The 72,089-nt window shown below is 40.6% G+C and overlaps 2 long non-coding RNA genes across 14 annotated transcripts; both read right to left on the bottom strand.

Moving 5' to 3' along the window:
* Nucleotides 1-15,393: 15,393 nt before the first annotated feature.
* LOC126298771 (uncharacterized) lies at nt 15,394-47,495 on the bottom strand. 13 transcript variants are annotated; one of them, XR_007552672.1, is made up of 6 exons: nt 46,509-46,934; nt 44,774-45,012; nt 35,545-38,867; nt 31,502-35,468; nt 30,001-30,195; nt 15,394-17,126 (listed from the first exon to the last, which is right to left on the bottom strand). It is a non-coding gene; the product is annotated as an uncharacterized LOC126298771 (long non-coding RNA). The 13 variants fall into 13 exon arrangements; XR_007552664.1 differs by having other exon boundaries at nt 30,001-30,198; nt 31,502-38,867; XR_007552663.1 differs by having other exon boundaries at nt 31,502-38,867.
* Nucleotides 47,496-47,510: 15 nt separating this feature from the next.
* On the bottom strand, nt 47,511-58,272 carry LOC126298773 (uncharacterized). Its single transcript, XR_007552676.1, has 3 exons — nt 57,993-58,272; nt 55,671-55,866; nt 47,511-55,580 (listed from the first exon to the last, which is right to left on the bottom strand). It is a non-coding gene; the product is annotated as an uncharacterized LOC126298773 (long non-coding RNA).
* Between the last annotated feature and the right edge of the window lie 13,817 nt (nt 58,273-72,089).

Raw genomic sequence — 72,089 nt, 5'->3', positions numbered from 1 at the left:
CACCTAGCAGGATGCGGAAAACCACCTAAAAACCACACCCAGGCTGGCCGAGCGGATTTGATCCGGGGCCGGCGCGCCTACCCAAGGCCAGGAAGCAGCGTGTTAGCGCTTTTGGCTACCCTGGCGGGTACCACTGCCTATGTTCAATATCAGCATGCAATAACCACTCACACATGGCAGCACTAGCAGCAGACGGTATGTAAAATGCATTGGTGGGGTGCAGAAACCTCTGCAGTTATTGTCATAATGTGGAAATGGAGAAATTATCTGATGTTCAAAAATGTGTGATCATTGGCTTTCAGGCCAAAGGTGGAAGCAATTCTGAAATGGCTAAGTTTGTTAACCGCTCACTTGTTAACACCTCAAAACTTGAGAGCTGTAATAAAAAAAGATCTCATGAAATGCAACTTGTGAGCAGTAATAAGATTTCTTTTGGTGTGAAATGTTTCAGCAGCAGACATTCATCATCAACTGTGTATTGGCCTGTCCCAAACATTATGAGTGAAGGTGTCATGTGGCAATGAGTTCAATATTTTAAGTGAGAGAACAAAAATTCATGATGAAAAGAAAAGTGATAGGCCTTCTGATTTTGAAGTAATTCAGATGGGACTTTTCCATCATCCCCCATACAGGCCAGATGTAGCACCACAAGATTTTCATCTCTTCACTCACATAAAGAAGCGCCTTGCATCGTGATGATGACAAGCTTCAAAATGCGTTGTGGTGGAAGTAACATCATTGTATTTAATGCAAAGTTATTTACAGGTGTTATATTTGTTTGTCGGGATTTTTGCTGTAACTTTTCTGCAATACTTGAAAAATGCTCGTTTACATAGTTTATTTCGTGTTGTGGATCATTTTTTAAGCTATCCCCTTCCCTTAGCAGTATGTTATTCTGCATTTGTTTGCCTCTCAATGTTTCCTTTTTTTATAACATCCCAGACTGCTTTGCTTTTATTCTCTGCATTATATATTATTTTGTCATTAAATAACTTTTCTGCAACAATCAGCACCTTCCTATACATCTTTTTCTATCTATGATAGGATTTTAAGAATTATGGATCATTGCAAATCTTTTTCATGGAACTGAAGTGTTTAAGTGTTTGGGAAGACTTCTTAATACCTGCTGTTATCCATCAGTTTTTGTGAGATGTTGATACAGACATGCATAATTTTGGAAATGCCTTTTCAAAGTTCAATTTAAGCAATGTGGAAAATTTAGAGAATTTCTTATTCACATTGGTTTCCTTATACACTTCATCCCAGCTTTATTTTTCTAATTCTTTTGAAAAATCATTTATTTTGATTTCTGATAGATGTCGTTTGTAGGCTTGTAGTTTAGGGAATGGTTCAATGCCTGATTTTACTGTTGTTATTTGACAGAGATGGCCTGATAGTCCAAGATATTTTACAGTTACATCAGATTGTTCCCTGTCCATATTTGTTGCCACATGGTCAATTACTGATGCAGTCTTTGTAGTAACCCTTGTCCCAATAGGGACATGCCAAAACTTTGAAGGATGTGTATGAAGGTGCTGATGGATTCATTTATGATATTAGTGTTCATGTTAATGTCCCCAAACTGAATTATGTTGACCTTTGTACTTGAGATTTTATCTAGAACTTCTGTTAATTTATTGAAAAAAGTGTCCACACTACCACTGGGAGACCTATACACACACAAAATTATTAATTTCTTGGTGATATCAAGCCCTGTTAATTCAACAGCTTTTATTTCAAAGTGTTTGTCTTCACTTACTGTACCAACGTCATGTCTTGATACTCAGAAAACTATGTAAACAAGCATTTTTTTCAAGTATTGCAGAGAAGTTACAGCAAAAATTTCCCAAAACAAATATCACACCTGTAAATAATTTTGCATTAAATACAATGATGTTACTTCCACCACAGTGAATGAAGTCAACAAAACCATTCAAAAACTAAAAAATAAAAAGTCAGTAGGCTTAGATGAAGTACCAATGTGTTTACTGAAACAATGCATAGGGATTATACGAGGCCCCTTAACAAATATAATAAATGAATCCTTCACATCAGGGGAATTTCCAGAGCAGTTAAAACAGGCAAGAATTCTACTTTGCTTAAGACAGTTAAAGCAGAAGACATAGAAAATTACCAGCCCATTTCCCTGTTGTCAGCATTCTCAAAAATAATAGAAGCAATTATGAAAGACAGATTATGGAATTACCTGAATAAATACAAACCTCTAAGTGAATCACAGTTTGGTTTCCAAAGCAGCAAAAATTCTGAGTCAGCCGTTGCAGAATTCACGAAAGTTGTACTTGATGCTCTTTACAAAGATGAGCATGTCACAGGCATATTTTTCGATCTTTCTAAGACGTTTGATACAGTTAACCACATGATTCTATTAATTATATTAGAAGCATTAGGAATAAGAGGGGTAGCTAATGACTGGTTTCGATCATACCTAGCAGATAGGGTACAAAGAGTAGAGATAGCACATACTTCAGATAGATCTAAACATTTACTAAAACACTTATCAGAACCAAAATACATTAATATAGGGGTTCCACAAGGTAGCATGTTAGGACCAATATTATTCCTGATATACATCAATGACTTTCCCAGTAGTGTTGTTCATGGTGAAAAAATTCTCTTCACTGGTGACAGAAATATTATAGTCACTGAGAAAACAAGAGAACTCTTTGCTGATAAAGCAAATGAAACTCTCAAGGAAGTTTATGATTGGTCAATGAGCAATGAAGTGACATTGAAAATAAAGAAAACTAATGCCATGAATTTCAGTTTGAAGAGGAAAAATGTTAATGTTAAATTAAATGGGCACCTCTATAGACTGTGTAACAAATGCAAAATTTCTAGGAATGAATATTGATTCTCAGTTGAAGTGGTGTGAACACACAAAGGTACTTGCAAACACAATGTCATCAGCATGCTATGCCCTTAGAAGCCTATCATCAGTATGTAACATGCAGACGTTTGCTGTCCAGCGCCATCTGTTGGACATTTTGTGAACTTCTTTTTTGTTCTAATAAAACCCCATGTCATTCCAAGCCTGTGTGTCAATTTTTACCTCTCTATCTACATTATTCTGTGGTTTATTAAGTTTTCAAATTTTCACTGACTTTTTGATCACCCGGTGTATTCTATTACTTCTTCAACTGAACCACTTAATCTTATTTTTGCTGTTACATTTAGAAAGTGAGTGTTACAGTCACTCACAACTTGTGAATTATCAGTCACAACACTGTCATTTAGTTTGTTATGGTATATTGTACACTGACTAGCTGTCCTGCCTCCCATTTCATAATATCCCATAGAGTTTCAATCTTATTATCGGCATTATTTACTTCTGTCAGGACGTGCACACTTCTGGACATTTTTATTTTATTCTGTATGTGATGTTCCATAGGACCAAACTGTAGGAGAAAGTCTCCTTTGTCAACAACTTACATTCCTTAAAGTAATATAATGTCTTTCCCTCTCTGATATAAATTTCCCTCTTCCTCTTACATGAGAATTGCCTTTGTTATCCATGGCTTACTTCTTTTAATGTATTTTATGTATAACTTTTTAAAAGAGCTACTTTCAAATACTGACAAAAAATTCACAACTGAATAAATTGAACTTGACATAAACATCTCTTATACATTTGCATCTTTTGAACTTACTCTTAAAATACTGTATTCTGTTCTAATTAATAAGCCTCACTGCTTTGTATGAACTTTTATATGAAACTTTAAGAAATCTACACAAATGACTGACTGTTTCTGTATGAATCTACCAATCTTTCTGGAGATTGAGATGTCATAAGGCAGACAGGCAAGTCTTGGCTTTCCTTTTTCTTTCTCAGTCCCAACCAGTTGTGGAGGTCTTGCGAGAATGTGTTTCATGGAACAACTGTATGGTTTCTAAAAAACAAATTAGCATCAAGTAACATAGTGGGCACCATGGATTGAACTCTGCTAGAAATACTAGCAGGACACCAGCAATAATGATCTTCCCATTGAAGCCTAAACAGCTCACAGCACCTGAAGAAAATGACTGGGTCAGTTGCTGAAATATTGTGCATAAAAATGGAACAATTAACTTTGCTGGACACTTGAAACTGTATAATGAAAGTAGTTTTTATCATCATACTACTATTAAGCTTCATCTAAGAGCTGCAGATAGGCATCAACCAGATCGATCGTCAAGAGGCATTAGCCCCTGAATGCTAACCCAGATATGGTCAAGCACCACTTTACAATAATTAAAGAGTATCAGGAAGATGGGGAGCAGGTTACACATTATATTTACTGCATAGTTGTCCAACCGTGACCTGATTTCAACACCACACACTCTTTCTGTAAGTTTCCTGGTCATTAAATGGAATAGCTTGTCATGGCTGACATTTATGCTTCAGTTCTCCTGGCATGGGCATTTCCAGGTTGAGAAGGGTGTAACATTTTCTACTTGGTATCTATGGAGCAGCAAGGCTAATGGTAAGTGGTGAGGCCAAGATTGGTAATCAACAACAAGATGACTCATCTATTGCATTGTTTTCACACTATATCATAGAGGACACAATTATGTCATCCAAGGTTGTGAACAAGATCCTGGTAGTGGGCAACATTATCTACACAAGCTGGATTCCTAAATGCTAATATCTGAGGAAGCTGACAGTGAGGGTGAGCAGGGGCTAGCAAAAGTGGAAATGATTCTTCTGGGTACAGTGGTGCTGTCTCCTGTTCGTTAGAGGAAGTAGCTTATGACATTACTGTGTTGTTTAGACTGCTATCATGTTTTCCTGGAGATACAAACTCTAAGGATACAGTCATTCTCTATGGACCATTGAACTTGTTTCTCATGTTCCATGGCAGTTTTCTTCACAGTTACATCATTAAAGTTGTCATTCATGTGGTTCTATTGTAAAAAGGTTCTATCGGAATCAACAAACATTTAAAAGGATGGCAATTTACGGCCATACTGAAAAAAAAAAAAACTGGTTGAAACACTGAAAATTATGTTGTAAAGTTCTTCAGAATACCATTACAGGTCGATGTAAGTGTTAACCCAGTCACTGTGGGGGATATACCTAGCACTAATTATATTTCTTTACAGTGCTGAAAAATGTTCAGATGTGTGTGAATTCCTAAGGGACCAAACTGCTGAGGTCATCAGTCCCTAGATAAGAACAACACACACACCCATACCCAAGGGAGGACTCGAACCTACACATCCTGTGGGCCTGGGGGTTAGAATAGGCCCGAGGTATTCCTGCCTGTCGTAAGAGGCAACTAAAAGTAGTCTCACACCTTTCAGCCTTTATGTGATGGTCCCCTGTAGGGTTTGACTTTCATTATTCAAAATCTTCCCAAAGAGTGAGCCAATTAGGGAAGGGTGCCTTACATGGTGCATTGTGTCCATCTTACATTGAGATCTTTAGCCCACTTCCTTGTTGTAGCACTGCAGTCCAACTCATCCTCCATCTCTTGAGCAAGGACACCTTTCTGGGTGCATTTTCCTCCACCCAATATGAAGTGTCATTTACTGCGCCAATGGGAACCATGGAATTCTTTGCAACTCATATCCAGTATGGTAGCCAGTGAGTTGTAGTGGTGCCACCATGTTGGTTGTAGCCCCCTGACAACACAGAAATTGCTCTGCAGATGCCTGCACCGTTAACTTCCCACATATGCCATGGAGCATAAGCCCATCTCCTTGGGGCATCAGGACTCCTGGCAGTGGCCACTCTCCCAGGTGGCCCTTGCTGAGGCTGGGTGGTGCCTGTGGGGAGGGCCCCTGGTCAGAGTGGGTGGCATCTGGGCGGATGACACGCCATGAAGCATAGTATGTCATCTCTTACTGGTGGCACACCACCAGCAGTCTATAAGCGGGCAAAGTCTAACTTAAATGCTAAGAAATATGACCCCAAATCATTCCCCTCCCTGGCCACACAATGGGAGGAACGTGAGGCTAAGGTTGGCAGTGATGCTTATTGGCCCCAGTACCTCATATGCACAAAGAGTTGATGAGGAATCTTTCATGTCCATGAAGCCTTCATTTGGAGGACAAGTTTGTGGAGGTGGACGGCTTGTCCAAAATGTGCTCTGGATCAGTCTTGATAAAAACAGCATCCTCTGCCCAGTTACAGGCATTACTCACTTGTTACAAGTTAGGGGAAATTTCTGTTACCATCACACCCTATAAGAGCTTAAATATGGTCCAGGGTATTATATTCCACAGGGACATTCTTTTGCAGTCTGACAACAAGCTGAATGCCAATTTAGAGTGGCGAGGTGGTCATTTCGTCCGGTGTGTCCATCAGGGTGCAAGGGATAAACAGGTTGCCACCAGTGCCTTCATCTTGGCCTTTGAGGGTGACACATTGCCTGAGAAGATCGAGGTTATGTCCACCACTGTGATGTAAAGCCATATATCCTTCCCCCAATGCAGTGCTTTAACTGCTGGAAGTTCGGCCATATGTCTTCCTGCTGCACTTCCAGTGTCACATGTCAAGAATGTGGACGTCCATCACATCCCAATACTCCATGTGCCCCGTCTCCCATCTGTGTCAACTGAAGAGAGCACCATTCACCTTGGTCACCAGACTGCAGGATTTTACAGAAAGAGAGGAAAATCGTGGAATATAGGATGCTGGACTGGCGTACCTACACTGAGGCTAAGAGGAAATTTGAGCACCTACATCTTGTGGCTATGACCTCCTCTTACACCGCTGCTACAAGAACATTTGTCACCCATCGGTTCGTCGCATTCCTGTCACCTCTCAGAACCAGAAGACTACACCTGCCCCCTTGGTGGTTGGGGGCACTTCCCTCCCTGCTGCTCCTGCACCACCTACTTTGGCAGCAACACCCCCTCCCCACCCAACCATCAGGGATATCAGTCCCCACTTCTGAGCCAGAGAAGTGTTAAGTCTTCTTTGGCTCCTCTAGCTAGGAAGGGGTCCCTTGGGTCACTCCCTTTCCATTTTTCTCCTAGTGGGAAAGATGACACCTGCCAGTGGCTGAAGAGCCCAAAAGCAGCTGGTCATAGGGCTTCATGCTCATCCTCAGTCCCAGAGACTGAATCAGTGAAGTCCTCCCAGCAGGGAAACCCAAGGAGCAGTAAGAGAAATCCTAAAAGAAGGTCCCCGAGATGAAGGGAATTACTGTGGCATGCACACCACCGCTACCTACAAGCTCTGCGTCTGTGAATGAGGAGGAGATTCTGGCGTCCACTGAGGACCTAGATCTCGCCTGACCCTCAGAGATTTCAGGCAAAAAGTCGGTGGCAGCAGGTGACACTGAGACATAAACTGCCTCATTGAATGTTCAATGCCTTCCCAGTCTCACGATAATGTCATCCTTCAGTGGAATCACGGTGGTTTTTTCCACTGCCTGACTGACCTATGGCAACTGTTAAGCTTTACACCTGCTTCCTCCATTGCCGGCTAGGAAATCTGGTTCCCTGCAATGTGGACCCCTGCCCTCGACAGCTACAAGGGATATTACAGGAACCGTAGCGACTATAATCGAGTGTCAGGTAGAGTTTGCACTTATGTCCTAAACTCACTGTTTTGAACCTGTGCCCCTTCAAACCCCTCTAAGCTGTGGCTGTCAGAATACTGACAACATAGGAAATAAATGTCTGCAATGTATATCTTCTTCCAGATGGTGCAGTATCCCGAATGTATTAACTGCACTGATTGATCAACTCCCTGAACCTTGCCTACTTTTGGGAGATTTTAACACGCATAACCCCTTGTGGGGAGGTGGCATGCTTACTGGCTGAGGTAGGAAGGTAGAAAATTTTCTATCACAACTCGACCTCTGCCTCCTAAATACTGGGGCCACCACACATTTCAGTATGACCCATGGTAGCTACTTGGCCATTGATTTATCAATTTGTAGCCCAGGACTTCTCCCATCTATCCACTGAAAAGTGCAAGACAACCTGTGTGGTAGTGACCACTTCCCCATGTTCCTGTCACGGCCCCGGCGTCAGCCCCCAGACGCCTGCCCAGATGGGCTTTAAACAAGGCAGACTGTCACTGTTGAATCTTCCCCACACAGTAACATTGATGTGATGGTTGAGTAGGTGACAACAACAATCGTTTCTGTGGCAGAAAACATGATCCCTCGCTCTTTAGGGTGCCCCCGGCTAAAAGCAGTCCCTCGGTGGTTGCCGGAATTTGCTGAAGCAATTAAGGAGTGTCGGTGAGCTCTAGAGTGGCATCTTTCCCTGGGCCACCTCATAGCCTTTAAAGGGCTCTGTGCCCATGATCACCAACTTATCAAATGACAGAAGCAGGAGTGTTGGGAGGGATACGTCTCGACCATTGCGTGCCAGACGTCACCTTCCCAAGTCTGGGCAAAGATCAAACGTGTTTCCAGATACCAGACCCCAACAGGCGTTCCCAGTGTTAACATAAATTGCATGTTACCTACTGACGCAAACGCAATTGCTGAACACTATGCTCAAGCCTCTGCATCCGAGAATTAGCCCTCAGCCTTTCTCACTCTCAAATGTTGGCTGGAAGGGAAAGTCCTCTCGTTTACTACATGCCACAGTGAATCCTATAACACTACATTTACAGAGTGGGAGCTCCTAAGTGCCCTTGTACATTAACCTGACACAACTCCTGGGCCAGATCAGATGATTAAACATCTCTCCTCTGACTACAAGTGACATCTCGTCATCTTCAACCGGATCTGGTGCGAGGGTGTCTTTCCATCGCAATGGTGGGAGAGCACCATCATTCCAGTGCTCAAATCCATTAAAAACCCACTTGATGTGGATAGCTATCAGCCCATTAGCCTCACCAATGTTCTTTGTAAGCTGCTGTAATATATGGTGTGTTGGCAGCTGGGTTCGGTCCTGGGGTCATGTGGCTTACTGGCTCCAGGCCAGGGCAGCTTCCGCCAGAGTCACTCTACCACTGATAATCTTGTGTCCCTTGAGTCTGCCATCCGAACAGCCTTTTCCACACGCCAACACCTGGTTGCCATCTTTTTTTATTTACGAAATGCGTATGACACTACCTGGCAACATCATGTCCTTGCCCCATTATACGAATGGGGTCTCCGAGGCCCGCTCCCAATTTTTATCCAAAATTTCCTTTCGCTTCATACTTACCATGTCCAAGTTGGTCCCTCCCATAGTTCCCCTCCCACCCCCACCCCCCCATATCCAGGAGAATGGGGTCCCACAGGGCTCTGTATCGAGTCTCTCTCTACTTTTAGTGGCCATTAATGGTCCAGCAGCAGCTGTAGGGCCGTCTGTCTCACCTACTCTCTATGCAGAAGACTTCTGGATTTCATACTGCTCCACCAGTACTGGTGCTGCTGAGCCTACAGGGAGCCATCCACAAGATGCAGTCGTGGGCTCTAGCACACGGTTTCCAGTTTTCGGCCGCAAAAGTCATGTGTTATGCACTTCTGTAGGCGTCATACCGTTCATCCAGAACCAGAACTTTACCTTAATGACGATCCACTGACTGCAGTGGAGACATATCGATTCTTAGGACCAGTTTTTGATGCCCAGTTGACTTGGCTTTCTCACCCCCATCAGCTTAAGCAGAAGTGCTGGCAGCACCTCGGTGCCCTCTGCTGCCTGAGCAACACCAACTGGGCTGCAGATCGTTCTACGCTGCTGCAGCTCTACAGAGCCCTTGTTCAATCCCGCCTTGACTATGGGAGTCTGGTTTACGGTTTGGCAGCACCCTCAGCATTGTGTTTGCTCGACCCAGTGCATCACTGTGGAGTTCACCTAGTGACAAGAGCTTTTAGGACAATTCCAGTGATAAGCGTCTTTGTGGAGACCGGAGTCCCTCTATTGCAGGTTACGCATGCACAACTGTTGGCCAGTTATGTTGCACACATTCGTAGTTCTCCTGCACATCCGAATCACTGTCTCCTTTTCCCACCCACAGCGGTTCATCTTCCGCATTGGCAGCGCAGGTCAGGGCTTCCAATTGCAGTTCATGTCTGATCCCTTCTTTCGGAACTGGAGCCCTGGCCTTTACCACGTATACTTGAGGTCCAATCATGTACACCTAGGCCGCAGCTCCACCTGAACCTTTCACATGGCCTTAAGGACCCAGTTACCCCTGCGGTTTCTCTGCTGCCGCTTCCCCTCGATTCTTGGCATGTACTGACGCCATGAAGTTGTTTACAGACGGCTCAATGGCTGATGCTCACATCGGCTTTGCATATGTCCGTGGAGGACATATTGATCAGCCTTCCTTGCCTGATGGCTGCTGTGTTTTCACGGCCGAGCTTGTGGCTATATCTCGTGCTCTTGAGCACATCCGTCCGTGCCCTGGGGAATCATTTCTGTGTACTGACTCCTTGAGCAGCCTACAAGCTATAGACCAGTGCTACCCTTGTCATCCTTTGTTAGCAACCATCCAGGAGACCATCTGTGCCCTGGAATGGTCAAGTCGTTCAGTGGTATTTGGACCCCAGGTCATGTCAGAATCGCAGACAACAAACTTGCCGACAGGCTGGCCAAACAGGCCATGCGGAAACCGCTAATGGAGATCGGCTTCTCTGCAACTGACCTGCATTCAGTACTACGCCACAAGGTTTTGTGGCTTTGGGAGACAAAATGGCCTAACCTCTACATGCACAAGAAAATGAGTGCCATTAAGGAGACTACGAATGTGTAGCAGTCCTCCATGCTGGCCTCACAGGGACACTGTGTTCTCTGCCAGTTCCTCATCGGCCATGCTTGGGTGACACACGGCTACCAACTGCACCATAATGACCCACCTAAGTGTCAGTTCGGCACCCAGCTGACAGGGGACCATATCTTGGTGAGCTGTCCTCCATTGACTCCCTGCAATAGACTCTTCAGTCAACGGACTCGTTGCCATTAATTTCAGCTGACAACGCCTCATCGGCTAATTCAGTTTTACATTTTATACATGACGGTGGGTTTTATCATTCTATATAAGTTTTAACGCTTCTCCTTTGCCCCTGTGTTCTGCACTCTAATGCTTTTAGGCTGGATGTTTTAATGTGTCACAGAGTGACTGTCTTTTCCTTTTTATTCTCATGGTTGCCTGGCGATAGTCATCTGCTCTCTTGTTTTTACCACTTCTACCTGTTTCTTGCTTCTCTCTGTGGTTTTGTTTCCCTGTTTTGTCCATAGTAGTGTTGGTTGTCCTGTCAGTCTTCTGGTTCTTCCTTTCTCCTGTTATTGTACTGTATGTCTCCTTCCTTTTCTTCTTTCCCTTGTGTAATTATTTTACCAGGAACAAGGGACCAATTACCTTGCAGCAGTTTGGTGCCCCCCCCCCCCCCCCCTTTTTAGCCAACCAGTCGAACCTCCAGTGGGAGGGGCCGCGTAATCCATGACGTGGCACCGTGAACCGTGCGGCTACAGTGTTAGTGGGAATATGTTGTACCAGTTCTGTATCATCCTGACAGTGGTAGTCCACTGCACCAGTTCCAGATTCTCTTTGTTGTAAACTATGGCTTTCAGGACTGTGGTAAGTATATATCCCCCAAGTTTTAAAGGTTCTTGGGCAGTACGCTTACCACCAAAGTAGTTTCTCGAAGTGGCTGGGGAACTATAGTTACCACCAAATTAGTAGTTTTGCTAATCTTCTGTGAATACAATAATCAGTTTCTGTTCTTTATGTGCTCTTTGCTGTTGTCACTTGTGAAGTTGGGAAAACTGCTTCATTTCTATGGCAGAGGAAACACTTACCAACAAAACAACAGATCACAAGATCCATGGGGCATATACATACCACCACACTTTGTTCCTCAATCACAAAAATAAAATTATTAAAAAGTAAACACAGTCAACTGACCGCAATTCTCATTTCACACACAAAAAAAAAAAAAAAAAAAAAAAAAAAAAAACATTAACCCTGATGAGTAGCTACAAAAAAATTGGTCCATGAAATGGGTAAATAACTTCCAAAACCACTTTCTTATTACATCACTGATTACAATGCAACATTATAATTTAATCAAAGTCAGCAAATTATTTAAGGGCATATATAAACAGTATTCACATTAGTGAGTAGCACCAGTACAAATCGATACTGACCATTTTCAATTCTAAATGTGTAAAATTAGAGGTTTCATTTGTTGCATACAAGAAGTATGTTAGAAACAACATCACATCAGCAATTAAAGAATCAAGATGCAGCCCACGACAGGCACACGTACTTAGCAAAATAGCTGTATGCTATCAATTACAGTGCAGTGACAAACTGTTGCAGAACATTATTGAACTATTGAAGTTCAAACAATATTTTTGAAGTCTTCTATCTTCCTTGCTTGAGTGGAGACCATTTATGTAAGCAGCGCTTCAAAGAAGTTTTTTGTCATGTGCAACACATATTTCAGTGTTTGTTACTTTCCTTTCTGCAACAGTTATGAAAGTTCCTTAGTGGGAACAATCACCAAGCACTCTCTTAGTAGCACTGTTGAAAGTCAATGTACACTCAATTATGGTACTAACCACTGTAACCACTTCAATTTTGAGTGTGACAACCACAGCTAAGAGGTTCCTCTACTGCATCTTTACTTTATGACATCTCCTGTTTAAAAAAATGTTTAATTAGTTCATATTTTACTGTCTGTCTACACAGTATTAGAGAAAATATCATAAGCTGAAGGAGAGAAGAAAAAGAAAAATAAGAAGAAGAGGGAGGAGGAGGAGGAGGAGAATAAAGAAAAGTTAATGAAATATTTGAAATGTCACTTATATGCAAAGCTTGCACATCCGACTAAGCAGAAACATTTATTTATCTTATGAATAGAGGACATTGTGCAGCCTAGTAGAATAATTTGTAACAGAAACAGTTTTGTATCCTCTTCTTGTCCAGTAACTGGAATTTAAATTCTTCCTTACTGATCATTTTGGAATCACTATAATAAATTTAAGAAATCCTGACTCAAGTATTTCAATGTCACTGTGATTAATTAATGCACAGCTTTGTCTACTTATCTCAAGACTGTCACTTAAATAATTGTGTGTGTGTGTGTGTGTGTGTGTGTGTGTGTGTGTGTGTGTGTGTCGGGAGGGGGGGGGGGGGGGTGTTCAGTTCTAGAGAAACGTCATTTAGTTTGACAAAGACATGAGACTAACTACTTATGTTCACTCTGGATAAGGTGAGTTACTTAATTCGGGTGCAGTTCTTGAGTGGCAATGAGGTAGCACTTGTACCACATGGCATTGTTTAATGGTGTAACTTGGTGAGGTGTAGCAAGAGCTGTGCATAAAGCGACCACAAACAAGAGGGAAGATGCTCACTCCTGCTACTATTCACCTAAAAAATATTGGGGTGTAAAATGGCACACATCTATAATACCTACTGCCAGTGTCCCATGAAATGTCACTGCTACCTACATTGTTACCCTAGCTGCCAATAACGCTGTTAGCCTGTACATTGACAATCAACCATTCTGTCATTGTGTCAACAGTCACTCCTCTTCAGATATATGATTGTGACCATAGTGACAGGCGTACTTGATCTTATTATAGGAAACCGTTCTTTAACATTTCAAGTGCACCATCTAATGCGACTGTGACACTCCACTTTTGTAAATGACATTTCACTGTTGTGCAAATTAGATTGATTGCATTTAATTAAGATTTAAGTAAGAAGGAAATGCAATAAAACTGATTGCTCATGTACGGAAAGGGTAGCATCAATTTTCAATGTTCCAAATCTTTCCTTATTGGTTTCAGTAAGAGACTATCGTTCTCCTTTTTACACAGCTTCACAAAACAGATAACATTTTCATGAAATCTTTTAGACTAATTCATCATTCTGAAAAGAAAAGGCAGATGGTGTTTTAACTTTTGATGTTATAGTAAGAATAATCGCAATATTTCATCCCAGACTTAAATATTAACAATAAGTTTGGTGCAGACCCATTTTCACAGCCAGTACTCAAAATAATAGCACTCCTACCCCAGAAACGTTTCTTCGTATTGCTCCAAAAATTAGGAGATAGTGTAGCAAGTGTACATAGGCTCAGTAATGTATGTAACAGACCTCTCACTGTTACTCCACTTTCAATGGCTTGGAAATATTGCAACCAACTTCTTGAACTTTCTCACCCTGCATGGACAGCACGTGTGGCAGCACATGTACGTCGATTCGTTGTCCATACACTCGATCCCCCCCCCCCCCCCGGGTCCCAGGATCGCCATGGTGCCTGTGGCTGTGGTGCTGAGATAGTTGGCTTTTCAAGCCGGCTATCTGGGCTAGCACCCATGCCAGCAAAAGGTTGGCGACAGAAAGAAATCGTGTGTAATCGGTCACGGCCATTTGCGCCATGCACTATATAAAGGGGTACGTTAGGCTGAAATTCCTGTTGATAGACCATTTTTGTACATGACTCCGTGTGAATTCAATTTATTGCCAAATGGTAGTAGAATTGTTCACTGTTCAACAAAAGTAATTGCCCGAAATCCTAGCATTGCTTTTCCTACCAATTCCAGTAAAACAGAACTTGCAACTTTAAATCAAAATAAAAATATGATTACTAGTATGGGTATTAATTTAAAAATATCTGGTGTTAACGTAAAGCCTACTGCATTTGGTAACTCAGCTCCTATGGAAACAACTAGTATAGACCATAAACGTGATTTTTCGCCTATTTGGAAATCATGGTATGGGTATAAAAATGATGAGGGCGACTTTTTAACTACAGTTCCTGCACATCAATTTGGGCAACCCATTAACTTGAAATACTATAATGCGTGTGTAACAAGTGCAAAAGAAAAAGGTCTACACAATTGGGGTTGGAAATGTGTACAATCATGTGTTTCCGAGGTAGATGCAGATGCTCGTACTGGCAGTATTATTGTTAATTACAAATACAAAGCTACTTTAGGTTTTCTTAAAATCCCAAAACCAGCTAATATTGATATTTTCCCAGTAACATCTACTGCTCAGGGTGTACCTCAACGGTACACATTCAATGATGATAAGCACTCCACTCCATTCTTAACGTGTGATAATTTTTCTACAACATCATTTGGACCAGTACAAATTCATGAATAATTAGTATGAGCTGTTTTTCCAGTAACAAACACTGATTCATCTGGATATAATAACTTAATAGAAAAAGCTGTTACTGCTTCTGCTGGGTATATTAGACTTCACGATGTTCAGCCGAGTCTTCATGTAGGCATAAATCCTACATATGCTTTAAGTACAAGTAGTTTGAACAGAGATGTTACAAAGTATACAGATACTCAGATGTTATTTGAAGTGATAGCTGAATGTTCTGTATACTCAGATGGTTTAGAAACTCACTATCCTCACGCAAATGCACAAAATGTTCAAGTTTCTGATATTATATATATGTCTAATGTAGAAAGGAATGAGGAATCGTCAGTGTACAAGGGTCAATATGAAATAAAATAAGTGTAATATTTATTTTGTATAATGTAATATTTTATTTACCTTTGTAAACAAGTTATTGAAAATATATCTATTTCACAATTACAATTGGTTTTCATTTAATATTCCACATTATACATTTGTAATAAGCTGAGAAAAGCTAAGGGATAAGGCTTTTTCTGTTGCATTTTTCAAATCTTCAAATCTACGCCCCCTTACAGTTTTCACACGAATATCCTTAAAATCAGTGTGGCTGCAAACTACAGGTTGACTGTTTGAAATTAATAAAAGTGGTGTCCTCCTTAAAATTGCATCGCCTTTATACTTCACTCCAATGTTACAAGAAATCCCCTCGCACACTTTTTTAAAATCTTCTAAGGCTCCTTCTTCAATACTAATTTCATTGCCAACAATTAATCTTCTATTAACAGTATCTTGCATTGGGAATTGATTTGTTTTGTTATTACATCTACCTATATGACGAACATTAAGAGCGAAAGATACAAAGCAATCAAAGAACCAATTTTTACCACTATTTGGAGGACCCACAATACACAAAGTGTTTAACTTTTTTGACTGTACATAATTATCATTATTCCAATAATACTATCCATTCTTATTGAACCATGAAACTAAATTTAACAAAAATTCTGTAGCTTTATCGTTGTCATCTTCACATTGGAATAATAGAATTTTGTTTAACCAGGTTAAAGAATCGCCCAAAGTATGACAACATTCCCATACATTGTTAGAGGTAGCATAAAATATACTATCCTGTGATCCAGAACATAAAAGTGATTCAATTCCCCTAAGATCTAAATCGTTAATGGTTTTCTTGTATAACTCTAACCCCATATCGAAAAATCTTTTAAATTTAGGATCAATAAAATTCATGAAGTAACCATGATCAATTGGAAGCACATTTGTAATGTTCTCAGGTGGTATAGAACTGTACTGAATTAGTACGGAAAGAACCTGGCACGTTATTGTTGTCGGGTTGCACCCTTTTCCTGTAATGATCTGTTTGCATCTCAAATAAGACTGTTTACATAGTGCATTATTTGCATGCCTCTGTTCGCTGTCACCATCAGATCGACTACTTTCCCCTTCCAGTATTGTTTGGTATCCTGAGAGGCAACTTTCCCATCATACAATTTCAACTGGATAAGGTAGTCTTTTAATGGCTCCTCTAATCCAAATTTTTCTGCGGCCATACCCCTTTTGCACATAGAGGTAACAGTACATTGAGCCAGTCGATATCCGACATTGCTGCAATTGCTCTATTCCGTCTGTGGAGCTTCTCAATTCTGGAGGAAATAAATGCATCATTTTGGAACCAACATCTGCATCTCCTCGAGGAATAGACACAGTCATGAATGACGTGGAAGTGGTCTCTGTCTTCTCTCCAGAAGAGAACTTCTCCAGGATATCTCTTTGAGAACTCAGTAAGTTTGCTATTCAAGATGTCAGCATCACCCGGTCTTTCTGTGACACTGACGTCACAGTAGTACCACCTGGTAGAGACCTCACATAACTTAATAAATCCTGTAAACCGTAGGAACATGAGTAGAAAGTCAGTTCGTATTTTGTCAAACAATTCATGGTTATATTCTAGCACATTAACAAAGCTCCATCATCTTCTCCCAGTGATAGGATACTCGTTACCAGGTATGTGAGGAGCTACAGGGATGGTTTCTTCACTTCGGCTTCCAGCATCGTCCACATCAAGGTTATCAATTCCACTATGTGTTCCGTTTTCAGAATTCTGCAAACAAATTATCAAACATTAACTCATCATCTCCATCAGAATCGGAAACTACACCTAGACGAACTCCACAACGTACACTATGAAATAGTGGGGTGTTTGCACAAAATGAGCACCAATAATTATATTTAGTTACAATGGGTGGTGCAAATACACCTCCCACAACTTCCAAAGGATTAACAACTAGTGATATGTTGTCGACACAAAACATTTTATAAATTAGATCTCTGGGTCGTACAGAAAGCATTTCATTTGCACACCGCTCACAAATATTTATTCTCCATCTTGAATTCTTCAAGTATGAATTATTGATCTTAATACAATAATACTGCACACTTATTTTGAAAACACTGTTAACGAAATTGAAAGGCTCCATATCACTCATTGCTAATACTCATAATTCATCCCAAGGTTTCCTTTCTGAATTACGAAACTTTCTTCCAAGCATAGAAGCTTCTATTACAATTTCTCGCAACATAGGTACATTTTCTGAGTTGTGAAAAATATAATATGATGATGAACAATAATGTGAAAGAATATAACGGATTTTTTCATTTCCAAAATGTAAAATAATAGCCTCTTTAAACAGATCCGGAATATTTAAGTCAATTGAATGGAGAGAATTGTCCGGGTGTCCTATTATTACAAATCTGCTCAATTTGTACAAAGTAGAAACCATTTCGTAGTGTACTTACAAAAAATTCACTAAGTGCAGCTTCGGTGAGCTCAGAGGTAGATGTAGTGTTCAGTAAGTTGTCAGAAGATGGAAAGGACATATACAGTAATCAAGACAAATAAAGCCATTTATCGTCAGAAACATGAAAACATTTGACTTCTTAAGTTGGACAAACATAAGCCTCATTATGACGAGGAGAGTTTAAATGAAACTGAGGCCTGGAAAGGAATCATTATTTTGAGAAATGGTGTACAAGTACAGGACATCAAGAAAAGGCAGCTATCTACTCTAGACGTTACAAGCCACAGCTGTGAAGAAAAGAAGAAAGAGCTGACTGAAATATTGCAATATCTCATATAATGACCACAAAGTTTTACAATAGCACAATGGACTTTTACTATCTTTTCACGAGCAATGAATATGGAAATTACGGCTTTTTATTGCATTTCCACTTTCAGTAAGTTTTCCGTACTACTACAATACAATGTTTGTAATTTCCTTTGGAAACGAGATACATACTATGCTTATTTTCAAATAAAACATATTCATAATTAAATTACGACCAGTAATTAAACAGTACACTTAAAACTCACTATCCTCAAGTTCACAATTTTGGCACTTAGAGCATTTCAAATTTCATGTCTTCTATTTCCAAATTAATAGTGTGGTTTACATCAGCCTCGTACTTCATAACTCTTTATACACAATTCACTCAATGTTTTCTGAATGCAGTCAAAAAAGTGATGCGGATACGGAGGCATCCCCAGAGATCTGAATCAGTTCCATCCCCACCAGACATGTGGCTAATGCGCATGCTGATACCATAGCTACTGCTAGATATGACCAACTACATCAAATACGCAAGAGAAAAATGACACTACACTAATTCCACAGTAGAGGCTTTCTGATAGGCAGGTATGTTTTACTTATTACTACCAACTAGCATTTATTACTAAATGGATTTGGGACTCACATTACATTGCGTATTTTTATAGCTTATTCAGAAGCATCCAAACTTAACCTCCATTCCCAATTTTCCCCCCGTTACTAAATATCAATGGAAGAGTTTACACAGTACTGGAATTCAGTCATTCTAACCACATTATTAGAGTATTTAAATGACATACGGAGCTCAGAGATTACAACTGTTGCAATAAATGCATTACAATGCTTCAGATCATTGCAAAAAGCACAACACAGACAATTTGCCACTAACAACCACCAACAGTAATGACCCTTCAAACAGTGGAATCCAAATGTGTAGCTTACAGTGTGTGATGATGCAATCAAGACAAACAATCAGTGTATGTATATATGGAAGAAATTACTTTTTTTCGATTTTGTGTTTTCCTATAGTGAAATAAAAAAGGTGCAGCAATAATGATCATGGTCAAGTTCTTAACAGATTCCATTCTATTATTGTACCAATGAAAACAAACTCCTTCCACATTTAATTGTCTTCATGGTCTTCTATTCAATTTGTTATACTACATTCATGATTTTTATCTGCAGTAGGCTTAGGGTTACTTTCTGACTCCTGAGGGACAATATACAATAATTTCATTCACTGCTTCCCCTTGCACAATTTCCTGATGAGGATGACACATTTTGTTGTTTCATTAAAAGACACACACACACACACACACACACACACACACACACACACACACACATACAGCCTCTGTCATCTCCTCTGCCCCCCCCCCCCCCCCCCACACACACACACGACTATATTTTATAAACAATCAAGATAGTCAATACTGCAAGACTAACAAGTCAAACATGTCAGGTGATGCCCACATTGTTTCACTGGTATTGTTCCTCAACACTGGAATTCCACAATACTGTTTCTACTGAACATGTATCATAAAAAGTGATCATAACTTTGCTTCTAACCCAGTCAACTGCTGTTAGCCTTTGGCCTATTTATTTACAACACAATAAAAAATCAGACACACACCACTGGTTGTTCTGCCCACTGTTTTAAACACATTATTTATCTTTCTATCATCCACTTATTCCATGTTATGAATGGTAGTAAAGTCACTGTCTCTTATACAACCTTCTCAAAACATTGAAGCTCTCAATTTCAGTGAACTTACCATCACAATGTTGGAAGTCACCATTTAATCACTATTCACTCTGAATTCTGTTACTCTATTCTGAAAGATCATAAATTTCCATCTCATGAGATTAGAGTATTTAAAATGAATTAAATTTACTGCTTTATATCCACAAAATTAACACACACTTAACAAACTCACAACTTGGAATATATACTGTGCACTGTTTCTGCATCCTATAACCACCTACAAAATTCAGCCACCACTAGCAAGGAGCTTCAAGTCTAATAACCTCACTGGCATATGTGACTTTCAGCTACTAGCAGACAGTCTGCAGTGTATCTACCCAGTTCCATCATGCACTGCATATGTGTGAAGAAAATTGTAGTTAACGTCACAAATATCTCCTCAAATCAGGTTTAAGCACAGCAGTTCAACATGAACAAAACAGATAAAATTAAATGTCCCTGTGTGTACTACATGGCAAATAGTGACACACATTTTGAACTAAATGGACATACACTGAGGATGTCATAATCAAAATCACAGGTAGAACCACAGTTTACTCATCTCAGTACTAAATCCTATTTATGTAACAACAGACACGCGTGAATGAGTATGCACATCTACCTGATTCCTTCTTCAAAAGGCACCTTTTAATAATCTTGGCACTGCACTATTTACCACTCCATCAACTCAAGGCAACTGATTTTTCGAAGGTTGCACTCAGATTGGTAACAGCACTCCTCTCCACTATATCATATACTAAAAATATGTTTTTTGTCTATTTAGTGGTATGTTACACATATGAAACACACAAAACACACTACTGAACAATTTTTCTGTGCAGTATGCAACGTAACTTCACTTCTCACCAGTTTTAATACTGCCAACTCACAGGCTTCTTGACATATTTCAACAAGGTGGGGATATCGTTCACCACATCAAATCACTAACTGCATTGTTCACTACATTACTGAGCACAGCACTGCAAGCTCTCCGAGATATCTTAAGTGAAAATAAATGAACCTGTTACTGCATAAACTTACACAACAGCATGTCTTTCAAGATCTAATCACCAATGGCATAAGAAAGCCTATTTGTTAATCATAGAATTACATTAATCTAACACTTCTTACATTCCACTCTATCACAAGAAAAAAATGCACTCGATCCTCGATCCCTCCTTGTTAAAGTAAAAGCATAAGGTTCACATCACAACCCCGGGCCTGACAGAGAGGCTCGAGTACTCACTAAAGCACATTATTAATTGCTCTCACAACACAAAAAACACTGCTGGAGTTTAGACAACATTCTTGAGATGAAAAAAATCCTACTTCTTTCAATTAGCTGTGAGTTAACCTGCACTGCAGCAGTTACCACTTCTCACACACCCTATTGCTACTCATTCTGAATGATCCTCTCTTGTATCAGATCTAAAATTTCAAGCAAAACTCCATTCTCTCTATTATCATTATGGATACCACATCCTTCACAACCCAATTCAAGTTTGCCATAGCAAGAGCTTTCATACTGGATCACGGTGATATACCTAGAGGAAACGCACACACCTGTGTGGATTCTTGACTATCAGAGGAAGTAAGAGGAGCTACTTTCTACACCTTATAGTTCAGTTGGTCAATTATCTGCTTACAGTATAACTCTTGTTACATCACACAAAAGTGTAATCTTTCAACCTAAGCGGGGCCTATGGCTATGTTGTAGATCGGTATGACATCAAATCTAACATTTTCTATATGTATTTGTTGGTTTGTTAACTTACAACCAAACTGTCACTTTCTCATCTAATCTAGACTTCAGGTTACATAACACACATTTCTAAAGTCAAGATATACTGTCAGTGTTCTATTATCTTTCTGTTTGATCATTTATGAAGTCACAACAACACATTATGGGGCAAAGTTGACATTCGGTATCACTAAGTTCAGCTGGCCCGAGTTTTGTGCACCATTTTAACAAAGATTATAGGAAGGAAATGTTATGAACTACTTGTAACACCAGCACACTACCCACACTTCAACTATGTAGGTGTCACATTGTGTGAAATTCTGTATGTACAGTACCACATCTTATGTTCTTGCAATTACTGTTCACCTTTGAGGGCTTAAAATATGGCTCATCAGTAATGAAAATGCTACTTTTTCTTCCATATTCACAAACTGTAGCACCTGTTTCACACATAAAACACTTCACTGTCACACAATTTGTAGCTAACAGCACAACACATTACACATACTCTGAAGGAGACCCTATATTGTACTATATATTGTTACACATACACATCCTAAATATTCAGACACTATTACATTGTGAAATTATCACACGACACTGTGTCAATGTTTCTCCTTTTCACAATGTTCTATGCTGAACGACTAGATTCACTGACGCATCAAATACCACGTCTTTCAACCTAATATTGATTTTGGGGAATGCTACATATCAGTTGACTGCCACCATCTATACCCCCAAAACTGATGTAAACAAAAACTATTGTTAGTGTTCTGTTGTGTGTGTGTGTGTTTGAGGTTTACGGGCGCTAAACAGCGTGGTCATCAGCGCCCAAGCGCATAGAAACAGGAACACAGGCGGTGAAGGGACGAAGACGGACGCCGAACAAGGAGAACGGCTAAAAGACACAGGCCTGACGCAGTTCCAAATGCGCACATACAGAGGCAAAACAAGAGGAGAAGAAACACACTAAAAAAGGGAAAGGAAACACAAGGAAAAGAGAACAGATACCGAAGTGAAACAAGCAGGTAATCGTGACTGGCGGACCTCTTACCTAAAAACTGGGTGAGCCAGTCACCCAGCAGCACATTAAAACCTTCTCCCTAAAATCCGAGGCAACAGATTGGACAGGACACAAAACCGTAAAACCTTAACCACAGTCGCTGTGTCGTCTTGCAAAATAGAGGGCAAATCCGGTGGCAAGGAAACCACCGCCCTCTGGTCAGAGAATAAAAGACAGTCAAGTAAAATGTGGCGGACAGTAATCTGGACGCCACAAGCACTGCAGATTGGGGGGTCCTCCCGCCGGAGTAAAAAACCATGCGTGAAGGGACTGTGTCCAATGCGGAGGCGAGTGAGGAGAACCTCATCCCGCCTGTATGACTGGTAGGACGTACGCCATGGTCGCGTAGTGGCCTTTACCAGACGCAGCTTATTGTCAGAAACTGCCAACCACTCCTCTTCCCATTGATGCATAACACGAAAACGCAAAAGGGAGGTTACAGCATGGAGGGGGACGGCACAGTCAACAACGTGAGGGAGGGAACATGCATCTTTGGCAGCCACATCCGCCAGTTCGTTTCCCCTAATACCCACGTGCCCCGGCACCCAGCAGAAAGAAACCTCCTTCCCCTGCCGTTGCAGGTGGAGTAGGGCATCATGGATGTTCTGGACGACCGTATCCGCTGGGTACAAGTGTTGAATGGTCTGAAGGGCACTCAGGGAGTCACAACAGATGAGGAACTTAATACTGGGAACACATCTCATCTGCTCCAATGCCCGCAATATTGCAAACAATTCGGCATCGAGGATGGTAAACACCGCAGGAAGCCGTAACTTGACGACTCGATCAGGGAAAACAACAGCACAACCAACAGTGTCCCCCTGTTTAGAGCCATCTGTGAATACAGGTACATGGTCCGGATGCTGGTTTAAAATATCGTAAAATAAGGAGGTAAAAACAAACGCCGGAGTGCAGTTCCTCCGGTTCTCCGACAAGTCTAAAAGGATGCTGGGCCTCTGGAGCAACCAGGGAGGCAGGCGAGTAAAACCTTGTCGTTGGGGGGCCACACGCTCCACACCAAGGGACTCAAGCAAATGCTTGGCACGAATCCCAAATGGTTTTGTTGCCCTGGGACGACTGGAAAAGAGACGTTCCATAGGCGGTCGGGCAACGGTAGGGTACGCAGGGGAGGTAGGACAGGCAAGGAAATGACACATCCGTCACACCATGAGGAGTTTCCGCCGGATGGCGAGCGGCGGTTCCCCTGCCTCAGCACACAGGCTGGGGATGGGACTGGTACGGAAGGCACCAGTGGCCAGCCTGATACCCTCATGGTGTACTGTGTCAAGGATCTTCAGATACGAAGGCCTTGCTGACCCATACACGGTGCAAGCATAGTCAAGACGCGATCGGACGAAAGCCCTATAAAACTGCAGCAGACGCGCCCGATCTGCTCCCCAGGACCGATGGCTCAGACACTTCAAAATATTCAGTGCCTTCAGGGCCCGCACCTTGAGGTCTTTAAGGTGAGGCAACCACGACAACTTGGAATCAAAAGTGAGGCCCAGGAACCTCACAGTGTCTCTAAAAGGAAGAACGGTGTCCCTCAGACGCAATTCAGGGGAGGTAAAAAGACGCCGAGAACGATTAAAATGAACACACACAGATTTCTCTGCAGAAAAGGTAAAACCCGTCTTTGGAGTTCATGCCTCTAAGCGCTTTATCGTAAGCTGTAACTGCCGACTAGCACTGACAAGACTGGAGGAAGAACAGAAAACAGCAAAATCGTCCACAAACAAGGAGCATTGGGCAGGACTTCGGATAGTGGACGTGATACTGTTAATAGCGACGGCAAAGAGGGTGACACTTAAAACGCTGCCCTGAGGAACACCATTCTCCTGCACGTACAAATCCGATAGCACATTACCAACCCGATACTGAAAGAGGCGGTGAGAAAGAAAGGACCGAATGAAGATGGGGAGACGGCCACGAAAGCCCCACTCATGGAGTTGATTGAGGATAAGGCGGCGCCAAGTAGTGTCATACGCCTTATTAATGTCAAAGAAGACCCCTAGACAATGCTGGTTACGTAGAAAGGCCTGCTGGATGGCGGCCTCAAGCAGGGTCAAGTTGTCTATAGTGGAACGACATCTCCGAAAGCCACACTGAGAGGGGCTAAGGAGCTGCCTGGTCTCGAGCAGCCAAACCAGGCGGCGGTTGACCATGCGTTCCAACGTCTTCCCAACACAGCTCGTCAAGGCAATACTCCGATAACTACTGGGATGCGTTCGGTCCTTCCCTGGTTTGAGGAGGGGAATCAAAATTGCCTCCCTCCACGAGTCAGGGTACGTGCCGGATAACCATATCATATTGAAACAGTTCAGGAGAACTTCCTTGGATGGCAGCGACAGGTGCCGCAGCATGCTGTACCGGATTTGATCATGACCAGGCGCAGTATCATGAGCCACAGACAGCGCAGAATCCAGTTCCCACATTGTGAAGGGGCAGTTATAGGGTTCAGAATTTAGAGACCGGAAGTCCAAGTGACCCCTTTCGACGGCAGTGCGGTAGCGGCAGAAATCTGGATCACAGTTAATAGTGGCGGTAGATTCCGCAAAATGCATGGCCAGTGTCTGGGCAATGTCTCTCGGCACCGTGAGGAGACATCCCTGATGCAGCAATGCCGTGACAGGTAGCTGGCTGAGTTTCCCGGAAATCCTCCTCATGGCTTCCCATACTTTCGTAGAACTAGTAGAGCGAGAGATGGAATTCAAGAACGATTGCCATGACCGTCGTTTGCTCTCTTTAATCACTCGCCGCGCTCTGGCCCTTGCCACCCGAAAGGCCGCAAGATTGTCAGCTGAGGGACGGCACTTGAAGCGGCGCAGTGCTGCACGGCGGGCGCGGATGGCTGAGTGGCACTCAGTGGTCCACCAAGGGACAGGACGCCTCTTGGGATGACCGGATGACCGTGGGATTGACAATTCAGCAGCATGAGAGATCACGGCTGCAACATGGTCTACCCATTCGTGGACGCTGGCACGGTGTTCCAAAACAACCAGTTGGCTGAAAAGTGTCCAGTCAGCTCTGCAAAGGTGCCACCGGGGCGGCACTGGTAATGCCACAGCCTCATCCAGGAGGCGAATCCAGAGGGGGAAGTGGTCACTAGAATGGAGGTCAGCTGCAGCCTCCCACAGAGCAGAATCCGCGAGTGCTGGAGAGCAAAAGGAAAGGTCAATAGCTGATGACGATCCGGAAGCAGTACAGAAATGAGTGGGAGCACCAGAGTTGAGGAGGCACAGTTCTTCAGACATCATGACGCTTTCCAGAATGCGACCCCTGGGGCAAGTAGTCGGAGAGCCCCATAAGACATTATGAGCGTTGAAGTCCCCCAGAAGAAGAAATGGGCGAGGGAGTTGGCTAATAAGGTCCGTGAGAGCCTCAGAGTCTATCGCATCCGGAGGTGGTAAATAAACAGAACAGACTGTGAGCCTCCGACCCACAAGAATGTCAACTGCAACTGCTTGCAAGTCGGTGACGAGAGGGAGCTCAGATGAGGGGTGCACATCACGGACAAAAACCGCAACACCACCCTTTGCCCTTTGCCCCGTCAGATCATCTTTTCGATATGCGGTATAGCCGCGTAAAGAAGGAGAATCAGTGGCCCGAAAATGTGTCTCTTGGATACATAAGCACAAGGGGCACTCTCGTATAAGGAGTTGTAATTCGGCCACATGCGTCCTGAAACCATTCAGGTTCCACTGTAATATGGGAGCCAGTGATCAGAGTGGCTGAACTTTCACCCTGCCTCTGTGCTTTGGAGGAGAGACCGTACTGGCCGGAGATTTATTCCTGGGGCGAGAAGATCGCCCCCGGTCGACATCAATGTCCATAAGATCCGATGACGACCCACGGGAGATGTCAGACAGTACGATGGCATCATCATCGGACCGACGCTGACTAGTCTCCTCAGGTGGCAGAACCTTCATCTTCTGAGGCTTTGTCTTGGGGGGCTTGGAATGCAGAGCCTTGTCAACAGTTGGAGGTTGACTCGCCTGGGCAGAAGGCGCCATATGGGGGGACGCTGGAAGTACCTCAATGTCAGCAACCACGGACTTGTCCGATGTAGCGGGGAGAGCCGCAGATTGCAAAACAACCGCAGCAGCACAAGTGCACTGGCAAGCGCAGGTTTTAGTGCTAACACTAGCAACCTCCGTTTGTGTAGCAACAGTGGCCAGTTGTACCGGTTTTTTGAGAGTGGAAGCGAAAGATGTTGAAAACACAGGAGGTTGCATGGCCTTAAAGATCTTCTTGGCCTCACCATAGGGGATGCGCTTAGATGTTTTAATCTCCTGTACCTTCCGCTCTTCGAGATAGATGGGGCAGATCCGGCTCCAGACAGGGTGACTCCCAGAGCAATTCACGCACTTCACAGGCGATGAACAATCGGCTCCGTCATGGGCAGGCTGACCACATTTACCACAAGTGGCTATCCCATTGCACCCCAACGTAGTATGCCCAAAGCGCTGACATTTAAAACAGCGCATTGGGTTGGGGAAATATGGCCGTACGGACAAACGTAAGAACCCCGCTTTAACATGCTCCGGGAGTCTCGGGCAACTGAATGTGAGAATAAACGAGTCAGATTTGACGAGGTCCCCATTGACTCGTTTCATAATGTGCTGCACGTCAACAATTCCTTCGTCAGCCCACTCAGATTTTAGCACGTCTATGGGGATATCCACCAAGTCCCTGCACGTCACAACACCCTTACTATAGTTCAAAGTGGAGTGGAGCTCGGTCTCGACAGCGTACTCTCCTAGACAATTTGCTTTCCGAAGGGCAGCGACTTGACGGGAACTACAAGTTTCAACTAACAGAGTCCCATTGCGCAGTCGCTTTACAGATTTCAGTGTTCCTGCAATTCCCTCAAGACCCTTGTGGATGTAAAAGGGAGAAACCCTCTCAAAGCTACCCTCCTTCCTTTTAATAATCAAAAACACATTCTGATTATCAGCATGTGCTCCGTTACTACATTCTGTTAAACCTCTAGCAACACCAGGCGCTGATGGACTCGCAGCGCGTAGCCGCTTTTTCGATTGGGTGTGCTTTCCTACCAGCGGCCCACCCAAGCCACTGGTAGGGGGAAATGTAGAGGTCGAAGGGTCCATTGTGGTCCCACGAGCAGCTAGGGAACTAAAAGTCTGCTCAGACAGAGCCCCGCGTGCCTGAGTAAGCCTTATACAACTGGGGTGCGGCAGGTGCCCCAGAGGTTGCCCGCTTGCGACTGTTCCACCCCAACAGCCATGCATCTTCTAGGCGCGGAGCACACCGAAAGATTGAGGGGTTTTTATAGAGGTTGGCCTTCCTCGCAATCCAGGCGGTCAAGCCAAGATTACCATTCCCCGCAGCACACAACATTTCACCGCCGCGCCGTACGGTGGTCGCTGAAGCATGTCCGGGGGTTGCGGTGACAGGACACTGGCGGCGCAGACCAGTCCCCAGCTCAGGACCCCGGGGTCGCCAAGCCCGTACTCAGCAAGTGAATGCTGAGCCCCTGGGGGCAGTGTTCTGTTCTCTCTCTGCTTGCACATACTTGTCACATGCCACAACACCATTAAGTCATAGCACCAAAGAGATGTCCACTATGGCTACTTTCAGGTGGTCTGAAAAATTGAACTCTGAATGCAATGAATGAAAATAGTTTTACAATAAAACAAATTTCTGTCTGTGTTTCTCATCATTTCACAGAATACAATGTAGTTTTTTTATTTATTACAGTGATGACTGTTCCATGAATTATTTTACAGTGGAACCTACTACACCCTCTTATATTTATATCAAGTGAATCAACCACAACCCACTTCTAACTGCCACACCAAATTCACAAAGATTTTTTCCTTGGTGTTCACCGCCTTGAATTCCTGCTCATACCGTTAATTTGAACAGTGAATCATCAAACTCAATTTTTGTGTGAATTTGCAGCTTCTGAAGCAGCTGTGTGTGTGTGTGTTTGTGTGTGTGTGTGTGTGTGTGTGTGTGTGTGTGTGTGTGTGTGTGTGTACTTGACACTTGAAAATGTTATCTTTGTCCATCAAGTTCTATCTGTGACTGACACCTTACGCAAACTGTACAGCAAGCACAGTGATCTCTAGATTTGATTCACACGATTTTGGTATCTCAATGAATAAATGGGTACACTTTTGGATTCTTATGGCAGTAAATAATTTGTACTGATAATGGCTGGAATGTCCTAAGTCAACATACAAGAAGCGGACATATGATCTTGAAAGTACTGCATCACATACATGTACATCCAATTTGCAAAAATGGTGAAAGCATGTAATTTTAAGCTTTTTTCCCCAGTAATAGAAGAGCAAGCAATCACACACAACTGAAGTAGTCACCTGTAATATGTATTCACTGATTGTTCTGTTCATTATGCTGGAGCAAATTTACAATTAATTTTACAGAACAGTCAAAGGAAGTACGATTTATTTCCTCTTACTTGTACAACCACTATCAACAGCTCCTGGGGCTAATACAGACACCTGTGTGGAGTAAGTATCACACACTTGCACAAGTACAAAAAAATTCAACTATTTCCTGTTCTGAAAACTCAATGTGGATAAGTTTATGTTATATTCACTTAGCACACACTGTCCATGGTTTTATGTCATCTGCTGTCTCAGTCAATGGGTTCCAATCCCTTTGGCACAGTATCAGTGAAAATATTGCAACATGGTATCTCACAATTTTTACTGCCTAAATAAGTATCAGAATAAACTTGGCTGAAATGTCAACGGTCAATGACTTGCCACTAACAAAGTATGGTGTATAAGAAGGAATAAGGTTTTTTATCTTCCCGTAAGACATAATGAAAATGTGTAGGATCAACAGGACTAAACAAATATACACCAACTAATGTTCAGTATTAAAAAAAAGCTCACAAAAAGGGCCCCCAAGGATATACAACCCACCATAGCTCTTCGTCCTAAATCACAAAAATATGATTATCAAAAAATATAATAGACTGCTCATAATTCTTATATGACACAGAAACATACCAACTTCGCTAAAAAAACAACCACGCACGTAAGGGTTAAATAACTTTTAGAACAGCTTGCCTACTACTTCATTGATTACAATCCAACATTATAATTTAATAAAAGTCGGGAAACAATTTAAGGGCATATATAAACAAAATTTTGTTTACTAGTGAATAGCACCAGTATAAATCTGTTCTAACAATGATCTATTGTAAATATATGTGAAAAAATATGGTGTAAAAAGTGCAATTTGCTGCATACAAGAGGTATGTTAAAAACAAAATTACACCAGCAATTAATGAATCAAAAGGTAACATGCACCAAATATACATACCTAGCACATGCCTCATATATGTATACCACACGTTACTGTGCAATGGGGAACTGTTGCAGAACTTCCTTGAACTCTGGAATTTCAAATAATATTTTTCCGGTCATCTGTCGTCATTGTTCATTGGAAACCATTTACTGTAGTGCAATAACTACAGCTAAGACACTCCCCCACTGCATCTTCATTTTACAACATCCCCTGCTTAAAGAAAAAGTTTAATTAGTTTATATTTTATTGTCTAACAGACTATTACAGTATTGGAGTAAATATCATAAGCTGCTAGAGGGAAGAAGAAGAAAGGGGGGAGAGGAAGAAAATACAGAAATGTTAATAAAATATTTTAAAAAACTGTCACTTATTATATGCAAAGCTCACACAGCTGACTAAGCAGCAACTTTTCACTGATCTTATGGAAAGATCATATTATGCAGCCTATTAAAATTTTTAAAAGAGACGGTTTTGTATCCACCTCTTTTCCAATAACTGAGCTTAGAAATTGTGTGGAATTTCCATTGTTGCTTTTTGATCAGTTTAGGATCACTATAAATAATTTATGAAATCCTGACTGAAGTACTACAATATCACTGTAATTTATTAATGCACAGCTTTCTCCTGTTATCCCTCCTGCAAAATTGAAATTAAAATCTTACGTTACTTTAAAGGCACAAAGATGAGCCTACAAAACAACTGGTAGTTTCATTAACTAGCAAAATTTGCCGCCCCCCCCCCCCTCTCAAGACTATTAGTTACAAGTGTGTGTGTGTGTGTGTGTGTGTGTGTGTGTGTGTGTGTGTGTGTGTGTGCGGGGGAGGGGGTGGGGGGAGTTCCACTCCAGTTCTACAGAAACTTCATTCAATTTGACAAATACAATAAATCAACAACTTCTCTTCACTCTGGGGATGGGTTGATACGGAGGATTACCTAATTCTGATGCAATACAGGACAGGCACTGAGATAGCACTTGTAACACATGGCATTATTTGATATTGTCAACCAAATAATAGAAATATCGCACTACACTGATTCCACTGTAGAGGCTTTCTGATAGGCAGTTATGTTTTATTTCTTACTACCAACTAGCATTTCAGTGGATGTATATATGGAAGAAATTACTTTTTTCTGATTTTGTGTTTCCCTATAGTGAAATAAGAAAGGTGCAGCAATAATGATCATGGTCAAGTTCTTAACCGATTCCATTCTATTATTCTACCAATGAAAACAAACTCCTTCCACATTTAATCGTCTTCATGGTCTGCTATTCAATTTGTTATACAACATTCATGATTTTTATCTGCAGTAGGCTTAGGATTACTTTTTGACTCCTGAGGGACAATATACAATAATTTCATTCACCGCTTCCCCTTGCACAATTTCCTGACCCTGACCCTCCTCCTCCTCCTCCCCCCTCCCCCGTCCCTCGGCCCCTGTAAACTTGCACATTGCAGAATTCTATTATGTTGTCCATTCAAGGCATTGTAGGTATATTTACACATGATCTATTTACCTTGATGGCATTTCCTCCTTTTCCTCTTTTAGGTAAGGTGAACAGGTCCATAGTAGGCTATGTTTTTCATGCTGGAAATAAATTCATATGAATATTAACTACTTTCTAACATTGAGTGCATCAATAAGTATAACAAACTGCAGTGCAATAAAAGAGTAGAAAATATCAAAGAGACTACATCTACTCCTTCCAAAAATACAGGCCATGTGAAAACACAGTGATTTACGAACTTCAAGGACACCTCAGTTCTTCAACTTTTTGTAATCAAATTCCTCTTCTTAAAAAGTGCTCCAATGAACCTAAATTTTTCACATAATACTCAAATCAGCATCTCTTCATCCATTAATTCTTACAATTAAAATGTGTTGCACGGGCTGTAGCAATTTTCTTAAAAGTTACAATCTGTTACAGTCATCTCTCATCATGAGGTTTGCAATTTACCATTTTTCATTCATCTTCTTTGAGGTCAAGAATAAGTCCATTGATTTTGCCGAGCACAGGAAAAAAAAGTTATGACCTAAAAAGCCTTTATCATGACAGCAAGTTATTTTATTTTCTTTCTGCCATGTGCCAGTAATTCCACATTTGAGATGTTATGTGATTCTTCGTATCCACATATTTTTCAAAAAATCTTTTATGCCAAGGACTTAAATTTGAACACAATTACATTATTTTCTGATATGTGAAGCTATTTCATCACTTCAAACTTCTGTTTAATTAATTTTCCTTGTTATAATGTCACTGTTATTTTACACTGCAACAATATTTTAGTGCAGTTTTGAAACTACTGTGGAAGATTACATGCTTTTCAAATGACACTCAATTTGGTCTGTATTCTCATATGCTCTTTAAATTCCACCTTGTTTGGCTCATATAGACATAATATAAGAATGTTGACAACAACAGCAGTATTTATTACAGGAGCACCAACAACTCGACGCCGATATTGAATAAAATTCAGTGCTGTTAGGTAACCTCAAAGTTGCACATTGTCAGCTCCAGGTAGCCTCACACCTGAAACATGCAAAGAAGGTGCACACTAATGCAATACAACAGCCACAAGCATAACAAAACTGCTTTTGAAATAACCATTACACAAATAATATGCTGATCTGCCTTTTTGGGTAAAGCCTTGCATGATTAACAAGTGATATGCCAAAAAGTTCCTAAAGTCCTTTCATACATGGCAAGTGTGCAACATGGCATTACACAGTAAGTGGGAATCGAGATGGAATCAGACTTGAGAACCATGTTACAGTAACCAAAGGCAAGTGGCAGCATAGTTACAGCAGTCAATATGAATGGACGTGTACACACTGTAGTATCTGGTGACAGGCTGAATTATCACAATTTGAATAATCAGTTATGATACACTGTAGCTAAAATACTGTAGTAATGTTTCCCAATCACCCCATCTCACTGACAAAATCTTGCACTTAATTTTTAAGAACTGCACATCATTGCCACTATGTGTCACATCAATAATTGTTTTCATCATTGTCTTCCAATGCATATTGTATTACTGAACAAAATTACAGCAATTTCAGCTCCTCATGACCAATAACATGACTGTCAGATCTTCAATACATCAAACTCTGTGCAAAAACACAATACATCAAACTCTGTGCAAAAACACTCATTCTTCTGACAGGTGAGTGTCAAATGTATATAGCAGATGCTACTATATGTTCTGCTCACATTCTTGAAGCCTTATCTCAAATACATATTAACTGCCACAGCTTGTAACCACACTATCACACCACACGAAATGCACTTTAAAATCACCACACTGAAATTTTTACTCTGATACACAACACATTAAATTTGTGTCCATCATAGAGTAGGAGGCAGTACCTCTGCATCAAGCTAACATTAACTCATATTATATTGTGTACTGAAACATTTGGGTCATCAACATTTCATTCACAATGTTTTCTTGCTTGTGGTAAAACCAATATTTTTCACACACTTCCACAAGACTAAAAAATGTGTCTCCTGTTACAACTAGTCAATATACTGTCACATGAAGAGCAAACCAAATCACATCACATCACATCACATCACATCTAGTGTTTTCTTCGACATTTTAAAACTGATGCTTTCACAGTGTGTCACAATATGATAAGAATGATGTATGATCTGAGGTTTTCCCGGTATACAGAAATCTTGAAAATTTCTCGGGTATTCAGTCAGGTAGCATCATTCAAAAGGCGCGATATTTCAGAAAGCCGACTTCTTGCCATCTTCAGGCATTCTTGGTGAAACACCAAGAACTCCTTTAGATGGCAAGAAGTCAGCTTGCTGAAATATTGCGCCTTTTGGATGATGCTACTTGGCTGAATACCTGAGAAATTTTCAAGAATGATGTACTTCATTTTTAATGGAACACACTCCCAGCCTGCATCCCCACAAAAACAATAATATTCTGTAAATGCTCAAGATATTTCATGTAGACATTCACTGTGTAATTCAAATGTGTCATGTGATGTTCACACTTTCACTGCCAATGTTCGTCAATAGGTGGGTCCCACTAAACTGTCTCTATTAAACTTGTTCTAGGAAAAGTGTTGGTAACCTTGATTTTGACCCAGTAACGAGCTTTTCGTATTTGTGCTATTTATTTTCGAAAACATAAGAAATCTGAGATGCATCACTAACTGTTCTGTCCGCTGCACCACAACACATTACACCTCTGTGTATTGTTCGCTTTTGGCATATTGTGAGTGGAAGTAAAGAAACTGCCTTTTACCCCAACCTGCTCAAACCAATGACGTTAACAATTTCAAAAAACTCACCATAACACTGTTGGAAGTCTCCATTTAAATACTGATCACTCTGGCTTCTGTTACTGTACTCTGACAGATAATAAATGAAAGTTCTGTAGCTCATATGGTTAAGGTATTTAAAATTAAATATGGTTGCAGCTTCATAACGTCCATAAAATTAACAGACACTTAACACAATTCACAAAATGAAAATTACCTCTTGCCACAACTAAGGCTCGCCAAGTATTATCACTTTTATTATACTGACTGTAAACTTATGTGTGAAGATCCTGAGGTTTCACATCTAATTACTCACATTGGTATCCACTGAAGGACAACACTTACACTTTCAATACACACAGTGGTGTATCTGCACACTGTAACAACCTACGACATTCATAAGCCTCTAGAAGGAGCGTCAATTTTAATAACCTCACTGGCTCACGTGACATTAAGACAATAGCAGGCTGTCTATCATCTATCTGTATAGTTCCACCACACACTGGATGTCCTCAAAATCCTTAAGAGTTTGAAGCAGTAACAAATAGCAAAACAGAAATGTGGTCATACAGAACTTTCACACACATTCTCCCGAAATTTTGTAGTTCATTACCCCATTACCCAAATAATAAAAGTACATTTACTCTGATACAGTACCAACCAGGGCCAATTGTTTCTTATGTGCTTACCTACTACTGGTCTACAGGAAATAAATGAATGCCACAGTCAAATATTTCAATCCCAAAAGAAAAATTCCTGAACCAGTTAATCAAGTCACATGCTTAGGAATGCTGCCACAGACAGTGGAATTTCGAAGTACTCGCCATACAATCGTGTTTGTCCCTTCAAAAGAAAACATACGCAATAAATCTCATCTTAAATCTCCACACGCAAGTCTCATCTGAACAGATCAAACACGCTCCTCCCACACTATCTGTGCAGCCTCCGACCATGAGGTCACTGGAGACAATGGAATTTCGAAGTACTAACCATATATTCCTGCCTGTCCCTTCAAAGGAAATCACATGCAAGGAACCTCAACTTAAATCTCCACACCCAAGTCTCTCTGATTCAGATTAAACAACCTCCTCCCACACTATCTGTACAGTCTCCGGCCATGAGGTCGCCCGAGACAATGGAATTTTGTAGCACTCACTATATATTGGTTTTTGTCCCTTCAAAAGAAATCATACGCAAGAAACCTCAATTAAATGGAATTTTGTAGTACTCACTATATTTTGGTTTTTGTCTCTTCAAAAGAAATCATACGCAAGAAACCTCAATTAAATCTTCACACGCAAGCCTCATCTGATTCAGATCAAACACCCACCTCCCTCACTATCTGTGCAGTCACCGACCATGAGGTCAGTGGACACAATAGAATTTCGAAGTACTCACCATATATTCGTGTTAGTCCCTTCAAAAGAAATCACATGCAAGAAACCTCAACTTAAATCTCCACACGCAAGCCTCATCTGATTCAGATCAAACAGGCTCCTCTTACACCATCTGTACAGCCTCCGACCATGAGGTCACTGGAGGCAATGGAATTTCGAAGTACTCATTATATATTCGTGTTTGTCTTTTCAAAAGAAATCACATGCAAGACTCATCTGAATTTGGATCAAGCACACACTGTCCACACCGTCTGTGCAGCCAGTTACCTTAACATCACCAAAAACAATGGATTTTTAAATCATTATTTATACCTGCTTACCCGTTTAAAAGAAATCACACGCAAGTATCCTCAACTTAATTCTACACTTCACTCGTATGTAATATCAACTTCAATTATGCATTTGCAAGCCTGGTTGCAAAACATGCACTGTGTGTAAGACAGAGGTGCATTGTTTCAACTTGTTCCTACTGAATTTTCCTACACACACACACACACACAGACACACATTATATATAATCTTGCTCTCTCATTCTTGCAATATTTCTTAAATGGGACCAGATCAGTGTGAGATCTGAACTAAGTATGAAATATACCATACCCTCACCAACAGCAAAATTAGTGGAGCAGGTACTGAAGTATGAAAGTAGCAAGGCAGATCCCCAGACCAGTCCACTACTGTTAAGTTGGAGCAGGAGTACATTTAAACATCCATTGCTTACCACACCTGCGAAACAATACACATTTTGGACCCCAAACTCCTGCTCTGCTAAGCATAGAAGATAATTCAGGCTGGCAACAGCTTGAGACTGCACAGGCAGCCTCAGTAAAGTTTCCTCTAACATCTCACCAGACAACACTCCCTATGTTTTACATCACAACATGATGATAATGACACATTTTCTTTTCTTTGTTAAAACACACGCCCAACCTCTGTCCTCACAAATACAACTATTCTTTATAAATGCTCAAGATATTACACATAGTCAATATTGCGACACTAACTAGTCTAACATGACATGTGATGTTCACACTGTTTCACTTCCATTGTCCCTCAACAGTTGAGTCCAAGAACACAGTTTCTACTGAGCTCAACCCAGAAAAAGTGGTGATAACTTTGCTTTTGATTGTGTCAACTACTGCTGGACTTATTGCTATGTATTTCCAAACCTAAATGAAATCTGAGACACTGTGCTATACATTTCCAAACCTATGTGAAATATCAGGAATATCAGTGATTGTTCTGTCCACGAAACCAGAACACAGTATTTCAATGAGTATTGACCACCATTGGCCTATTAAAGGTGGAAGAAAAGGCACTGTCTTTTACCCCAAACTGCTCAAAACACTGAAGTTCACAATTTCAATGAACTCACCATTACACTGTTGGAAGTCTACATTTAATACTGATCACTCTGGCTTCTGTTACTGTACTCTGACAGATCATAAAAGAAAGTTCTGTAGCTCATATGGTTAAGCTATTTAAAATTAAATATGGTTGCAGCTTCATAACGTCCATAAAATTAACAGGCACTTAACACAATACACAAAATGAAAATCACCTCTTGCCACAACTAAGGCTCGCCAAGTATTATCACTTTTATTATACTGACTGTAAACTTATCATGTGTGAAGATCCTGAGGTTTCACATCTAATTACCCACATTAGTATCCACTAATGCACAACACTTATGCTTTCAATACACACAGTGGTGTATCTGCACACTGTAACAACCTACGATATTCATAAGCCTCTAGAAGGAGCTTAAATTTTAACAACCTCACATGGTCACGTGACATTAAACTAACTGCAGGCTGTCTACCATCTATCTGTATAGTTCCATCATACACCGGATGTCCTCTAAATCCCTAAGAGTATAAAGCAGTAAGAAACAGCAAAGCAGTAATGTGGTCATACAGAACTTTCACACATATTATAACAAAATATTGTAATTCATTGACCCCATTACTCAAACAATAAAACTACATTTAATCTGACACAGTACCAACACAAGCAATTTCTTTCTTATGCACTTACCTAGTTCCAATCTATAGGAAATAAATGAATGGCACACTAAAATATTTTAACTCCGAAACAAAAATTCATGAAGCTGTTAATCAAGTCACATGCTTAGTAACGCAAGTTACGATTACACCTGCCAACCTCGACTAAATTCGGATCAAGTATGATTTGTCCACATTGTCTGTGAAGGCAGCAACTGTGAGGTCAGCTGCAAACAGTGGAATTCCGAAGTACTCACAACATATTCGTGTTTGTCAAATGAAAACAAACCTCACGCAAGAAACCTCAAATTAAATCTCCACACGCTAGTATCATCTGGTTCACATCAAACATGCTCCTCCCACACACTCTGTGCAGTCACCGACCACGACGATCATGGAGAGAACTTAAATTTGAAGTACTAACCAGATCTTCGTGTCTGTCCCTTCAAAAGGAATCACATGCAACAAACCTCAACTTAAATCCCCACCCTCAACTCTCATCTGATTCAGACCAAACAGGCTTCTCGCACACTACCTGTGCAGTCACCGGCGATGAGGTCACGTGACACAATGGAATTTCGAAGCACTCGTCATATATCGTATTTGTCGTTTCAAAAGAAATCATATGCAAGACACCTCAATGTAAATCACCACACGCAAGCCTAATCTGATTCAGAACAAACACCTTCCTGCCACACTACCTGTGCAGTCTCTGACCATGAGGTAACCGCAGATAATTTAATTTTGATGTACTAACCATATATTTCTGTCTGCCCTTGAAAAGAAACCACAATGCAGACACCTCAACTAAAATCTTCACATGCAAGTCTCATTTAATTCAGCCAAACACGCTTCTCCAACACTACCTGCGCACTCTCCGACAATGAAGTCACGTGAGGTAATGGAATTTCAAAGTACACATTATATATTGTGTTTGCCTTTTCAAAAAAAAAGAAAACATGAGTGACACCTTAACTGAAATATCCACACGCAAGTCTCTTCTGATTCACATCAAACACGCTCCTCCCAAACTACCTATGCAGTCTCCGACCATGAGGTAACCGGAGACAATTTAATTTCGAAGTACTAACCATAGATTCCTGTCTGTCCCTTCAAAAAAAATCAAATGAAAGACACCTCAACTTAAATCTCCACACGTGGGTCTCATCTGATTCAGCGAAACACTCTCCTCCCACACTACCTGTGCAGTCACCGACAATGAGACCACGTGAGACAATGGAATTTCCAAGTATTCATCATATATCGTGTTGGCCTTTTCAAAAGAAATCACATGAAAGACACGTTAACTGAAATCTCCACACGCTAGTCTCATCTGATTCAGATCAAACACCCTTTTCCCACACTACCTGTGTAGTTACCGACGATGGGGTCACGTGAGACAATGGAATTTCGAAATACTCATCCTATATCTTGTTTGTCTTTTCAAAAGAAATCATATGCAAGACACCTCAATTAAAATCTCCACACACAAGTCACATATGATTCAGCCAAACACGCTTCTCCCACACTATCTGTGCAGTCACCGACAATGAGGTCACGTGAGACAATTGAATTTCCAAGTATTCATCATATATCGTGTTGGCCTTTTCAAAAGAAATCACATGAAAGACACGTTAACTGAAATCTCCACACGCAAGTCACATCTGATTCAGATCAAATACGCTCCTCCCACAATACCTATGCAGTCTCCAACAATGAAATAACCGGAGACAATTTAATTTCGAAGTACTAACCATAGATTCTTGTCCGTCCCTTCAAAAGAAATCAAATGAAAGACACCTCAACTTAAATCTCCACACGCAGGTCTCATATGATACAGATCAAACATGCTTCTCCCACACTATCTGTGCAGTCACCGACAATGAGGTCACGTGAGACAATGGAATTTCCAAGTATTCATCATATATCGTGTTGGCCTTTTCAAAAGAAATCACATGAAAGACACGTTAACTAAAATCTCCACACGCAAGTCTCATCAGATTCAGATCAAACACCTTTCTCGCACACTATCTGTGCAGTCTTCGACCATGAAGTAACAGGTGACTATTTAACTTCAACATGCTAACCATAGATTCCTGTCTGTCCCTTCAGAAGAAATCACAGGAAAGACACCTTAACTTAAATCTCCACACGCAAGTCACATCTGATTCAGCGAAACACTCTCCTCCCACACTACCTGTGCAGTCAACGATGGTCAGGCCATGTGAGACAATGGAATTTCGAAATACTCATCATACATCGTGTGTGTCTTTTCAAAAGAAATCATATGCAAAGCACCTCAACTTTAATCTCCACACGCAAGTCTCATCTCATTCAGATCAAACACCTTCCTCGCACACTATTTATGCAGTCTCCGACCATGAGGTAAGTGGAGATAATTTACTTCGATGTACTAACCATATATTCCTGTCTGTCCATTCCAAAGAAACGACAATGCAGAAACGACAATGCAGAAACGACAATGCAGACATCTCGACTGAAATCTCCACACGCAAGTCTCATCTGATTCAGATCAAACACCCTTTTCCCACACTACCTGTGTAGTTACCGACGATGGGGACACGTGAGACAATGGAATTTCCAAGTATTCATCATATATCGTGTTGGCCTTTTCAAAAGAAATCACATGAAAGACACGTTAACTAAAATCTCCACACGCTAGTCACATCTGATTCAGATCAAATACGCTCCTCCCACAATACCTATGCAGCCTCCAACAATGAAATAACCGGAGACAATTTAATTTCGAAGTACTAACCATAGATTCCTGTCCGTCCCTTCAAAAGAAATCAAATGAAAGACACCTCAACTTAAATCTCCACACGCAAGTCTCATATGATACAGATCAAACACGCTTCTCCCACACTATCTGTGCAGTCACCGACAATGAGGTCACGTGAGACAATGGAATTTCCAAGTATTCATCATATATCGTGTTGGCCTCTTCAAAAGAAATCACATGAAAGACACGTTAACTAAAATCTCCACACGCAAGTCTCATCTGATTCAGATCAAACACCTTTCTCGCACACTATCTGAGCAGTCTTCGACCATGAAGTAACCGGTGACTATTTAATTTCAACATGCTAACCATAGATTCCTGTCTGTCCCTTCAAAAGAAATCACATGAAAGACACCTTAACTTAAATCTCCACACGCATGTCACATCTGACTCAGCGAGACACTCTCCTCCCACACTACCTGTGCAGTCAACGATGGTGAGGCCATGTGAGGCAATGGAATTTCGAAATACTCATCATATATCGTGTGTGTCTCTTCAAAAGAAATCATATGCAAAGCACCTCAACTTAAATCTCCACACGCAAGTCACATAAGATTCAGATCAAACACGCTCCTCCCACACTATCTATGCAGTCTCCGAGCATAAGGTAACTGGAGAGAATATAATTTCGAAGCACTAACAATAGATTCCAAAAAACCTCCACTTACATCTCCACACGCAAGACTCATCTGATTCAGATCAAACACCTTTCTCGCACACTATCTGAGCAGTCTCCGACCATGAAGTAACCGGTGACTACTTAATTTCAACATGCTAACCGTAGATTCCTGGCTGTCCCTTCAAAAGAAATCACATGACAGACACCTTAACTTAAATCTCCACACGCAAGTCACATCTGATTCAGATCAAATACGCTCCTCCCACACTACCTATGCAGTCTCCGACCATGAAATAGCCGGAGACAATTTAATTTCGAAGTACTAACCATAGATTCCTGTCCGTCCCTTCAAAAGAAATCAAATGAAAGACACCTCAATTAAAATCTCCACACGCAAGTCTCATATGATACAGATCAAACACGCTTCTCCCACACTATCTGTGCAGTCACCGACAATGAGGTCACGTGAGACAATGGAATTTCCAAGTATTCATCATATATCGTGTTGGCCTTTTCAAAAGAAATCACATGAAAGACACGTTAACTAAAATCTCCACACGCAAGTCTCATCTGATTCAGATCAAACACCTTTCTCGCACACTATCTGTGCAGTCTTCGACCATGAAGTAACCAGTGACTATTTAATTTCAACATGCTAACCATAGATTCCTGTCTGTCCCTTCAAAAGAAATCACATGAAAGACACCTTAACTTAAATCTCCACACGCATGTCACATCTGACTCAGCGAGACACTCTCCTCCCACACTACCTGTGCAGTCAACGATGGTGAGGCCATGTGAGGCAATGGAATTTCGAAATACTCATCATATATCGTGTGTGTCTCTTCAAAAGAAATCATATGCAAAGCACCTCAACTTAAATCTCCACACGCAAGTCACATAAGATTCAGATCAAACACGCTCCTCCCACACTATCTATGCAGTCTCCGAGCAATAGGTAACTGGAGAGAATATAATTTCGAAGCACTAACAATAGATTCCAAAAAACCTCCACTTACATCTCCACACGCAAGACTCATCTGATTCAGATCAAACACCTTTCTCGCACACTATCTGAGCAGTCTCCGACCATGAAGTAACCGGTGACTACTTAATTTCAACATGCTAACCGTAGATTCCTGTCCGTCCCTTCAAAAGAAATCACATGACAGACACCTTAACTTAAATCTCCACACGCAAGTCACATCTGATTCAGATCAAATACGCTCCTCCCACACTACCTATGCAGTCTCCGACCATGAAATAGCCGGAGACAATTTAATTTCGAAGTACTAACCATAGATTCCTGTCTGTCAGTTCAAAAGAAATCAAATGAAAGACACCTCAATTAAAATCTCCACACGCAAGTCTCATATGATACAGATCAAACACGCTTCTCCCACACTATCTGTGCAGTCACCGACAATGAGGTCACGTGAGACAATGGAATTTCCAAGTATTCATCATATATCGTGTTGGCCTTTTCAAAAGAAATCACATGAAAGACACGTTAACTAAAATCTCCACACGCAAGTCTCATCTGATTCAGATCAAACACCTTTCTCGCACACTATCTGTGCAGTCTTCGACCATGAAGTAACCAGTGACTATTTAATTTCAACATGCTAACCATAGATTCCTGTCTGTCCCTTCAAAAGAAATCACATGAAAGACACCTTAACTTAAATCTCCACACGCATGTCACATCTGACTCAGCGAGACACTCTCCTCCCACACTACCTGTGCAGTCAACGATGGTGAGGCCATGTGAGGCAATGGAATTTCGAAATACTCATCATATATCGTGTGTGTCTCTTCAAAAGAAATCATATGCAAAGCACCTCAACTTAAATCTCCACACGCAAGTCACATAAGATTCAGATCAAACACGCTCCTCCCACACTATCTATGCAGTCTCCGAGCATAAGGTAACTGGAGAGAATATAATTTCGAAGCACTAACAATAGATTCCAAAAAACCTCCACTTACATCTCCACACGCAAGACTCATCTGATTCAGATCAAACACCTTTCTCGCACACTATCTGAGCAGTCTCCGACCATGAAGTAACCGGTGACTACTTAATTTCAACATGCTAACCGTAGATTCCTGTCTGTCCCTTCAAAAGAAATCACATGACAGACACCTTAACTTAAATCTCCACACGCAAGTCACATCTGATTCAGATCAAATACGCTCCTCCCACACTACCTATGCAGTCTCCGACCATGAAATAGCCGGAGACAATTTAATTTCGAAGTACTAACCATAGATTCCTGTCTGTCAGTTCAAAAGAAATCAAATGAAAGACACCTCAATTAAAATCTCCACACGCAAGTCTCATATGATACAGATCAAACACGCTTCTCCCACACTATCTGTGCAGTCACCGACAATGAGGTCACGTGAGACAATGGAATTTCCAAGTATTCATCATATATCGTGTTGGCCTTTTCAAAAGAAATCACATGAAAGACACGTTAACTAAAATCTCCACACGCAAGTCTCATCTGATTCAGATCAAACACCTTTCTCGCACACTATCTGTGCAGTCTTCGACCATGAAGTAACCGGTGACTATTTAATTTCAACATGCTAACCATAGATTCCTGTCTGTCCCTTCAAAAGAAATCACATGAAAGACACCTTAACTTAAATCTCCACACGCAAGTCACATCTGATTCAGCGAAACACTCTCCTCCCACACTACCTGTGCAGTCAACGATGGTCAGGCCATGTGAGACAATGGAATTTCGAAATACTCATCATACATCGTGTGTGTCTTTTCAAAAGAAATCATATGCAAAGCACCTCAACTTAAATCTCCACACGCAAGTCTGATACGATTCAGATCAAACATGCTTCTCGCACACTACCTGTGCAGTCACTGATCAAGAGGTCACATAGGACATTGGAATTTCGAAATACTCATCATATATCGTGTTTGTTTTTTCAAAAGAAATCATATGCAAAGCACCTCAACTTTAATCTCCACACGCAAGTCTCATCTCATTCAGATCAAACACCTTCCTCGCACACTATTTATGCAGTCTCCGACCATGAGGTAAGTGGAGATAATTTACTTCGATGTACTAACCATATATTCCTGTCTGTCCCTTCCAAAGAAACGACAATGCAGAAACGACAATGCAGACATCTCGACTGAAATCTCCACACTCAAGTCTCATCTGATTCAGATCAAACACCCTTTTCCCACACTACCTGTGTAGTTACCGACGATGGGGACACGTGAGACAATGGAATTTCAAAATACTCAACCTATATCTAGTTTCTCTTTTCAAAAGAAATCATATGCAACACACCTCAATTTAAATCTCCACACGCAAGTCACATATGATTCAGCCAAACACGCTTCTCCCACACTATCTGTGCAGTCACTGACAATAAGGTCACATGAGACAATGGAATTTCCAAGTATTCATCATATATCGTGTTGGCCTTTTCAAAAGAAATCACATGAAAGACACGTTAACTAAAATCTCCACACGCAAGTCTCATCTGTGCAGTCTTCGACCATGAAGTAACCGGTGACTATTTAATTTCAACATGCTAACCATAGATTCCTGTCTGTCCCTTCAAAAGAAATCACATGAAAGACACCTTAACTTAAATCTCCACACGCATGTCACATCTGACTCAGCGAGACACTCTCCTCCCACACTACCTGTGCAGTCAACGATGGTGAGGCCATGTGAGACAATGGAATTTCGAAATACTCATCATATATCGTGTGTGTCTCTTCAAAAGAAATCATATGCAAAGCACCTCAACTTAAATCTCCACACGCAAGTCACATAAGATTCAGATCAAACACGCTCCTCCCACACTATCTATGCAGTCTCCGAGCATAAGGTAACTGGAGAGAATATAATTTCGAAGCACTAACAATAGATTCCAAAAAACCTCCACTTACATCTCCACACGCAAGACTCATCTGATTCAGATCAAACACCTTTCTCGCACACTATCTGAGCAGTCTCCGACCATGAAGTAACCGGTGACTACTTAATTTCAACATGCTAACCGTAGATTCCTGTCTGTCCCTTCAAAAGAAATCACATGACAGACACCTTAACTTAAATCTCCACACGCAAGTCACATCTGATTCAGATCAAATACGCTCCTCCCACACTACCTATGCAGTCTCCGACCATGAAATAGCCGGAGACAATTTAATTTCGAAGTACTAACCATAGATTCCTGTCCGTCCCTTCAAAAGAAATCAAATGAAAGACACCTCAATTAAAATCTCCAAACGCAAGTCTCATATGATACAGATCAAACACGCTTCTCCCACACTATCTGTGCAGTCACCGACAATGAGGTCACGTGAGACAATGGAATTTCCAAGTACTCATCATATATCGCTTTGGCCTTTTCAAAAGAAATCACATGAAAGACACGTTAACTAAAATCTCCACACGCAAGTCTCATCTGATTCAGATCAAACACCTTTCTCGCACACTATCTGTGCAGTCTTCGACCATGAAGTAACCGGTGACTATTTAATTTCAACATGCTAACCATAGATTCCTGTCTGTCCCTTCAAAAGAAATCACATGAAAGACACCTTAACTTAAATCTCCACACGCAAGTCACATCTGATTCAGCGAAACACTCTCCTCCCACACTACCTGTGCAGGCAACGATGGTGAGGCCATGTGAGACAATGGAATTTCAAAATACTCATCATATATCGTGTGTGTCTCTTCAAAAGAAATCATATGCAAAGCACCTCAACTTAAATCTCCACACGCAAGTCTCATATGATTCAGATCAAACATGCTTCTCGCACACTACCTGTGCAGTCACTGATCAAGAGGTCACATAGGACATTGGAATTTCGAAATACTCATCATACATCGTGTGTGTCTCTTCAAAAGAAATCATATGCAAAGCACCTAAACTTAAATCTCCACACGCAAGTCTCATCTGATTCAGATCAAACATCCTTTTCCCACAATACCTGTGTAGTTACCGACGATGGGGACACGTGAGACAATGGAATTTCAAAATACTCATCCTATATCTAGTTTCTCTTTTCAAAAGAAATCATATGCAAGACACCTCAATTTAAATCGCCACGCGCAAGACACATATGATTCAGCCAAACACGCTTCTCCCACACTATCTGTGCAGTCACCGACAATGAGGTCATGTGAGACAATGGAATTTCCAAGTATTCATCATATATCGTGATGGCCTTTTCAAAAGAAATCACATGAAAGACACATTAACTGAAATCTCCACACGCAAGTCACATCTGATTCAGATCAAACACCCTCCACCCACACTATCTATGCAGTCTCCGAGCATGAGGTAACTGGAGAGAATATAATTTCGAAGCACTAACAATAGATTCCTGTCTGTCCTTTCAAAAGAAATCACATGCAAAAAACCTCCACTTAAATCTCCACACGCAAGTCACATCTGATTCAGATCAAATACGCTCCTCCCACAGTACCTATGCAGTCTCCGACCATGAGGTAACCGGAGATAATTTAATTTCGATGTACTAACCATATATTCCTGTCTGTCCCTGCCGAAGAAACCACAATGCAGACACCTCGACTAAAATCTCCCCACGCAAGTGTCATCTGATTCAGCCAAACACGCTCCTCCCACACTACTTGTGCAGTCGACGACAGTGAGGCCACGTGCGACAATAGAATTTCGAAATACTCATCATATATCGTGTGTGTATCTTCAAAAGATATCATATGCAAAGCACCTCAACTTAAATCTCCACACGCAAGTCTCATATGATTCAGATCAAACACGCTTCTCGCACACTACCTGTGCAGTCACTGATCAAGAGGTCACATAGGACAATGTAATTTCGAAGTGCTCATCATATATCGTGTTTGTTTTTTCAAAAGAAATCATATACAAGACACCTCAATTCAAATCACCACATGCAAGCCTAATCTGATTCAGATCAAACACTCTTCTCCCACACTACCTGTGCAGTTACCAACCATGAGGTCACGTGAGACAATGGAATTTCGAAGTAATCATCAAATATCGTGTTTGTCTTTTCAAAAGAAATCATATACAAGACACCTAAACTTAAATCTCCACACGCAAGTCACATCTGATTCAGATCAAACACCCTCCTCCCACACTAGCTATGCAGTCTCCGAGCATGAGGTAACTGAAGAAAATATAATTTCGAAGCACTAACAATAGATTCCTGTCTGTCCTTTCAAAAGAAATCACATGCAAAAAACCTCCACTTAAATTTCCACACGCAAGTCTCATGTGATTCAGATCAAACACCCTTTTCCCACACTACCTGTGTAGTTACCGACGATGGGGTGACGTGAGACAATGGAATTTCGAAATACTCATCCTATATCTTGTTTGTCTTTTCAAAAGAAATCATATGCAAGACACCTCAACTTAAATCTCCACACTCAAGTCTCATCTGATTCAGATCGAACACCTTTCTCGCACACTATCTATGCAGTCTCCGACCATGAGGTAACCAGAGATAATTTAATTTCGATGTACTAACCATATATTCCTGTCTGTCCCTTCCAAAGACCCCACAATGCAGACACCACGACTAAAATCTCCACAATCAAGTCTCATCTGATTCAGATCAAACACCCTTCTCCCACACTACCTGTGCAGTCAACGACGATTAGGTCAAGTGAGACAATGGAATTTTGAAGTACTCATCATATATCATGTTTGCCTTTTCAAAAGAAATCATATGCAAGACATCTCATCTTAAATCTCCACACGCAAGTATCAACTGATTCCGATCAAACGCACTCCTCCCCCACTATCTGTGCAGTCTCCGACCATGAGGTCACCGGAGGCAACGGAATTTCAAAGTACCCACCATTTATACATGCTTATCTGTTCAACAGCAATCAGATGCAAGCCTTATCTGAATTTGGATGAAGCCCATACTGTCTGTGCAGCCAGTGACCTTAACATCACTGAAAACAATGGAATTTCAAATCAGTATTTATACCTGCTTGCCCGTGTAAAGGAAATCACATGCAAGTAACTTCAACTTAATTCTACACTTCACTCATACGTTATTTAAACTTCAATCATGCATTAGCAAGCCTGGTTACAAATCATGCACTGTGTATGACAGAGGTGTATTTTTTCAACTTGCTCCTACTGAATTTACGTACATAATTTTAAAAGTAATAATCACACTCTCACGTTCTTGCAATATTTGCTAAGTGGGACCAGATCAGTGTGAAATTTGAACTAAGTATGAAATATACCATACCCTCATCAACAGCAAAATTAGTGGAGCAGGTACTGAAGTATGAAAGAAGCAAGGCAGATCCCCAGACCAGTCCACTACTGTTAAGTTGTGGGAGCAGAAGGACATTCAACCACCCATATCTTACCACACCTGTGAAACTATACACATTTTGGACCCCACACTTCTGCTTTGCTATCCATAGAAGAAAATTCAGGCTGGCAACAGCTTGAGACTGCACAGGCAGCCTCTTGAAAGCTTCATCTAACATCTGACCAGACAATACTCCCCACACCATTCTATACCAAACCCAAACTCTACAAGAAACCCAAAGTTATTATATGTATTCACTGAGGCAACGAGGACACTTTAATATCATCGAAGGATGTGCACTGAAAAATGAAACAACAAAGTTTTTCCATCATCCATAGCTAACTTGTGAAACTTCTGAAATATAGTGAAATTATGTGCACAAATCATGACCTGATGCTCCAGCTGCAGTGAATGAAAATGAAATGTGAAGCCCTTCCAAATTATATTTGCATCCAGCTAACATTAACTCAAATTATATTCTGTACTGAAACATTTAGTTCATCGTTAATTTCATTCACGATGTTCCTTGTTTGTGGTGAACATGCACTTTTTATGACTCAATTCTACATCACTACGAATGTATTTCCTATTATAACCATCCAATGTATCACATATATGATGAGTGAAACAAATTTTTGATACACTTCTATATCCCTAGGAATGAGTTTCCTATTACTACCATTCAATGAAACATTATATGACAAGCGAAACAAATCACACCACATTGAGTGTTTTCTTCCACATTTTAACACAGATGATTCACGGTACATGACAACATAATAAAGACGACATTTTTTGTTTTAATAAAACCCACTCCCAGCCTCCCTCCTGATGCACACAATTGTATGTTATAAATGCCCAAGATATTTCATGTGCACATTTATTGTGAAATTAACTATCAAATGTGTCATGTGATGTTCACACTGTTTCACTGGCATTGTTCCTCACCACTGGGGTCACACAAAAAAAAGTGATGATAACTTCACTTCTGAACCAGTCAACTGCTGTTAGTCTTTGGCCTATTTATTTCCAACACTACAAGAAATCTGACATACACCACTGATTATTCTGCCCACTGTCACACAACACATCATTTCTCTGTGTGTCATTCACTTCTGGTGCGTTACAAGTGAAAGTAAAGCCATTGTCTCTTACACATCCTGTTCAAAACAGTGAAGCTCACCATTTCAATGAACTCACCATTACAATGTTGAAAATCTTCATTTAACCACAGTTTGATCTGTCTTCTGTAACTCTTCTCTGACAGATCATAAATGAAGGTTCCACAGTTCATGCGGTTAACGTATTAAAAATGATTTGAAGTCACAGCTTTATGAAGTCTACAAAATTAACACATGTTTAATAAACTCAAAAAACTGTGGCACAGCATGAAGGGAGAAAAGTATTATCACTGTTATTAGTACTGACCAGTTTGCAGTCATGTGTGAAGATTATACATTTTCACAATTTTTTACTGACTTTGGCGTTTATTAATGCACAACACACTCGCTTAGAATACACACCGAGCTGTTTCTGCATCCTTTGACTGCATACGAAATTCAGCCACCATCAGAAGGAGCTTCAGGTCTATTAACGTCACTGACACATGTGGCTTTCTGCTAATAGCTGACTGTCTAGGGTCTATGTGCACAGTTCCATTATGCACTCTGTGTATGTGATGTGAATAGCACATTACGCCACAACTATCTCCTCAAATCAAGTTTATAAAGTGCACGTATAATGGGAGAAAACTGATAAAATTGAATGTCCCTGTGTGCACCATACAGAAAATAGTGAAATAACAGTCGATGGAAATTCTGAGTGAAAAATCTGTAGCTAATTGATGTACATTTTTTAACAAAATGGACATACACTGGGAATTCCATAATCAAAATCACTGGTAGACCCCCTGCTTACTCACCTCAGTACTAAATTCTATTTATGTATTCATGTCTACCTAATTCCTCCTTCAAAATCGCCTCTAAAAAAATTCACATTGCACTATTTACTACTTCCATCAACTCAAGCCAACTGGTTATTTGAAGGTTTCACTCAGATTAGTAACAGCATTCCTATCCACTGTATCATATACTAAGAATATGTTTTTTATCTATTTACTGGCATGTTACACATATGAATCGCACACAACATCCCATATGAACTACTGAACAATTTTTCTTTACACTATGCAACACAACTTCACTATATAATATCGCACAAGTTTTAACACTGCCACTTCACAAGCTTCTTCACATATCAACAAGGTGTCACAAGTGATTTGTTCATCACATCAAATCAACAACTGCACTTTTCACTACATTACTGAGCACAGCACTGCAACCACTCTGCGATATCCCAAGTGAAAATAACTGAACCTGATACTGCATAAACTTAAACAACAGCATGTCTTTCAAGACCTTAGCACCAATGGCATAAGAAAGCCTATTTTAATTTTTATCAGTGATTCCCCTCAATTCATTTTGTTAAACATACCATTACATTAATCTGACACTTCTTACATTCCACTCTATTATAAGAAAAAATGCACTTGCTCCCCAATCCCTCATTGTTAAAGTAAAAGCGTAAGATTCACATCACAACACCAGGCAAGACAGAGAGATGCGAGTACTCAATAAAGCACATTATTAATTGCTCTCACAAAAAAAAAAAACACTGTTGCAGTTCAGACATCATTCTTGAGACGAAAAAAATCCCACTTCTTCCAATTAACTGTGAGTTAATCTGCACTGCAGCAGTTACCACTCATACACTAATTGATGCTAGTTTTGAATAATCCTGTCTTGTATTACATCTAAAACTTTAAGCAAACCTCCATTCTCTTGACAATCATTAGAAACACCACACGCTTCACAACAAAATTAAAGTTTGTCAGAGCAAGAACTTTCATACTAGATCAAAGTGATATACCTAGAGGACACACACACACACACACACACACACACACACACACACACACACACACAGCTGAATGGATTCTTCATGATCAGACGAAGGAAGTAGTAGTACTCTCTACACCTTATGGTTCAGTTGGTTTATTATCTGCTTTGAGTATACCCCTCGTTATATCACACGAAACTGTCACCTTTCAACCTAACATGGGCCTGCAGCTATGCTATAGATCTGTATGTCACCAAATCTTTTTGCATACATATTTGTTGGCTTTGTTAACTTACAACCAAACTGTCAGTTTTCTACCTTATCTAGACTTCAGGTTGTATAAACTATCAGTCTGTAACCACAACACACTCCTAAAACCAAGAAATTTTGGCAAAATCTTTCTGTTTGCACATTTATGAAGTCCCACAACACCACCACCACCAGCATACTGTTCACACTTCAACCACATAGATGCATAAAATTCAGAACGTATAGCAACACTCGTTATATTCTTGCAGTTAACCTGTGGTTGCTTCCAATATTACATATGACTATGAAAATACTAGGTTTCTTTAACATTCAAAACTGTAGCAACTGCTTCACAAATAAAACACTTCGCTGTCATGTAGTTTGTAGCTAACAGCACGATGTATTACACACTCTCTGAAGAAGACTACCTACTGTACTGTATATTGTTACAAACACACATCCCAACTATTCACAAACTATGAAATTTTCACGCCACGTTGCATCACTGTTTCTCCTTTTCGCCATGTTACTGAAAGACTGGATTCACTGAAACATTCAATACCACGTTCAAAACTCACAACCAAACTGTCACATTTCAACCAAATGTTGACTTTAGTCAATGCTACAGATCACTCTGTCACCACCATCTACATTCCAAAAACTAATGCAGACATTTAAAGATGTTGTCAGTGTTTTGTTCTCTCTCTGACTGTGCTTACACGCCACATGCCGCAACACCATTAAGTTGCAGTGTGAAGCCAATATCCAGTATTAACACATTCAGGTTCCCTCAAGTATTGAACTCTGCATGCAGTGAATGAAAATAATTTTACAACCTACTGCACCAAAACAAATTTCTTTCTCTGTTTCACATCACTTCACAGAATATGTTTTTTTAAATTATTATTTCTTACAGTGTTAACTGTTCCAAGAATTATTTTACAGCAGATCCTACTACACACTCTCGCCTTTAAATCAAGTGAACCACGCATAACACACTTAACACTCCAGATACTAAACTCTGATATCAAACTGCTGTAATACCACAATTTTGTCTTCACAGGAAATTTTGTTCTTGGTTTTCACTGCCTTCCTCCTCATACAATGACTTGAACAATGAATCATCTGACTGAATTTGCAGCATCTCAAACAGTTTTGTGTTTGTTTATGCTTGGCACTTCCAACAGTTTACTTTTGTCAATCAAATTTTACCTGTGACTGACACTGTTATGCTAACTGTAAGGTATGGACACTGAACTATAGATTTGAGTCGCACGGTTTTGGTATCTCGACATACACATGAATACACTTTCAGATTCCTAAGGCAGTAAATGAGTACCATTGTTAATGCCTGGAATGTCCTTAGCCACAATACTACAACAGGATGTAATAATCTTCAAAGTGTTTCATCACATACCTGCTTGTCCATTTTGGGCAACTGTAAAAGTAAGTAATTTTAACCTTTTTCCCAGTAGCAAAAAAGAAATAAATCATACGCCACTGAAGCAGTTGCCTGTTACATTTATTCACTGATTGTTTTGCTCATTATGCTGGAGCAAATTTACAATTAATTTTAGAGAACAGTCAGTGGAAGTACGATTCATTTCCTCTGACATATTCAAAAACACACACACACACACACACACACACACCTGTTTCTGGACCTAATACAGATGCCTTTGTGGAGTATCACATACCTACATAGGTACAAAAAAAAATCAACTATTTCCTGTTCTAAAAACCCTGAATGTGATTAACCATGTTATATTCACTTAGCCCACACTGATCATGGTTTAACGCCATCTAATGTCTTAGTGCAATAGGCTGCAATCCTTTTGGCATGGTCTAAGTGAAAACAATGCAGCATGGTATCCCACAATTTGTAACACCTAAATAAATAACAGGATAACCTTGGGTGAAATGCCAATGAACCAGTGACTCGCTACTAGCAAAGCATGGTGCAATTTTGTATCTTCGTAAAGAGGTTGAAAAAGGGCAGGAACATGTCAAGATAAAGGAAAGGTGTAAGACAACAGGACTCAGCAAATATACTCTAACTAATCTTCAGCAAAGAAACAACGCATGTTTGGTCTATAACCCTGATTACCTCCACCTATCACCAACTCGAAAGTACAAATGCATTACATGCAACTGTTGGTCATTTGCCACATATTTTGAACCATGATGACATAAAACAATGCTATTTACCTTTGTTATTAGCTCCAACAAGTTTTTAACTCCATTCTCTTGCTTACCAAATACTGTAGGTTTCACTTCACATCCAATTTCTTTTGGCATTATACTTACCAAAAGATATGAATTAGCAGTGTTTGCTTTACATAGTAAACAAAAGGCACTATCTTTTTAACTCCATTCTCTTGTTTACCACATACTGTAAGTTTCACTTCACTAACTTTCACATCCAATTTCTTTTGGAATTTCACAGCAAAAATGATACTTACCAAAAGATATGAATTAGCGGTGTTTGCTTTACATAGTAAACAAATGGCACTATCTCAACGATTGGTTAATTACCTGTTACGCGTAAGTCTGCACAAATGACCACCACCACCACCACCACCACCACCACCACCACAACCACCACCACCAACAACAACAACACAAAAATAGAGGCTGTTGTTTAACCCAAAGACCACTTCACAGAACAAAATTTTTACTCACTATGAAGCAACACAAATTCTTCCAGGTACTCGAATGCTGTATCACTACTTACCTCAGAAGATTTGTTGACACATTGTAATATTTGCATTTGGTTTAAATCATCATGTTTCAAAATAGTTTTTGGCTCTACACCTCTGGTATTTCATGTGGTCCACACATGTTGCACCTGCAGCTCATTAACATTGTACCTATTATTTAATGTGTTGATATCTCAAATTAATCCTCATAATAGTCATAGAGTTTGAAATATATTTTCTGAACAAGGTCCATGAGGGCTGCTGTCTATGAAGTATTTGTCAACAGTTATCCCCACAGCACAAAGTTCAGACTAGAATATCTCACAACATGCTGCTTCTACATCCTTATTACCCTGCTATTAAATCCACTGAGTATCTATGTTTCCTGAAGACATATATTTACCTATTCCACAGCAATAATTCGTGTCCTATTGTATTAAAACATACTTAGCTCTGACACTGTATGGAAAATAAACAGGACCATGACCCACAAAAGTGAAGTTGGGAAGGTGCGGAGGGATGAAGGAGAGGGAGGGATGATTGCTGGTGGTCTTGCATTTGCCTTGGTACGTTGGAGTTGCCAAAATCTGTATGGCAAGGACCTGGACTATTAATGAAAAATTCCCTGACGATTCACTGAACTTGGACCACTCAGTGTTATACACAAAATTCTTATAATAATGCAAGACATTTTAATCACACAATGTACATGGAAAGTCACTGGTTTTTGGTACTAACAGCTGTTTTGCTTGGATGGGAAAGTGAGTGACGATACAACCACCTCAATTGCCTTGTTTTATCAAGTACACCAAACTGAGAACAAAATCATTACATTACAGCTGACCACATTTAATCAGTTGATTGCTCTTTTTGTCCAATTTTCATCTTTCACTTATTGAATTTGAACTGTAATTATCTCCACTTTGTCTAATTTGCAATGCAGTATCACTTCTGCAACATAAGCCTGCTCATACTACCATGAAACAGGCTCAGATTTCTTAATTGTTGTAACTGTAAAGTTTTCAAAAGGGGAGGGGGTGGGGGGGAGGGGCAATATTCTTACTGTTGTGGTAATTTTTGAAAAAATTAGAAAAGACTTTTTCATCAAAGATGTAACTTACCACTCTGCAACACACGAACGTGTATTCCAAATCATACAGTTTTTGTTTTACTATCTGAAACTTCACTCTCATCAACTTGGTCATGCAGACTTGCAGGTGGAATAGTTTCATCTTCTTAAAATCAGATCTTACTGATAACCACATATTTTAACACTCCACTCTACACGTCTGGTCAAGCAGCTACGGGAAAGAAAACCATCATATTATTTTGCAAAATGACACATTCCCTATGTACACACAGTATATACATAAATGTTTGTAGTTACTAACACAGAACTTCAGTGGTTCTCCATGGCACACTATGTGTAACACCTGGACTTAAGCCCTTAGGGACTTTTCCAGCTCCTTATTGGTCTGTCCTCTTTTCCTCCAACTGGGGGAGGAGGAATTCAGTCTTCATCAAGCTACTTTTTTGTATTTTCAAATACTCACCACATAGTAGCATTTACTACTTGTCTTTTCATGCCTGAAAACAAATTTTCATAGTTTAATTACAGTAAAAAGTCCTCTTTCTTATCTGATTAGACAAATATAAATATTTAATGCCTTTCCTTCTGACAACATAACCCTCTAAACAAAAATTCATAATTATCAAACCATTTCTAGGTAAAACAACTTCTTTTATCCATGTATGTATCTACTTATGCACCTAACGTTTGTGTCGTATGTTACTATGCCTATTTAACTAAAGTACTTGTATTTAATAGTTTTAGAAAATCAGCCAAAGTGTCTCACAAGCTTTCATTTTATATGTATGTACATATATATTTTATAATCTAATTAAGCGTAATAATGCTTCTGTTATGAAGATGTGTTGATACGAATGGTAAGATTTTATACATGATGTAAATACATAATATTTTATACTTTTTTGTAGTTTGAGAAGTCCAATATCATGAATTTAATAATACGAGCACTAAATAAATAAAATAAATAAACAGATGTTGATCCATTATGAGAAGACCTCATACCGAAAGAGTGTAGTACTTCAAAAACAAGATCAGACACTAACAACTCTTTCTATATCCTCCCCACAGTAATCAGCCAACAATTATTCCATGTGGGTTTTTGGAATTCCATAGTAAAACTGCTGTGTTTAGCTTGCAATGAGTGTTTACAATACTAGTCTAACATATAAACCCAATTACACTTAGTTCACTTTACATTTGCTTAAGATTACAATTCTACAAGTTTTTTGTTGCATTTAATTCCACTGTCCGTCACAACGTTACAATGACTGTAGCTGTCCCTAGAATTAGTTTCAATTTACACCAGTCACTGTTTTTCAGTGGAAAGTATAAATAAATTTTACAAGATAAACCACATTTAAGAAAAGTATTTACTGAGGACTCTAGCCACAATGATTTATCTAGAGCCTTTACTCGCAGCAGAGACTGTAATGTTCAGACCAAAATACAATACTCTGAACTTATAGTTTCTCACTTGTGGGCATCTAACATTGAGATTACAAGGAAATAACTATTAGAAAAACATATAGGTTATTTGCAACGAAAAATAGTGAACAAAATTTGTATGCAACCTAGTGTGAAATCCAGTTCTCATCTTCTACCTGTGAAGGATAAAGTTTGAGGAATTTATAAGCAAGTTTATCTGTTTCAATGTGGGAGTGTTACGATTATGGTCAAGTGCCTTACATGAGCACTACTTGAATGTTTGCATTCTTGGGAAATATTGTTTCTTTAGTTATAAATTGAGCCAACAGTATTGCAGAAGAATACTGAAATGATGCTATAGTCTCCAATTTACGTTTTAAGTAATGATTACAAGACTATGCTAAGAGCAAATATGAAGATAGATGTATGATTATTTTAATTTCATTACATTGCAGCATGCAGAGGAAAGAGTGATGGTGCAAATGAGATGCAAGTCCACATGTAAATACAAAGTATGTGCTTTCACATAAGACATATCTTACATTTCTGCTGGGTTCCATGACTCAATAGAAAAATGTGATTTATACCTCCAAAGAAATATATTAAGTTGGTATCTTCAAAACATTTCTTTTTTGGGTGGAGGGGGGGGGGGGGGGGGCGGCGCTGGAGTCTACATATTAGGTAATAGATATGATAAACCAAATGACAGATTAAGACAATACGGTACACACAATTCTTCGAGATATGGTGACATCAAGGATTATGTTGACACAAGGATAAAACAGCTGTAGCTTTACACAGTTGACTTATGGCAACGTTGTATTTATACAAAGTTTAGCACAAGTTTGCAGTGCTACAGATTTTTTATAATCTTTCACTCGACAGCTCAGGTATTAGAAACTGTTCCACTAACAACAACTTACTACACGAATATTGGTTTACAAGTACCTTTATTCGTAGCTTAAAACAATACGAATACGTTTACTAATGGAGCAGCATCAAAGAAATCTTAGGCTAGAAAACGGATAGAACGGAATTGAGGGAGATAGGTTATACTTAAAGGGTAGCAATACAGAACAAACAATAATAATCTTCTGGGTTAAACAATAAAAAGGGACTACACATTAAATTATATGGGTTCGGTTTTAATAAACGGAGGTAATACACTACGTCTCGTACAAAACTGAAGGATCCATACCGAATTAGTTCTCCTTGAAGACAAGGCAACTTCCACTTCACTTTTGCGATATTTGTACCAATAAATAATACTGCTGTTGTATTTCTGGCTCGTACTTGAGTTCGAAAATCGTGTAACATTTTCGAAACAACGCTTACTTCACTCTCTAAAAGCTCAGTACAGAAAAGACTTCTCAACGGATGCTGCATCCGTCGTCACGGAACCAACGTCTATCACGGCTTATTGATCACACAGCAGACATCAATAGGCATCCACCGACCTTGAACTGAAGTTCCCCGGTCCAGCCTGGACTTGCACCAGAGCCATCTAGTAGGTCGCTACGTTACGAAAAGAGAACGATAGCGACCAGTGGTGCCATCAATAGGGTGAGACCTGTTGCGGTCTTCTGATAACATGACCTAGGTTCGTTGCCAGGTCACTTTGAGTGCAGCAAGTTTTGTCGTAACGTTTTATTAACATTAAGGGAAACAGGCAAATAATTGTCGTGTTTACATGTTAATGCCCAAATCAGTCATGTTAGACCGGTCTGATACCGCTTTTCCCATTGTCAGTTCTTGTACACAAGTGGCGTCTGGAAATCAGCTCTTCCGGTTTCTGATTTAGTCAGCACAATGGCTGTTTCTCTTCAATATTCTCAACACCTACAAAATCCTGATCCGCCCCATCCTCCGCTCTTTAGATGTTACACGGATCTCCACCCTCCGAATTTATATAAGACCCTCCAGATCCTTTAACACCACGCACTATGTCTTGCTTTCTACATCTGTTTACCTTCCAGCACCTGGATCCTCTACCATCCTGTCAAATTCCCACCCCTCCTCAGCCAAATCGAACACCGCCACAACTCCTATACTATCCGCAAACTAGATTCCAGTAACCCCATTGTCTCACCTCTGATCACCAACACTGGTAAGCCACCGGGCCTTCACAAACACATCTCACCATCCCACAGAGTCCATATGCAACCTCAACCCAACTTCAACCAACGCCCTCACCTAGACAATGAGATCCACCCCAATAGTTACCCTCCTACCAACTTTAACCCTTCCCGACCTATCCCACTCCACATCAGGGCTCTATGTTGCCTCTTTTTAAGCTGCTGGATGTTATTTATATGTTATATATCAATATACTGAACCAGTAGAATATGAATATTTGATTCTCTTGCTTGAAAATCACGATACTTACTGCCTTAATTAAGCTTTCTTGGAACACCAGGACAAAGAATGAAAAATCGGGACATTCTCAACTGATTGGAATGTATGGCAACCCTACACCTTATGTAAGGTGACAGCTCAAAAAATACTTATGGGATCAGCACAGTATATGTATTCTCCAAACCAGACTGGGTAATGCTCTGAATTAAACTTCTCTCAAAATAAGAAATGGATTTACCCTTATCCACATTGAATAGAAATAGTGGAAATCATCCATGTTGAGTGTCTGTTTAGGAAGGGCTTTTAGGGGTTAGTTGACCTTCAGCTCAGAGGTGACAGCCATATCCACCACATCCATTTCATCTGCAGGATTGGGCTCCTCTTTTTTCTTGCTTTCATTTTGCACTTGTTGCAGCTGCTGACCCTTCCATTGATCTTCCTGTCTCTCCCCCTTCTCTGCACTGGCTGGCTGCTGCTCTGCTGCTTGGTGGTAGTTTGGAGTTCAGCAAATTTCTGCGGATCAAGTTGTGTTATCTTCTCACACAGTCAGAATTCACCAGTAACAACGTTAACTTGCAGCTGGCTGATGATGATACTGAACTATCTGTTTACATTCTGATATGGCTTTCTAAAGGCAGGGTTCACAACATACTGATACAGGTGCAGCTTCATGCAGGTGATGCCAGTGTCTTTGAGAGATACAGATTCCCCAACCAGGAATGTAAGTGCCAAGAACTAAATAGTTGGAGTTCAAGTGAAGCCTTAATATCCTCCTTTACACACTCCATTACCAGATTTTTACCACATGATACCAATGCACATGTTCCACATCCACAAGGATCTCCTCAGTACGGATCCATGGAACGAAAAACTAATCTAATCTAAAGAAACACCTACACACAGAAGGTAGAGAAGATTTCACTCTCTGCAAAACCCAGCCATTGCACCATCTGGACACGGTCCAGATTGGACTGATCCCAAAGTCGTGCATTCGCCATTAGTAAGCAATAACATTGTTTTCAGTCAAGCAGTGGCCATCAGATGTTTCAAAAGCTGGAATTTTTCCTGGTGGAAACATCTTTATAATATGTTTCAGAGTTGTTAGTTTCTCCAAAAACAAAGTAAAGGGCAATTTTCACATTGCTGCCAGCATATTGTGCCACTATCAACATTTTGTCTCTCACCATCTGAACAGGTCTCAGGAGACCCAATGGTACTGATCAAGTGCCATGTCATCCTCAGCCTACAGGCATCGCTGGATGCAGATATGGAGAGGCGTGAAGCCAATACTTCGCTCTCCCAGCTGTTGTCAGTTTTCATGACCGGAGCTGCTACTTCTCAGTCATGTAGCTCCTCAATTTGACTTATGAGGACTGAGTGCACACTACTTGCCAACAGTACTTGGCAGACCAGATGCTCACCCATCCAAGTGCTAGCCAAGCACAGCAGTGCCTAACTTCAGTGATCTAGTGGGAACCAGTGTTACCACTAGGGCAAGGCCATTGGCCCTCAACATTTTATACACTTGAAAATTCTTTGGATAAGTATGCAATGTTCCATAAGTATACAATGGCCCTTAAAGAACCATCACAGTGATGGATCTTACTCTTGTTGGAGCAGTAGCAAGCACTGGATGGGTGTTGGTCAGACTGCCTTCCTTTTGGTCCTGTGACCCTTTCATGTGGTTCAGCCAAGTGGAGGTGGTTTTCCTGAGCCACAACATAACATGCGGCCTCATGAAATTTGGGCACATCATGAGCCAGCTCAACCAGAACTGTGCTGCTGAAGTTTGGGACATAATATCTGCTCCACTGGTGTTTTCCTCATATAAAGAGTTAAAAGAGGAGTTGATTCATTGAATTTCATCATCACAAGAACAAATAGTGCATCAGTTGCTGCACCAACAGGAATGCAGCTACAGGAGACTTTCCCATTTCCTGCACCATCTACAGAAACTCGCACAGTCCAACATGATTCTGGATTATGCATTCTATGTGGGTGCACAGCATTCCAGCACAAGTGCAAGCAGCACTAGCCATGCAGACCGACATGCAGCTGTTCTTCATTGCAGACTTGGCTGATTGAGTGCAGGACACACTGGCAATGGCGCCTAATATCAGAACCGTGGCAGCCTACAACACCATACTCCCCACCTCCACAGCAACATGTGCCTCCCGCAGTCACCACCTTGGAGACTGACCTGAACCACCTAGTTTAGAACTTGGCTACACAAGTGGCAGCACTCAGCATGCAGGTCAACTGGTGGTCACATTCACAGACAGAGGACAGTAGGCACCATAGTGGTAGCCAATTGAGAAATGGATGATCCAGCTTGTGCAGCCGGCAGTGCAGTACAAGCTGCCATAGTGGTTTTCTGCCAATGTCAGATCAGCTGCCAAATTATTTCTCCTGGTACAAGTCCCACCCAAAGCACAGGATGTCAGGCTCACACCCAAATGCCAGTTACAACCAGGCTTAGATGCAACGGATGACAGTTTCATATCGAGCATCTCTTCATGGCGGAATGGGCTGGTGGTGTTAGATACCTTGTACATACAGGTTCTACCCTCTCAATATTCCCATGAGCTAAGCTGAGTGGTCGCAGGATCGCCAAGGTGCTGCCTCCCACTACTGTAAAAAATCTCACTATCAAAATGTATGGCACACACCAGCGAAATCTGTATCTCAGACTGTGATGCTTATTTGTGTGGACCTTCGCTGTGTCTAACATCAACAAGCCAATCCTGAGTGCAGATTTCATAAGACACTACCAGCTGCTAGCTGACACCACAAATGTCCAGCTGATAGGTGCAACGAGAAGTTTGAAGATAGTGGGATAGCAGCAGCAAGCTGCTGTGTTTAGTGTGAAACCAGTTAAGTGCCATGGACCATACACCAATATCCACAACAAATTTCTTGAGCTCATTTACCCAACTGGTGCTCTGAGGAATATGAAACATTTGGCAGAACACCACATCATAACTACACCTGATCCTCACACCTCATGCCATCCATATCGACCTGTGCCCGGTAGGCTTGTTGTAGCGAAGGCTGAGTTTAGGGCCATGCTGCAACAAGGCATTGTCTGACCATCAAGAAGCCCACAGTCCTCTGCCTTGCACTTAGTCCTCATAAAAGGCAATTCATGATGCCGATGTAGGAACTGTCATGCCTTGAATTCACAAACAGTTTCAGACTTGTAGTCAGTACTGCACCTTCAGAATTTTAGCCATGCCTTGGTGGGCTCTGTAATATTCAGCAAAATCAACTGTGTGAAGACATTTGTGAAAATTCCTGTGGTGCCTAAAGACATTCAAAAAACTGAAATCACCACTCCATTTTGGCTCTTTGAGAGCATGTATATGACGTTTGGCCTTTGGAATGCTGCCCAGACCTGCAGCATTTCCTGGATGGTCTCTTGTGTGGTTTACCAATTTGTTTCACGTATCTTGATGACATCCTGGTCTTCTCTAAGCCATCTGAGCTCCACCACTACCATCTAACAACCACATTTCAGCATCTTATTGAGGCTGAAATTGTTATTAATCCTCTGAAGTGCATGTTCATGGCCACAGAAATAGATTTCCTTGGGCATTTAATCACGCCAAGCAGATCCACACCACTACCTGACAAGATACAGACAATCTTAAACATGTCACACAGACACATAAAGAATTACGCCTCTACGTTGATATGCTGAACTTTTATTAGTGCCGTCTCCCTAACACTACTGCTGTTCAGAAAATCCTGACAGCAGCTCTACACAGCCCTACCATAAAGTGAAGGACTCCTGTGCATTAGAAATACATAATGGAAGAAAGCTTTGCCAAAACCACACAGCACCTCACAGAAATGATGCTGCTTGCTCACCTAGTGTAGGATGCTGAACTGGCCATGGTTGTGGACACTAGCCAGGCTGCCATAGGCACCAAGCTTCAGCAACATGTTGGTGTTAGCTGGCAGCCACTTGGTTTCTTCTCATCGAAGTCATCAATGTTGCAATGCACTTGGAGTGCCTATGACCATGAGTTGCTTGTGGTATATGAGTGGTAAAATACTTATGCCTGTAGATGCCATTCCTTCATTACTGACACTGACCACAAGCCCATTACTCAACCGTTTCTGGTCAACAGCACAAAATTTTTGATGTGCCATTCCCAGCAGCTGGAGAATGTTTCACAGTTCTCTATAGACATTCGCCATGTTTCCAGAATAGACAATATCATCGCCAGCTGTTTGTCCTATGCTTGTGCTGTTGTCTCTAATTCTCTGAACTTTTAGGATGTTGCCCAAGAACAGGAGAGTGATGAACACCTGGACAGCCTCTTCCACGACACAGCCAGTGGCCTATGACTCAGAATAGTACCCATTCCCAGCTCCAGCCATAAGATTTGGTGAAACATGTCTAGAGGCACACACCACCTGTTTCTTCCAGAGAAATTTCAGTGCAACATTTCTGACCACGTGCATGGACTGTCACACCCCAGTGTCAACACTACTCTGTCCCTTGCCACTGCACTTTTCGTCTGGGCAGGACTCTGGAAATACTGCTATCAATGGGCTCAGTCCTGCACTGCATATCAGCATACCAAAGTTGGGAGACACATCCATGCACACGCCAGCTCCTTTTTCACTGCAATGAGCTGCTTTTCACCTGTCCCTGTGGACAACATGGGCCTGCTTCCTCTGTTCCATGGCAAGTAGTGCCTACTGCCTACTGATGATGGCAGACTGTTTCACTCATTGGTCAGAGGCAATGCCCATAGTGGATGTCACTGCTGAGATCATCACCACCCTTGGTGAAACCTGGGTGGCATATTTCAGATGTCCCAGTCATGCCACAACAGACTGAGATCACCAATTTGACTGCATGCTGTTCTCACAAATCAAATCACCCAACTGTATGGTGTGCAGTTGCACAGAACCACTAGCTACCACCCGGCATCTAACACCATGGTGGATTGGCACCATAGGACACTGAAAGCCAACCTAACTTGCCATGATACTACCCGGATGAAAGCAGTCCTGGTGGTAGTCCTCAGCCTGTGAGTAACACTGAAGGAAGAGGTTGGCGCTTCACCTGTCGATCTCATCTATGGGCAACACCTCGGCATTCCTGGGGATTTCATGAAGGCAGTACCACCACTACATGAAGCCTCGACCCAACTATTCGTAGAATGTCTGTGCACCAATATGGCCATGACCATGGTACTGGCAAAGCATTTGTACACACTGATCTGTAGCACTGTACACATGTAATGTTGCACACTAACACGGTACAGACTCTACTTCAGATCAGGGCCACACCATGTGATCACATGTGACGAAAAAACATTTGACATCAAATACAATGACAAGCCAACTAAAGTTTTGATCGATTGAGTCAAGCCAGTTGACACCTTGACCACTTTGGGAGCTATTCACTTCTTCAACCTGGAAGAAGATGAGCTCTTGACTAATGACTCTTGCTCTGCTACCAGACAGGGATGCCCTCCAGCAAAGCCTGTGCTCACGCCTGCCAGTGACACACTAATGCTGCCAGCTGTCACTGTGCCATAACATCCATCTGAGCTTCCTCCCACAGTCAGTCGACCCTGCTGCCCTGGCTGTGCCCACCACAGGCACTCTGACCACCCCCATACCAGCTGCCAGTGGGCAATGCCACATCTCCTTCAAATGCCTCTGCTGCTTAATAGCAATGTCACATCATGAACACAGCCCTCATGCACCCCAGAGCCATACAGGGTTAGAATATGTCTCCCAAGCCACTACTTCCTGTAGAGAGCTAATCTCCATCAGGTTGTGCCATCAGGCGATCTGCAGTCAAAAGCCAGTCACCACCTCCCGTCTCACCTGTAGTTGGCCGTCACAGCTCTGGGATCCATGTTCACATCCCTTTGCCTCTTCCTCATTGGGCGTTGAGGCCAGATCAGCTGCCACACCAGTTTCCGTGTTCATGTTCCCATCGAAATTCAGACTTCGCCCACTGCATTGCATGCTAGTCTGTCACGGTTCTGGTACATGCATTTGAGTCACAATGATCTGTGTTCACATGAGTTAAGATGCTTCATGCAGTTCCCTTGCCTCCACTGTCTTGGGCATTGGGGCTGGATCAAGAGACTGTGCTTCTGTGTTGGCTATGTCAGAGAACTCAGTGAACTATGAACAGTGCTACTTTGTGATCGCTTTATTTCATAACGTTGTGTTAACTGTGCAGCACACGAATGCTTTGTTTCATTATATTAATTGTCAACCTGACTTTGTTTGTGTGTTAGTGTCCTCCAAGATGCACCACATATGACCATGGACCATGCACAGCCTGCTGCTGGTGTCGCTAGCCGGCTGCACATGGACATGCCCAATGTGCACTCTGCCAGTTGCAAGCTGACATCACTGGCTACAACCCAATTACTACAGACCATCTCACCATCATCACACTCATGCTGACATCACCACAAAGTGTGAGAGTTCCAAACATGCTAGCCACAAGCTGGTCACTGGTGCTTTCTCACAGCTCCCGAACTCTGCTCTCCAAAGTGGCATCTGTGTGGTAGCCACACTGAGAACTGTACAAATGTCAGAGCCATAGTTACGGCCAGCACAAGCTAGCGGTGGCCAGCATCCACTGGCACACCATAGATTTACCATTATGTCAAATTTTGACATGTTCAGGTGTGCTGGAGAGAAAAGCAGGCAGTTAGAGAAGAGCATTGAAACATTGTAAACTCTTTTCCAGGAATGTGATTCTTCTTGCCACAGGCCATGTGGATTGAGATTAACACAAGTTGCCCACAATGCATATGGGATTATTTAGTCAGTGCTGTCTATACGTCCATCTTGTTTCATTGCATCTTCAAAGTTCACTGTGCCCTGTGGGTCGGAGGGCAACTATTGGTTTCATCCACTCATGCATCCATTGTTTTCTCACCATTATGCAATTGGACAACATGCTCTCACACCCTCTGGGAACAGTGTCTCAGCAGATCTACTATTTAACACCTGTTACTGCAATCACACAGTCACGAGAGCATAGACTTTTGCTATTAGAAAATACTGAAATAAATGTATCATTGTGCAGACATATTCTTTGCCATTTACCACCACCATGGCCTACACATGGAGCACAGTGCATGGATGTGGCAATAAAACTGGCCCACTGCAGCACTAACTTGTATGTGATGATCCTACATGTTCCTGCCTCACCACGGCATTTAATTAGCTTTAGTTATGGAGAATTCAGCAGTAAATGATTAAAACATGACAGTGGCAAGGAAAAATTATATGTATTTTAAGAGTGTGTTTTGCTTTGAAATTTTCATTGCAATCGAATTATGATTACAGTGCCCCTGAAGGCCCCTGCAATGAGACAATACATACATACAAAATTGTACAATTGGTTGGGCATTTATAATTGGGTTGCATCTACATGCAAATGTAAAAGGTGTGATCAAAGGTGAAATCATGATCACATGACTGGAAGTATCACCATCTTGGATCTTTAGAGTATATAAGAAGCTTTGAAAGCATGTCTCTCTCTCTAATATAGTGGATGTCTATAGCATTGGCAATGTATACCTGTGAAAATGGGTCTGCGATGAGGCCAATGTTATGCTTCCAAACAGAGTTGAATGCAGGAATATGATCTGGAGGGGCTGAGCTCATAGAAGTTTTGATCAACCCCATTCCTCCTTCTGTGTTTTTTGTATGATACACATAGCCTGTATAGAATGGAAATACTTTTGCAGTTATCGCCTGAATCCATGTCATCATGCATTTCAGCACATAATGTGTGAGATATTCGGGTAACTAACCATAAATATAGAATATATGAGATGAGGCTAACATCCTTTAATGACTGGTCATTAGCAGTTTAGCAAGGTTTGGACAACCTAGCTGACACTAGAGTCTTTTATACTGGTACGGAGATCAAACCATATGATTGCATTGTGGTGGAGAACTGAAAGGTTGAGAGGAAACAAACAATCTATGTTTCGATCATGCTGAGTGATTTTCCAAGCGTCTTTTTTGTAAGTCTTGTGAAGAGTAGGGATTTTCTAAATGATATTTGTCTGAGCAAAGATGCAATAATTACTACAAAGAGTGCAACTAATATTAAACTCCCATCAAATCTCTGGAAAGCTTAAAATGTTGTTATCATGAAAGACGGCTCAGAAAAGCACATGACTGTGATGGATTTCAACAATGCTCACTTCTGTAAAATTTGCTTCCAGGAACAGGTGGGAGTGCTATTCCTTTCATGCAGGCATAATGCTGCTTGCATTAAAGATACATTTCCTCTTTCCTTGTGTGTCATGTGTTGGAAACCTGTTTCAGCTACAGTAAATGCATTTTTGATGTAATAACACTGATATCAGCTAATAGTTTTGACATACAAAATGTGTAATTGTGTTGTTATTTTCATTTGTAGTGGGCAAAATTGGTGTGGATGAATAAATTGGAAACTCCACAGTTTATAATAACAATTATCTGTATTACTTTAATTGATGGTGTGTGATTGGGGATGTGATACATAATTTCATGACTTTTTCTTTACCATGTGTTAATATGCATTTTAGACTTTGTTAATTGTGAAAAATAAGTTATGATAGCTAAGTAATAATGTAATTCCATTTTGTACATTAATCCCTATCATCCCTAAGCATTTTTTTCAAATAACTGTTGTAAACCATGCTTTGATGGTTGTGGAAGGGAACAAGTAAAATAATTTTTTTCTCAGAGTATTATGTATATGATTTTTAGGAAAAAATCCTGAAAATATTTGCAGTCACTCTCACTTAGCTAGTCTGTGGTGCATAGTAGTTACTCTCATTTTTCATACAAGCCTCTTTAGTTACCTTAACCACTGAGCTACAATGGCTGCACATCTTTATAAGATTTTAAATCATGCTGGAGTATATAGCAAGAATAGCTGCCCCAATGGAGTAATATAAACTGCTATTGGAAAAGGAGCAAAACTCACAAATTACTTTAAACACAGTATATGGAGAACTTTGGATACAGCAGGAGAATACTGAATATCAGCATTTACTGTAAACAGCAATGGGAAGTGGCCATACAATGATATTTTCCTCCCTAAGAAGATATTTTTCTGTTTTGAATATAGATATTCTCAAGCTCTAAGTCAGTACCCTTTTTATGCATCTCCCAAACTGTAATAACAATGTAGAGTTATGTCTCATATATAAAAGCAATTCAAGGAAATATAGAGTAGTAACATGCACAGTTGAAAATTAAACATAACATTGTAACTTAAAAAAATACTAATTTTATTACCCACAAACATACAAACATATTAATTTATGGCCACACTCCTGTCATCACAACTGCCATTAACATCATGGCAATATTTGGCAAATAACTGTATTTCATAAACATTAAATTCTACCTTGAGTGGCCTGTATTTTGTGGTGAGTTGAATTCTGAATGGCAGAATTTCACAAAAGCAGCTCCACTCTATTTGATTAAGTTGAACATTTCCATGTTGTTGTACAGTCTAGCTCAATCATGACTGCAAACTCATGGTCAGGTAATATTCCAACATAAATGAGCATGATTGCTTTAGGTTCAATACAGAGCTATTTCAACATAAAGTTTCAATGCAAAATTGACAAAAAAGCAAGTTACATTTCCTTTTGACATTAGTAGTCCATTAAATGAAGATTCTTGTGGAGGGTGTGAAGTATAGCATTTCTGTGTCACCTCTGGGACATAAATTGAGTCAATCAGTTTCATGGCTCCAGGCACATTCTTCTTTAATGCTATCCTAAGCTTTAGTTGTTGTTTCTACTGATTAAAACAGCAAGTTTACTGTCACCAGTCATTGTATATGAGGATGTGCTGAGAAATAACATCACTGAATTTTTTATTCTGTTATAAATACCTGTTGAGATTTTACGTGTCTTGCATATTACTCTGTCTACTTTCCCACTTCAATGACAAACATTGCAAACCTCTGCCACTAGAGGTCCCGAATTGCAGAGTGTAACATGGTGGTGAGTAACATAACTATGTCTGTGCATGAGAAACAGCATTCTGTAATCCAGTTTCTAACCACAAAAATCATGCTCCAACTAAAATCCATAGAATAATGAAACCTGTGTACAGTGATGACTGCATTGACATCCGCAATATGCGAAGGTGGAATTTTTTGTGTTTATATTAAAGAAAAAATAAAGGAAATGGCGGTGTCAACTCAATGTACATGACAGACTTTGGAGTGGACAACTGCATATGGCAACCAGTGAGTCTCATTAGAACTGAGTTGATGAAATAATCAGAGAATTTTTTCAGATAAAACAGAAACAGTTCTCAGATAAGTGTAGCATATCACAAGAGCGTGTACAGGCTACCATTGCAGAACTGCAGTACAGAAAATTATGAGCATGGTGGGTTCCTCAAATGCTCACTCCTCACATGAAACAGACGAGATTGGACATCATTCAACAATTTTGTTTGCATTTTGAGTCTAGGTTGAAGTTTAACAACATTGTGACAGGTTCTGAGAGAGCTGGGTTCACTATTTTGAACCCAAAAACAAAAGAGTGCAAGGTGACATGGGGTAAAATGAGTTGAAAGCCTGACAGGCATCACAAAAATTAGAGTGCTCTCCAGAATGATGAATGAGGGAACTTACAATTGGTAAATGAGATACAAATGACAAATACTTTGATTTATTCCAATAAAATTATTGACAAAACAAATGACAGATAATAGCAACATTAATATAATAAGACCTTAGCACACCAGACATAGGTGTTGAGGAGGGGGGGTGCTAATAATCACCCAACTGAATTAAATGCAATCACAAAATGATCAGTGATTTTCATGGTGTTTATTGGAAGCAGATAGTTCTGCAGAATGAAATAAATCACACCTATGGTTGGAGTTAAGGGCAGAGTGTTCATTAATTCAAAATGTAGGTCTTCAAGGAGAAGCTTGAAGTGATCAAAATGTTGTAAAGTGATTCTAGTTTCTCTACACGCCACCTCTTAACTGTGGGTTAGATCTCACCACAGTACTGTAGATGGAGCCTGAAGTGGCTGCAGAATCAGTCAGCAGAATCAACAACCTTCACCAATGACAAAATGCAGATTAGCCTAAAATTTCTCTAAGTCTCTCAATACATCAGCTCTGGTGGCACCAGACCAGCAGCTTTCAGTGACCTGGCAAAGGTGATGAAGATGGCTAAGTTCAAGATGAAGTTGACAATGAAGGAGAAGTATATTAAACACAAGCAAACTCTTAATTACCATGTCCATTACTGAATTCAAATTGGCTGGTCCCCACATATTCCAAGTGTTGACCTCATTTCTTTAAACAATAATGTTTGACCCACCATCTTACATAGGAAACAATTGCTTCAAACTCTCTCTGTCTCTTTTTGTAACCAATGAGGTAGTCTTCATCAGCACACCTGATCTTCTCTGTCTAACCTATAGTTTATTTAAGTGAACAAATTCCTGCAGTCCTTATGTCACATAAACATTTGTCTTTTCAGAGTCAGAACATCTAGTCATGTCTCATAGTTTCAGAGTCTCAAACCTACAGATCCTCATTACATTTTCAAGATGTTTATCTGTGACTGGTGCTGTCTGGAGAAAAATCAGGTTTTGTAAATTTGAGCACAATAGTGTCTTCTGTTAAAAAGCATTCCTTCTTGCTCCACTCCCATGTCATAAAATGTTTTTGCCAGGGGCTTTCACCACACGAAATCCTAGTTTGTCCACAAAGCTAGACATCCTGGGTTGGTACTATAAAAGGCCGGCCAAGGGCTATTGAACTTCACCTCTTCCCTGGGAGGCCTTCTGCAAAATGGCTCTGGGATGGCAGCTGACCATTACTGTCCCTGCACAGTTCAGGGTGCTTTCAATATTTTCTCACTTCTACAAGAAACATCAGTCTGAACCGAGAATAAATGAAGTGTAAGATTACATTAATCATTTACTGACAATCACTAGTACTGCTGTTTATCATATTCTTTAGTGTCAATGAAATATTCTGATCAAATGGGTCTTTCATTACACATTTGCATATGTTACGTGACTGTTTCCAGAGAAACATTCACAAGACATTGCCCCTTCTATCTTGTTTTCAAGTTTAATATGCCAAAGCAGTTGTGCTCAAAATTTGCAAAGCCACAAGCACATCAAAGAAATTTTAGGTCTTATGTGGCATCAGGACTGTGTGCTCAATTGAGACACTGTTGAGGATATTGACTGTGCCAAGGTAAGGTGTTTTCATATTTTATTATTCCATTCCTACTTTTGTTTCAACTTTCCTGGTGAGCTGAACTTGTACTCTACATTATTATGCCAGCTTATACTCACTTATGCTTCTTTAAAATTTACTTCACAGTTGATTCTTAGTTAACCACGTTCACACCGAAAGACTTTATAAACCACATGCCATCATGTTGTCCATTCACTAACACATCAATGGTTTGAAACACATACTCATTCAAGCTTTTTAAACAAATTATTAGTTTCTGTTTGCACTCCAGACAATTTGATACTTACTCCATTCATACTTTCAGAAAATTTATAATATATAATACCACGGCAAGCCTTAAAATTTTACCCCATGACATAAGAAAACATATCCAAATCCCAAGAAAAAATTGGCAGTACAAAATAAGCAAAGGTTCAAACATTAATCATCATAAAACAAATGACATTTTTAAACCAGAATATGAGATAATATTTATACACAGCAATATTGCTACGGAATAGCAAGTTCATGAAAAATAATGTTCATTCAAGCATAAAAATCAAATCATAACTCTATGTGTATAACACACTAGTTGTCACTGGCTGTGAAATAATGCTTGTGAATATGATTTCAATTAATATTTATATCTTTCAATTATTGTTTGGTGGCGTTTGGCATATCCATAAGTCATTTCTGCAAAGAAAAATTGATG

This window comes from Schistocerca gregaria, chromosome X (genome assembly GCF_023897955.1).
Source record: "Schistocerca gregaria isolate iqSchGreg1 chromosome X, iqSchGreg1.2, whole genome shotgun sequence".
In the NCBI taxonomy this organism is placed as follows: domain Eukaryota; kingdom Metazoa; phylum Arthropoda; class Insecta; order Orthoptera; family Acrididae; genus Schistocerca; species Schistocerca gregaria.
Note: the sequence above shows the minus strand (reverse complement) of the source record. Positions and strands in the feature narration are given on the sequence as shown.